The 72,089-nt window shown below is 35.0% G+C and overlaps 1 protein-coding gene and 1 long non-coding RNA gene across 10 annotated transcripts in view; one reads left to right on the top strand and one right to left on the bottom strand.

Moving 5' to 3' along the window:
• Positions 1-23,738: 23,738 nt before the first annotated feature.
• POSTN (periostin) lies at positions 23,739-59,060 on the top strand. 9 transcript variants are annotated; one of them, XM_025364104.1, is made up of 23 exons: positions 23,739-23,975; positions 25,297-25,395; positions 30,382-30,446; positions 32,019-32,176; positions 34,313-34,477; positions 35,365-35,511; positions 36,008-36,149; positions 37,363-37,575; positions 38,169-38,303; positions 39,769-39,917; positions 41,587-41,723; positions 42,292-42,422; positions 42,876-43,006; positions 43,111-43,213; positions 43,320-43,387; positions 44,420-44,465; positions 47,515-47,595; positions 50,676-50,765; positions 51,460-51,549; positions 52,304-52,381; positions 52,744-52,827; positions 57,147-57,188; positions 58,283-59,060. In XM_025364104.1, exons 1-23 carry the CDS (start codon positions 23,857-23,859, stop codon positions 58,318-58,320), a joined length of 2,511 nt encoding a protein of 836 aa, XP_025219889.1. In that variant the 5' UTR covers positions 23,739-23,856; the 3' UTR covers positions 58,321-59,060. The 9 variants fall into 9 exon arrangements, with proteins under 9 accessions (XP_025219889.1, XP_025219890.1, XP_025219892.1 ...); XM_025364105.1 differs by lacking the exon at positions 47,515-47,595; XM_025364107.1 differs by lacking the exon at positions 50,676-50,765.
• Positions 59,061-71,636: 12,576 nt separating this feature from the next.
• Positions 71,637-72,089, bottom strand: part of LOC112611169 — a 16,424-nt gene continuing 15,971 nt past the window's right edge. The window contains exon 5 of the long non-coding RNA XR_003116557.1: positions 71,637-72,089. This exon is cut by the window's right edge and continues 2,574 nt beyond it. This is a non-coding gene — a long non-coding RNA (uncharacterized LOC112611169).

Genomic DNA, 72,089 nt, shown 5'->3' with positions numbered 1-72,089 from the left:
AAGTGCTGGAACCACAGGCGTGACCCACCGCGCCCAGCCTCATTTGCTCTTTCTTGTCCCTATCAACAGCAATTTAAAGAGAAATAAATGTTTTTGAAGAAGTCAGGCTAATCATGGATACAAATATTCCAAATACATATAATCTCACTAAACTGGGAGGGAACTTGGCTGTAATCACGTTTAATGAGTGAAACTAGCCAAAGGCATCCCCAAGTCCAAATATTTTGGCCAGAATCTTCTGCTTTGACTGTTGGTCTTGGAAGCAAAAAGTTCAATTTCTATCTTTATCCTAATGTCTCTATTGGCTCATTTATATGATGGGAAAATAGCTACTTACTATTCTGAACTAAGGAGCTCAGTTATCATTATGACTTGAAACATGAAGAAATAAAATTATTTTAAGTATAAAGAATTATGTGTGCGTGATTTTTTTTCATTATATTAGGATAGCACTAACGAATCCCAGAGATTTCAGGATTAAGTCATATGGGAGTTTCTTCTCATACAGCTGGGATCAAATAAAACTGCAAGTCACCTTAAGGAAGCCGGATGAGCCACAGGCTCAATCTGGCCTAATGTATCCATGTAGCTAAACAAGCAAAGTCTGTCAGAATGGAGGGATAACCACCGTTGGTAAAAATGCCATTAGAAAGAGGGAAAGGAGTATTAGAGAAGCCGATGGCATTGTCCACTCAAATACTTCCTTGGAAGCATTCTTAGCAGTAGACTTAGATCATTCAAGTCCTATGGGTGTAGCTGACCTAGCTGTGGAAAGACATGAAGATATATTAGCTGGATGCCGCTGATGCCATGACGAAAAACTAATTTTCTGATTCTAACTAAGTCCCCGTTATAACTTTATTCATGGAACAAATGCACTAGTGATGTTGAACATGTAGTCTGGTTTGTGTGCTAGCAATAACTGTGGAAATAAGAAGCAGTCATCCTGACCGTAAAAAACAGCCTCCTGCATTTAACAAACTTGAGTCTGTAAGAGATGAGGCTACACTACAGATGCTGACGAAGTTAGATTTCAGAGCCTGCAGGCAAAGAGCCAGACCCTGAATTAAGGGACATTCATCAAGGGAGGCCAGCTTGTGAGACTTCCTGGCATACAAGCAGCTGGTATTTCTCAACGGGTACACATGTGTGCATCCGTAGGCAGGTTTGCTAGTCTAAGAGCCACAGATATCAGTATTATCACCAAATCTCATTGTACACATTATATTGCAGACCTACCAAAGTTTATGATCTCAGTCCATTTTATGTTACTTATAACAGAATACCTGAAACTGTGTAATTTATCAACAAAATGAATGTATTTCTTACAATGATGGAAGCTGAGAAGTCCAAGGCCAAGGGGTTGCATTCTGGTGAGAGCCTTTTTGCTGGTGGGGACTCTGAGACAGTGCAAGCTATCACATGGTGAGAGGACTGTGTGTGTTAGCTCAGGTTGCTCTTCCCCTTTTTATGAAGCCACCAGTTTCATTACCATAATAACCCATTATCCTATTGATTCATAAATGGATTAACGCATTCATGAGGGCAAAGTCCTCATGATCCAATCACCTCTTAAATGCCCCATCCCTCAATACTGCCACATTGGAGATTAAGTTTCAACATGAGTCTTTGGAGAGGACAATCAGTTCATAGTAGTTACTAAACGCACACAAAATTAAGAGGATCACAAATACTATCAAGTAAGCTTACATCCAATTCTGAAGTTTACTCGTGCCAATTAAACTTATGTATATCCTAGTGCTTGATTTGAAAGACCAACTCAAACTGATAGTTAAGAAAAATGGAGAAGTGAAGTAGAATACTCAGGTCTGTAGCCTGGGTGGATAGGTAGTTCAAGGAATAAACAATGTGAAAGGAAATAACCAAACAGTCTAAGTACCTGTAACCAGTGAGATAGTAGAAAATATTGAAATGCGAGAAAGAAAATTCTTTCAAGAGAAATTAGCTTTCATTGACAGAGCTTCAAGAGGTCAAATAATATAAAGATAGAATTTCTTGGGGAACAGCAGAAATAAAGAACAACATAGATTAGAGTAAATTAACATGAGATTCACAGGGTGGAAGAGCAATATGCTGAAAGGCATATTGGAAATATAAAAAGATTCAGCTTCCACCTTCCTGCTCTCCTGATGCATGGAATCTGGACAATAAACCACAACCACAAGTCACGGCTACGTGGGGAGGTGATTTTCGCAGGAGAGAACCAAGTTTTGAGGTATGGAAAACTGTTCAAAATTATTTTCAAAGTAGTGGGTGATTAGTTAAAACTAATAGTTTTCACCATGAAATAAGTAAATAAATAGTTGTTCCAGAATTTAAAATGGAAGGATTTTGAAAAGCAATCACAGGAGAGGCCAGGAATGGTGCCTCATGCCTATAATCTCAGCACTTTGGGAGGCAGAGGCAGGCAGATTATGAGGTCAAGAGTTCAGGACCAGCCTGGCCAACCATGGTGAAACCCTGTCTCTACTAAAAATACAAAAATTAGCCGGGCATGGTGGTGGATGCCTGTAATCCCAGCTACTTGGGAGGCTAAGACATGAGAATAGCTTGAACCCAGGAAGCAGAGGTTGAAGTGAGCCAAGATCATGCAATTGCACTCCAGCCTGGGACAGAGCGAGATTCCATTTCAGAAAAAAAGAAAAAAAAAAAAAATCACAGGAGAGAATAGTGACTGGAAAAATAACATTAACGGTAATTAACTATAAAACAGATATAAAACAGAGTAGTCTGGTGTGTTTCAAGGTTTACCAAAATATTTGGTTTCCCACGTTCTTGGTGCACTTGGGGAGAAAGTGGAAACATTATTTTTTTTACTTTTCTGTCTGGGAAAAAATCAGTCTCAATTCTGATTGTGTTTCTGAGGGAATCTTAACCCGGGTGAGATGACGTGTGATGGGTTTTTAATTAGAGATTACCATTCTAACCAGGAGTCCTGAATAGTGATAGATTTATTCATTTGTTGAATAAAAACAGTAACTGAAGTCAACAGTACCTCCTTGAGAACTGTCGCTTAAAACTAAGAAAGAAAAAATTGAGATTTGTTAAAATATGACAAAAGATTATTCAGGAGAAGATAATGAATCCACCATAATTTTTATACAAAGCTGGTAAAGTTAATTTCCAGCTCTCAATTTTTATGATAGTTCTTAAAAATCAAAGAGACTAACATTTTTCTTAACCAGAAACTTATGTGTTGCTTCTCTGTGTAGTTTCTGCCTCTTTCTCTCTGAAATACTTCTCTTGAAGGGCAGGAGACTTGCCCATCTTGTTTATGATTATATTTCCAGTGTCTACAAAAGTCCTGGGGTTTTAGTGTATACCTAACAAATATTTTTGAATAAAGTTTTTGAAGTTTTTCTCATACTACCATTTCACTTGCCATCCTGATTTCCTCTATCAAATCAAAGTAGTAGGAATAGCAAAATGTCTGTAAACTCAATGGTTACCTAAAATTATAAATTTTATAGAAAATTTAAGAAATAAATATATTTTTGAACATTTAATTTAATTGAGAGATTTTCAGATATATTTTATTTAATGTAACTCGTAAAGGTTGTTAATAGTTTACAGTTTCACAGTTTTCTCAGTGAAGAAAAAGGATTGAGAAAACTTAGTATTATACCCAAAGTCAAATGACATGTTTGTGGAGTATGATAGATGTTAACATAAGTATCTCACTTCAAAAGGAAGGAAGAAGATAAAAGGCAAAACGTAATGGAGGCTAGGAGGAAGAAGACAGAAGAAAAACTAACCCTCTTAGAATAAACACTTTACCTCATCATAATTTTCATAAGAATTTGATCTGAGAAACTTCATTCCCATTTCACTTAAAAGAGAGTTTGCATAATTTCTGCAAGTGACTCACAGCTAAAAGCTAGTGGAGCTGGCATTTGAACTTGGATATTTTAAATTCTGAAGCCCATGTTGTTTTGGTTATATCATAATCTTTGACAGTAAGAGAGAAAGGCAGAATACACTGGGCTTCATTTATAACCCAAGCTGACTTTCTGAACAATATATTTGGGCTGGTTCTTTCAGGCATGGTAAATTGAGAGATACGGTGTTCTTTCTTTTTTACGGATCCTTATGTTTCAGCTAGCTGGAGTTACACTGTTTACATTTACCTATTATATTATACTAAAAATGAAATTATGAGGAAATTAGAAACACTAAGCTATTGTCTCTTAAACATAAAATTACTATCGTAATTAATTGTTTCCTCTCACATTTGAGAACCTGTCAGAGAACCATCGTTTGTTTATAAAAACAAACAAAAAAGATTTTTTCTTTTATTGTTTTCTGCCTTTTCAGAGCATCTACACATACAGATATCATAAAAGTCTAAAGAAATCCACCCTGAAATTAGCATAGGTAATTATCTATGAAATAAAACTGGAATGTGATATGACAGTATGTGCATTTCACATTAAAGATGTTTTTGAGTCTTGTATTTTCAACTGATAAAGGCAGAACAGTCTTAACAAGCTGTGTCTACTCTAAGTTTTCACATCTGTTTGTCTTTCTTACCTGTGCTGTATTCCATTGATTCATGTCACCACCAACAATATTCATTGTAGACTCTGATAAAGGTTTCTATCATTGGATTATTGGGTCAGTGATGTATATAATTGCATCAAGTAAAAAGTCAAAAGCTATAGAAGCCAAAATTAGCTTTGAGTGCAGGGTAAAAAAGAAGCAACTGCAGCAATACAGAATCAAAGCAGATTCTATTGTCATGATGTGATGTTTTACAAAGGTTAATTGCATACAGTTTAACTGAGAGCAAATATAAATGTTGTTTTTCCAAGTACCACATTTTTAAGCTTTGCTATGAAATTTTTGATACACAGTCCTTTGTCTGCCTCTAAAATAAGATGAATATTATGTATCTCGCAACATCCTGGGATGGGTGATTTTAGCTGTTGAATGGAATTGGCTATTGGCTGGTAAAAAGAGAACAAATAGGGACACTACTCTCTGCTATTATCCTCTCACCCACATGGGTCACTAGTTCTCAGGAACAATGCTGGCTTTTTCCTCATATCAGAATGCTCCTTTGACTTGACTCAAGTAGAAAAATAATGGCAATTGTCACAGTTTTAACTCTTCTAGCATAAGCTATTGCATTAGCAGTCTATTTATTTCCAACTTCTCACCCTCTGTTAAGAAGCAGATGACATCTGTGAAGGAATTGCTCTACAGAAGAGACCAGGAGACTTAAAAAAAATGTGAGAAATGCAAGTCCCAAGGCCTTTACTCATGAGTATAGGAGGAAGAATTATGAGTTTCAATCAGGAATAGGGTGGCACAAGGATAACTTCAAACTGATTTTGACTTTTGAAAACATAGCTATGTGTGAGTTTGTGCACTGGTGTGTGTGAGACTATGTCATAGGCAGGAAGTAACCACAGCCTGGTTCCCAATTCAGAGGCAACTATCTAAAGTATTTTTTTCCTAGTGGGGGAAATTTCCACAATGGCAACTGTATTTGTCCATTTTCACACTACGGTAAAGAACTACCTGAGATTGAGAACTTTATAAAGGGAAGAGGTTTAATTGACTCACAGTTCAGCATGGCTGGGGGACCTCAGGAAACTTACAATCATGGCAGAAGACAAAGGGGAATCAAGGCACCTTCTTCACAAGGTGGCAGGTAGGAGAAGTGCTAAGCAAAGCGGGGACGGCACCTTATAAAACCATCAGATATTGTGAGAACTCAGTCACTGTCAGGAGAACAGCATGGGGGAAAATGCACCCCCATGGTCCAATTACCTCCACCTGGTCTCTCCTTAGACACGTGGGGATTATAAGGATTATGAGGATTATAACTTACGATGAGATTTGAGTGGATTTGAGAGATTTGGGGATACAAAACCTAACCATATCAACAACAAACTCAGCTGATGGTATAAACATACTGTAATGTACTTAAGAGTTTCCACTCTCTCTGTTTATCAATTCCCTATCGGAGATATTAATACTAAATATAAGAAAAGCTACAAAATATTATTCAGGTACTGTAGATTTTTTTACAAATTCTGACTCTAATACTTTCCAAATAATATGTTATTATACCTATCATAAAGATGGTGAAACTGAGTTTCAAAATGGTTAAAAAGTTGCCAACATCACATAGCCAGTAGAACTGTACAAAGACACAAAGTCTTTGTTTCGATAACGGATGCTTGAATGTTATAGAAGAGGATCACATACTGTGTGCTATTAAAAACAAACTCTCTGCCATTTTTCTTTTACATATTTTATGCTTTGAGTTTCTCAGTTCTTCCCTCTTCTATCCATAATTGTTCATGAGAATGCCCCTATTGAAAGGAATCTCAGAAATGTATAAATGAGCAGATGATTCTTCTTCCTCTGAAGCTTCAGTGGAGACACGCCACTTTCACTCTTACAACTAGTTCAATGAATCTCACCTAATAGACGCGCCAAGTCAATATCAGTCTTGTTTCTTCCTCCCGTATGGAGACTTCCGTGAAACTGCTTAGCTAGTAACTTTGTTTTCTTTTATCATAAAACGGTCTTTGGACATACAATTTATGTATCATTCCCTGCATCAGAAATTGTTTCTTTAACCCAGAGAAAAGTAACAGTGATGATAAATTTTAGAATTTATCATCTCTAAAAATGCTGTCATCATAATTGATTATCTTAATATATTATTATGCAGTAATAATATTGTAATTGGTATACATCTAAAAGGCATAATTATAAAAATATTTGTCAAAAAATAATCATTGGTACTTTCATCTTGTACCACCATGAATGAAGATATAAACAATTTTTTAAATTCCTTATTCAGAGGACTGTTTGAGAGTTGTTATTTTATTTAAATTAACAGTGTACTATAAATACAGAATTTCAAGTTGGAGGGAATCTTTAAAATAATCTATTCCAGCAGTCTAATTTCAAATGAGGTTCAGTGAAGTAAAACTATATTTAAAAGGTTGCATAGCAAGTTAGAGATGAAAGCAACACAGGAATCTAAACCTCTGGAATCCTAAGCCAGTTATATCACAGCACCAGCCTTGAAGAATTGTCATACTGAATGGCATCTACTACTGATTAAATGCTGTGTTTTAGAGATCCTCTATAGGCCTGTCATACTACATGAAATTTAATTGGGATTCTTCAAAACATGATGTCATCCCTGTGGTAGGGTAACACCTTTTAGCTGTATTTAAACCATGTACGTGAGACTATGTAGTGGTATAATAGGCAATGCCAAGTCAAGTTCAGAGAGTTTCAAAGTGAACTTATAATAATTTATAGTACTCAGTCTCTTTGTAGAACTTCTTCTGGGTACTACTAAGCACTAGTGACTGTAATGAAAATATGAGCTGAATTTGTGACAATTTGGTTGCTAAAGACTTATTTTGACTAAGTTAATGCACTGTAAGAGGTCCTAAGAGTTTAGTTTTACTTCACAATTCATCACATAGGATTTGCTGTAACTTACTTTCACCAAGAGTTTAGTTGCCTTAGCAATAAAATGTAGTTAATCACAGTACATGACTTAATGAATTATGAGAATGAAATTAAGTGTTTCACAGTCCGTTGAGACACAAAAAACTATAATAAACAAACCTGGGCTAGTGGCTCTCTTACCTAAACTCAACTTATAGATGCCACATAAGCAAGAGAAAGAGAGAGGTTGAAGGATGATAGAATGTAGTGCATGCACGCACACACACGCACACACACATACACACACGATCCTTGGAGAAAAAATTGTGTTTACTTTCCAGTGGAGAATTGGGAACATAATGGTAGTTCAGTACATTATAGAAAGAGCACAGGCTACAGAAGAGATTTCTAGCCATCTATTACTAAGGGATCAGATATCTACAATGTTCTAAAAGCATACATTTGAATGTTATGCAGCAGTCTGACATATTAAAAATCTGCACATAGCTACATGGATACATTTTAATGTGCAATATTGAGTAAAATATACATTATCTATAGCAAAATATTTGTGTAAACTCATCATATGCACACACAAAACAATACTTTTTTTTTTCTACCACAAACATATATTTACAATCAATTGAGTTTCTACAGGAAGAAGAGAAATGCCTTGTGCAGTGAGTTTTTTTAAAAAAAGAAAATAACAATGAAATAGAACAAGGGAGGAGGCTTAACTTTTCTATACCAATAATGTTCCATGAACTAAGGAATATCATTACCTCCAACCCACAAATTCTACCAAGAAAAAGGAAGGAGCGGCAGGCAAAAGAGTAGGAAAGGAGGGAGTGCTGCTCAAAATTAGGTTATTCCTCACCTGTCTTCACTATCGCTATAGAAGAGTATCCCAGGACAGCTCCATAGTAACCATTCCAATGATGCATGGGAACTTTAGCGAGTAAAAATTGTCAGTTTATTTTATTGATATCTGAATTCGCATGTACACATATACACACCTATACATATTTGTACAAATATTTGTATACAAAAAATTCACTCATGTCTTTACAATCTGCTTTGAGAATAAAGGTGTCACTAAAAAATTGTGAGTGGTCCATTTTCGATATCTGACCTCTAACAGCTTTCAAGCCCCACTCTTTTTCTGCTCTCACCTCACATCTAGACAAGCCGTTAGGAAAGCCCGCAAACACTCCCCTTTTTCAGCACTGGTGGGAAACTCGAACAAAACAAACCCACACTCTTATGCAAGACCCCTCACCTGGGCCGAGAACTCTAACTCCTATAAAACCGAAGTCAGTCCCTCTCCTCCTGATGTCTCAAGCCACATTTGAACCTTCCTGGGAGCCCATCCTGCTCTCTAGAGAAGGCATTATTAAGAGAGTAGTACATCTTTAGACTTTCTTGACATGCGTAGCATCATCAGTCTTGAAATTCAGTCCAAATTTTGCGGAGTGGAGCTGATCCTCCTCCTTTGCAGAAAAACCACAAATCGAAAGGGAAAATAAAATAATCACAGAAACTAATTTCCATTCCCATCGTTAGCATCATAATGCTGGCCTGAGAAGCCAGCACATAGTAAAATAAAGTGGCTAAACTTCTATGCATTGATTACCTTTTATCCTTCTGCTTGAAATTGGCATTAAATCTAAGGGCAACAGAAAAACCTTTTTATGATTTTATCTCTACTTCGTTTTGAATAAAATAAAAATAGCACTTAGGCAAAAGAAGTCTTTTCTAAGCCTCAGGGAATATATTACTATGGTAACACGATCCCCAACAGAAATAGCAACACTGATCTCGACATAGTCATAGGATTACTTTTCTCTTGATAAGCCCCAGTAGTATATAGATAAGATGTGCAAAGACTTTAAGCAGAAAACCTAAGCTATAATTTCACGCAACCTCATAATGAGGTTACATAAAGGTTTACCCTTGCAGTCACTATGCAAAAGCATCCAAAACTCCTTTTTGGACAATGCATTTTTACATGGTAATAAGGGTACAAAGCCATAGTTGCTTTTTTAGGGCATATCAGCAGAACTGAAACTCTGTAAGATACTCTTTACTTTCAAGTCGGCAGCAACTCTCTGCGTCTTCAATCAAAACACAAAAGCAACAACAAAGTATCTTGCACCTTTCTAGAGAAAACACTAAAAAGGGATTTTAAAAGTTCAATTTAAGGCCAGATATAGTGGCTCACACCTGTAATCCCAGCACTATGGGAGACCAAGGCAGGTAGATCACTTGAGGCCAAGAGTTTGAGATACGGAAATTATTGTATATCATCCTTATGCATTTGAATATTTTAGATATGTCATTTTTTCATTTTAATTTAGATAGGTTCCGTTATCTCCCCAGAGTTCATTTTCTGAATACTTTGAGCAGGTACCTCTGCATGATTTTCTCCCCACAGAGGTGTCTTAATCCTATAACTTGATATTTTCCTTCATCTCTCTGCTTTGTAGTTTAAAACAGTTTTGCACACAGCCCACTCCACCTTCAACAAAATATAACTCTGGGTGTTGGCATGGTTATTTTTGGTGTCATTGTACAACAGTTTCTTGAGGTCAATCACTATTCCTATAAAGACTGAAAAGTAGGTATAGCTTAGTGACTTTTAAGAGCCTAATTTGACATCAATCAATACAAAATTGGTAATTTTGATAGTGCTACTCACTTCTGTCAACTTTGACAAGATATGAGATTTATTCCATTTGGACATTTACTTAAAACCTCTCTCCTCCTTCATAAATAAGTCTCAAAACACATCTGAGGAATTGAAAGGACAGATATTGTTAGCTGATTATTCAGCCAAGGAAATTGAGGCACAGGGAAGTCAAGCTATTTTCCCAATGATCTCATAGCTGATGACTGGCAAGTTCAGGGTTCAGCCCAAACCATCTGACTGCCAAAGTAGCAACCTCTTTAAAATACACAGCACTCTCTCTCTCGGCCTCATGTCTTCAATTGTTAATTTTTTTAAGTCTTTTTGCTTTTGCTAAGATCCAAACTTCCCTTTAAACATTAACAGGAATGTGTAAGTATCTGTGAAAGAATGATCAGATAGAAAGGTTATAGAGAAAAATGAAAGAAGAGAATTAAGGATAAAATAATCTTTGCTAAGGGAAAGACCCCATGGTACAAATTTTACAACAAGTTTGCTCAGGGTTTCCCGTAGCTTTTTCTAGCAGAATCTGATCTCAAACAGGAAGACCATAAACTCATTTTAACCTTAAAACATAAACAGCTGATAACAGATTAAGGTGTTACTACTGCTTCTCAGGAAAGCTGTACCTTAACAGATGAAATTCTTTAAAATAATGTCTTCCATATAGTGGGATTTCAGCTATCATCAAGTAGTTGGAAGATGTTAGAAGGACGAAGAAGAGTGTCTCTGCTGGTCTCTGAGAATTCACTCAGTAGGAATTTTTCAACCTAGACTTTTACCCTTTCTGTGTTGTAGTTTTGATGGCTTGGATGAACACCATTCTATAGGCTAACCCCAAACATTGCCCATCTCACCTTCATATGCTTCAGTTGTGTGAAGTTAGAAAACACGACTTGAATTGAAAAAAGAAAAATGATCCTAAGAATAATCTAATCTAATTGCTTCGTTTTGAATTAGCCTTTAAAAACACAGTCTTTATCTTGAGTTCTAAATATTTTATCTCCTCTGGAGATTTTTATGTGCTAAAAGAAAATAGTAGCTGAAAGCATTTGTTTGGAGAAGCGAATAGAAATAAGTGAAAAGAAACAACAAACTCCAACCGATACACTGTTTGTCATGGTTACCTGAACCACTGGTTCCAAATCCTGTCTGGCTGTTGTTTCCTGGGGAAGCACCGATTTATTTTTTTCTTAGTTGATGTTCTTGCATGGCTATTTGTATTTTAAAAAGCTCTTTCAGACCATCCTAATGTGCAGTTAGATTTGACAAGCAGTGATGTAGACAATTCCTATAATAATAGAGTCCAAATTAGCTGGATGGTGGTAAAAAACATGTTCTTCCCTATGTAAGTATAAAGTCCCTACAATTCTTAAGTTTTTACAATAGTAAACATCCATTACTGCTACATCATTTGTGATGTCTTCCATTTTACTTTTACATATGTCATCAATTCTAAATATTGTGATTAATAGTGGTTTAATTGTCTTTTAAACTGTTTAAGAAAAGGAATAAGCAGTATTTTATAAACACCTACTATTAGCCGGGCGCGGTGGCTCTCACCTGTAATCCCAGCACTTTGGGAGGCCAAGGCAGGCAGATCACAAGGTCAGGAGACAGAGACCATCCTGGCCAACATGGTGAAATCCCGTCTCTACTAAAATACAAAAAAATTAGCCAGATGTGGTGACACGCACCTGTAATCCCAGCTACTCAGGAGGCTGAGGCAGGGGAATCACTTGAACACGGGAGGCAGAGGTTGCAGTGAGCCGAGAACACACCACTGCACTCCAGCCTGTGCAACACAGCAAGACTCCATCTCAAAAAAACAAAAAACAAAACAAAAACCAAAAAAAAACCTACTAGTTACCATTTCTGTGCTTTCCACTCTTTCTAGTAGGTCCAGATCTCCTGTTATCATTTTGCTGAGTCCAAAGAATTTCCTTTAGTCACTAATGATGCATTCTCTCAGTTTTTATTTATTTCTTCATCTAAGTTTTAGAATACTCTTTTCTATTCATGAAAAATGATAGGTTGACTTTTTCTTTTACTTATCAGTAGTTATTATAGATATTAGAAGAGCCACTGACATGTACACAATGGAATTTATTAGTGATAATTCCTACATAAGTATTTACTCCATCTCTTCATATCAAATTTTTTCTAGTTTAGGCTGTTCGATTTTTCTGATTTTCAATGGTCTTTTTGAGTTCCACATTAGGGCATGGACATGGAAAAATTAAGTTAGTATTCTCGATATCATGGTTAATTTTCCCAGCACTCAGACTTAAAGTGAGTGCACTAGTTTTGGTTTTTGTAAGACCAGGGAATGAAGTTTCCTTCCTTTTTCTTCTCCATGGCGATTTAGATCAAAACAAAGTAAACTGGGTCCCTATGTCTTTTTGAGTGTGGTTGATAGTCAAATTGAAAGTCTACTTTTAGTTTAGTTCTTCAAATTGCTTTAACAACTGACTCTGCTTTTAAATCACCTGAAGCTTTAAAAACAATCTCCAGCCACTTTTACATGAATACCTATTGCACAAGAAAAAGTCACATCTCTGTAAATTCCTTGATCGGTACACACCATGTCAGGGTCTTCAAAAGCCTGTAAATGACATTGTAGTATTACTATTATTTTTCTCTGAGAAATTACAGAGTACAAAAGTCCCAAGATTTGAAGCCAGGAAATATATTTGTAATTTTCATGACGTCAGTTTATATAATAGTTCCAAGAATCTCCACAAGTCCCAATCAAGATAAATATGAAGAGATCCATATCTCAGCACACCATAAATTGCCCAAACCAGAGACTGAAAAAAATCCATAGGAATAAAGATACATTGTATTCAGAGGAAAATGATGAGAGTCAACTTTTAATCAGAAACATTGCAAGCCAGAAAATAAGAGAAAAAAACTTACAATAACTGTCAACAAGAAAAAGTCAACCTAGAATTTTCTGTGAATAGAAAATATTCTTCTAAAAATTAGATGAAACAAAAATAAGTAAAAGCTGAGATAATGTGTCATTAGAAAGTCTCTTTATAAGAAATACAAAAGGAAATTCTTCAAGCTGAGCAAAATGATAACAGGAAATGTAGATCTACTAGAAGGAATGGAAAGCACACAAATGGTAAGTGGTAAGTGTTTATAAATATTACTTTTCCCTTTTCTTAAATAGTTTAAATGACAATTAACTTAAACACTCTCACTCACAATATTTTGAGTTCACAGTTGCAAAAAGAAGTTGCAACCACTAGAGGTCAGACATTTAAATCTGCAATATGATACTTCATATTACTAAATGCTAAAATCATCCCGTTTAGAATTCTGTGTTCTGATTTTCAAAGTATTTTCTAAGTTTATTACTAAAAGTCCCTGCAATCCAGGAGTGCAGAAAGATGGAAGGAACACCATCAGCAGGGTGATTTTCTGATGATTTTCTAAAAATAAAATATAAATAAAGTAACTATTTGATGTATAGCAGTTGGCATATTTCAAAGTACTTTCACATACATGATCTAGTTTAACCACAGGTTAGAGAACTCTGTAAGCATTTCTAGGTCTACCAGGAGTCTTGGGTTTTGAACGCCATTTCCCAATGGACACAATGTTTTTCTTTTTTTTCTTATTACACTTTAAGTTCTGGGATACATGTGCAGAACGTGCAAGTTTGTTACATAGGTATACATGTGCCATGGCAGTTTGCTGCACCCATCAACCCATCATCTACATTAGGTATTTCTCCTAATGTTATCCCTCCCCTTTCTTCCCACCCCCCGACAGGCCCTGGTGTGTGATGTTCCCCTCCCCGTGCCCATATGTTCTTATTGTTCAACTCCCACTTATTTTTTTTATACTTTAAGTTCTAGGGTACATGTGCACAACGTGCAGGTTTGTTACATATGTGCCATGTTGGTGTGCTGCACCCATTAACTCGTCATTTACATTAGGTATATCTCCTAATGCAACTCCCACTTATGAATGAGAACATGCAGTGTTTGGTTTTCTGTTCCCGTGTAAGTTTTCTGAGAATGATGGTGTCCAGCTTCATCCATGTCCCTGCAAAAGACATGAACTCTTTCTTTTAATGGCTAGATAGTATTCCATGGTGTATATGTGCCACATTTCCTTTATTCAGTCTAACATTGATAGGCATTTGGCTTGGTTCCAAGTCTTTGCTATGGTGAATAGTGCTACAATAAACACATGCCTGCATGTGTCTTTATAGCAGAATGATTTATAATTCTTTGGGTATATACCCAGTAATGGGATGGCTGGGTCAAATGCTATTTCTAGTTCTAGATCTTTGAGGAATTGCCACACAGTCTTACACAATGGTTGAACTAGTTTACACTCCCATCAACTGTGTAAAAGCCTTCCTATGTCTCCACACCCTCTCCAGCACCTGTTGTTTCCAGACTTTTTAACGATCACCATTCTAACTGGTATGAGATGGTATCTCCTTGTGGTTTTGATTTACATTTCTCTAATGACCTGTGAGGATGAGCTATTTTTCTTGTTTGTTGGCTGCATAAATGTCTTCTTTTGAAAAGTATCTCTTCATATCCTTCACTCACTTTTTGATGGGGTTGTTTTTTTCTTGTGAATTTAAGTTCCTTGTAGATTCTAGATATTAGCCCTTTGTCAGATGGATAGATGGCAAAAATTTTCTCCCATTCTGTAGGTTGCTGTTCACTCTGATGATAGTTTCTTTTGCTGTGCAGAAGCTCTTTAGTTTAATTAGATCCTATTTGTCAGTTTTGGCTTTTGTTGCCATTGCTTTTGGTGTTTTAGTCATGAAGTCTTTGCCCATACCTATGTCCTGAATGGTATTGCCTAGGTTTTCTTCTATGGTTTTCATGGTTTTAGGTCTAACATTTAAGTCTTTAATCCATCTTGAATTAATTTTTGTATAAGGTATAAGGAAGTTTCCAGTTTCTGTTTTCTGCATATGGCTAGCCAGTTTTCCCAACACCATTTATTAAATAGGGAATCCTTTCCCCATTGCTTGTTTTTGTTGGGTTTGTCAAAGCTCAGATGGATGTAGATGTGTGTTGTTATTTCTGAGGCCTCTGCTCTGTTCCATTGGTCTACATGTCTGTTTTGGTACAAGTACCATGCTGTTTTGGTTACTGTAGCCTTGTAGTATAGTTTGAAGTCAGGTAGCATGATGCTTCCAGCTTTGTTCTTTTTGCTTAGGATTGTCTTCGCTATACGGGCTCTTTTTTGGCTCCATATGAAATTTAAGGTAGTTTCTTTCTAATTATGTGAAGAAAGTCAATGGTAGTTTGATGGAGATAGCATTCAATCTATAAATTACTTTGGGCAGTATGGCCATCTTCACAACATCAATTCTTCCTATCCATGAGCATGGAATGTTTTTCCATTTGTTTGTGTTCTCTCTTATTTCCTTGAGCAGTGGTTCATAGTTCTCCTTGAAGAGTTGTATTCCTAGGTATTTTATTCTGTTTGTAGCAATTGTGAATGGGAGTTTGTTCATGATTTGACTCTCTATTATTGGTGTATAGAAATTCTTGTGATCTTTGCACATTGATTTTGTATCCTGAGACTTCGCTGAAGTTGCTTATCAGCTTAAGGAGTTTTTGGGCTGAGACTATGGGGTTTTCTAAATATACAATCACGTCATCTGCAAATAGAGATAATTTGACTCTCTCTTCCTATTTGAATACCCTTTATTTGTTTCTCTTGCCTGATTGCCCTGGCCAGAACTTCCAGTACTATGCTGAATAGGACTGATGAGAGAGGGTATCCTTGTATTGTGCCCGTTTTCAATGGGAATGCTTCCAACTTTTGCCCATTCAATACGATATTGGCTGTGGGTTTATCATAAATAGCTCTTATTATTTTGAGATATGTCCCATCAATAACTAGTTTATTGAGTGTTTTTAGAATGAAGAAATGTTGAATTTTATCAAAGGCCTTTTCTGCATCTATTGAAATAATCATGTGGGTTTTGTCATTGGTTCTGTTTATGTGATGCATTACGTTTATTGATTTCTGTGTGTTGAACCAGCCTTACATCCAAGGGTTGAAGCCAACTTGGTCATGGTGGGTAAGCTTTTTAATGTGCTGCTGCATTCAGTTTGCCAGTATTTTATTGAGGATTTTTGCATCAATGTTCATCAGGGATACTGGCCTGAAATTTTCTTTTTTTGTTGCGTTTCTGCCAGGTTTTGGTATCAGGATGATGCTGGTCTCATAAAATGGTTAGGGAGGAGTCCCTCTTTTTCTATTGTTTGGAATATTTTCAGAAGGAAAGGGACCAGCTCCTCTTTATACCTCTGGTAGAATTAGGCTGTGAATCCACCTGGTCCTGGGTTTTATTTGATTGTTAGCCTCTTAATTACTGCCTCAATTTCAGAACGTGTTATTGGTCTATTAGGGATTCAATTTCTTCCTGGTTTAGTCTTGGGAGGGTGTATGGGACACCAATATTTTGAGTCTTCTTGTCTTCAAGTGAGAGTCTATATGCTCTCTTCACCTTTTTGCATTCATTTTTGGTGGCTTCAACCATTCGCATATGTGGCAGAAGGTGGCCATGAGTACTCTGACATCAGCTCATAAAAGACCACGCATATTCTGCTTTGTTTGCTGGATCACTGAGCTGTCATATGTCTAACTCCTCTGAGACCACTGTGTTAAAGAAGCCGCATGTAGGCGCTCTGGCTGAGAATCCCAGTAGAGTTCAGCCTTTCAATCATCCTTGTCAATCTGGGGACATGTGAGTGAATAAGCCATCTTGGCAGTGGATCTTGCACTCTGAGGGGTCCTAATTGATCACTGGCAGTTATTGAAATCACCCCAGCCATTCTGGTCTTCCCAGCTTAAGCCACAGACATCATGGAATGGTATGGCTAGCTTATAAGTAACTCCCATTCTGCACTATCTGAATCCTTGATCAACTGATACTGTAAGCGTATCAAGTTGGTTGCTATTTTATGGCACTAAGTTTGGAGTGATGTGTCAGGCAGCAATAGATAACTGGAATATCCAGGGAAATTAACTGAGTTTCCCTACCTTCCTTTCTGCTTTGTCAAAGCTGAAATGTGTAAAATGTGGGTCAACCTGGGTAAATGATTTATTTGTCTCAATTACTCCCTGGGTAATAATCTTGTAAGGGTAGGGGATAAAAATATATAAAAAATTGTCTGCCACATGGTAAAAATATATCTTGAAAGATGTTTAAATGCAACTGAAAAATTGACAAATCTGTTTCTAAATTGAGGTTCCCCAAATAATCTCTTGCCGAAGAATTATTAATTTACCACCTCTATGGTTTTATACTGTTTGGATACAAAGTCAGTTTCTCATTTTAGCAGAACTATCAACTCACATCCAAGCTAATGATTTCCTTAGCACACTGTATGCTGTACATGAATTTCAAACAGTGCTAGTATGCACTTAAGCCATTATAATGGATACGCTGCTCTTGTTTTTATTCAACTAATGTCTGCATACTTGTGTTTGTTTTACTTAAAGTGAAAATAATTTGCTAAAGGTAAAAAATGTACAACTCTGCATTCATGTGTTCCTATGAAACTTAAAAGCAGACTAAAAATATCAAAGATTCTTTTTCCATTTAAAGACCAAAGCTTCCATAATTACTACAGATCTTTTTTTTCTGAATAAGAACCACAGAATTAGTTTCTGTGTCCACTGGAATAGCTTCTTTTCCACCCTCCACCCCAACCTCTACCCTTTAACTTTCTCTAATGAGATCACTTTTTTTGTTGTTCATTATATACTGAGAAGCTGTGACATCCAAACTCTTGTTCAGGTCCTACATGGCCTGAAATCCTGTAACTCACATAATTCCACTTTAACTTATCTAATTCCACTTTTTCTACAAGTATGTGTCCTTGGGAACAATAATAAAGATATAAAGAGTGTTGCACATTTGTTAGCATAAAAAGAAGAGGAGGTCTTTTCCATTATTCCCCGCAGTACTAACAGGGTATCCCAAGATTGTTTTGCATATAGGACAATAGAAGTGAATAAAAACCTTCATCAGATGCGTGTCTCTTAGAGAGGAAAGCAGAAACCCTCATGATATATGGGGAGAACAAGAAGAAGAAATAGGGGGACAACAAGAAGAAATTTTGTAACAATATTCGATTTCTGCAATTGGAAATTCATCACATAATATCATTATCTGGTGAAGTGGAGCAACAAAAGTTATTTTAGAACAAAATATGGTCAATGTATCTGAGAATAGCTGGAAGATTATGATTGAAAATTGAGGAATAACTCAATTTTGGTTGGCACTTTTCCTAGGAAGAAATCTGAAAAGGTTTTCAGATGTAGAGAGGATGCATATATAGACCATGTACTACAAACACTGGAAATAGACAAAGGGATTTTGAGGACAGCATTGGACATAGACAAATCAGCAGAGAGGATATATCAGTGGAGAAACGGAGGTCTAAGCATGGGACCTGAGAGTATTTCTATTTCAGAGGGAAAGGATCCAAGGAAAGTGATAAATGGTTGATTACAAATTATGGCGTTATCATAATTTAGACCATTCTTTCAGCAGACCAAATGCTCCAGATGGGATGTTGAAATTTTAGTACTATGAAAGATGGATGGCTACAGAGTTCTTTTAATTGCAGCAATTATCCATCCCTTCATCTTACAGTCTAATCTGGAAGAATATTAAAAGTTATTTGTGGGCAGGAGAGAGATGATGAGTAGGGTCTTAATTACCCCTCAAACAAAATCATCCAGAACCAAATGAGAGAAAAGATGTATGGCATAATGTCAACAGCGTCGGGGGTGAGAAGTAAGGGGTGTATAAATGTGGAAGGAACCAAAGAATGAAATCAGACTGCAGAAGTGATTATTTCCAATTATTTCTTTGAAGTAGAAAAAATTCAGTCATAATTTCTAGCCACATGTCACTCTTTTATGTCAGTGTAGAAAAAAACCTCAGAAACCCAGATTTAAAAAATGAAGCTATTCATGTATCGGCTACATACATGAAAAAATGGGACTAGATTTTTCAACTTTTATCCCGATTTGGCATCGCTTATTGTGGCTCATATGTATCAGCTGTAGAATATTTTATGTAAGAGTGCATCATTAATCTTCAGTTGATTGGCATTTTGAAACACAGGTAAAATGCCTAACATTTTTATATGTTTTATATTGATTATTAATTTAATCAAAATATTATGGATGGTATCTGTGCTTCTAGAAACATTGTATACTATACTTTCTCCACTAGATGTCTCCAGAGAAATACAAGTAAATACTGCTAATAAAGATACTGTTAATAAGCACCCAGTTTTAAAATTGCGAAAGTACCCAGTTCAGTTAGGGTCAAATAGTTACACTGATTGACTATTTAATATAAGAGTGGACCTGACACTTGATAGGCTTTTAAATGATGTGAGAGCTTAAAGTTCTACAGGGAAGATGGCATAGGACTCACATTTATTTCAGAAAGCCTTTTGTCTTCCTGCTAAATGAGTTAACATTAAAGAAACATCACCTCATGTCTACTTTGGACTGCAGTTAATCATCCCTTTCTCTGAATATGATTTCATTATTTTAGACATGTTAGGCCAGAACATGAAGATTTATGGAGTATACAGAGGAAATCCATTGGAAGTATTATGTCAACAGGATGGCGTGAGAGTGCCTACGGTTCTTGTAGACTATACAATGTGTCCAGCCACAAATATCTGAGCCTATATATTTCTTCTTCGGCCTCTTCAAGTTGTTTATTGATGTTCAATTTTATTTGGGCTGTATGCATATTTTAAAAAGGGAAAAAAATCGTGAAATCTAACTTTTGTTTAATTTGAATTCCGGCTACCGTAGGCTTAGTTCAGCCTAACCTAGTCATTTTAAGAAAACCTTTTCACTAGCTCAAAAGAAACAAAGATCACTGGGTCTTTGCCAGAACTTCAATTTATAGGGTGTTTACCTAGCTGTCAAGTAGACAAGATAGTTGGGCACGGGAGTACTACCTCCAGGAAACTGGGGCACTAACACTACGTGTAGCTTGCAAATAGGCCAGAAAGAAAGCAAAGTGATGCTCAAGAAATGTTTTCATGATCCCGTAACCTATATCTTAAAAAGCAGGAGCTTAGAAATAATTTGGCACAAATAGCTACTCTGGATCATGCAAAACCAAGGAAATTTTTGCTTTTTAAAAATCTGCACTTGGCTTGAGTATCCAGGTTTGTTGAATCCATAGTCTATGTCCAATCCTAGAGAGTATAGGGCAAGTTTAAGGTTAGTTACATGCTGGCGACAGTAAGCATGATATTACAATGACTTCATAGTCTCCAGAAGCTACAAGGCTTGTTATAAAGATCCACTAGATAATTTGCAAACTGACAATAAATTAGCATCCTGACAGCTAGAAATAAACGATCCTGTCTTTCAGTCACATTATTTTTCTTCAGTTACATAATCAACCATTTAGTTTTCATGCATGACTTATATTTCCGGGTCAAATTTTGCAACCCTGAAAGTCAGACTTAATTATCATCATTTCAATTTTCCTCTCATCTCCTAGGGAAAATTCCATGGACAACTCCAGGGTCAGTGTCCTTTTCTGATGCAGAAGAATAAGGGTCCTGTGTGGAGAGAGACAGTGGGCGGGGGGGGACGGGCGGGAAGAGAGAGAAAATTTGACACTTGATAAGTGCTCTGAAAGGGAAGAATTATGTTCCTTGCAAGACTTTCAGTATCTTAATTCTCTTTCTTACAACTGTTTCCTTCCCTCATCCTACCCAAAACTTGCTGAGACTTCCTCCCACTATTAGGCATATAATATCACACTTCCGGCCTGGCCTTAGTTCTTTAAGTTCCAGTGCTATAAACTTTTTATGTTTACCTTAATTTTTTCCTTCTTTTGGGATATTCTCCAACCTTTAAATGTGCAGGTAGTCTGTATGCACACCTGGCTCACATTTTCAAGATCTTTCGTGATGTCGTTACTAATCCTAATTTTAAATACTGAGGGCTGCTATTTGTTAATTTTCATGGGACTTACGCAAGTTCCAGAAATGATGCTCAGGATGGATAGACTTCTGGTTTCTATTATTTGAAGTGTGAAAAGAAAGATTTAAGATCTCTCTTTTAATCGTATGAGCATATATCATGCTTTCCACAAAAAAAGCATACGTTTGTCTCACTTGTCAGAAGGGAGAAGTAACCTTTTGAAATATGACTGCATTTCCATCTTCACTACTCATTTCATGTAATTATTTGTCAATTTAGGCAACTGCAAGTGCCACGATGAATGGAAGCCATTAATTCTAGTGCATAAAACTGGTTGCAAGGAACGACTACGTTAAGATTGTTCTTGAAAATAATCAATAAAATTTTAATTCATTCCAGGCAATGTTAAGAAAGCAGACAATATGGCAGGAAATTTTGATTCTTCCTTCACTCCTTATGTTCACAATCAGGTCTATCAGTTATCATTCTGGACTGTATTTAAAAATACATATTTTTTTACCCTTGATACTTATTACGCAAGTCTATATCTCTTTCTCTGAGTACCTCATCCTTCACCTCCAGTCAAACCCTATTGGATTTGAACAGATTTCAGCTTCATTACAGAATGGTCTGTAAGTAGTTACAGCAGTCTAAAGATGAAACGAGTGGCATTAGTAGCAGTGTAATCTATATTATAATGTCTAACTGGTCTAGAGTTGAAGACTTTTATATACCCATGTTACCAGGAATGTCCTAACAGCTAATTTAATAATGTCAATAGTTTATCCATCCTAATCAATAAGCAGTTACTGACCACTTATGCACAACATAAGAGGAATAGACAACTATAATATAAAGCAAAAGATGGCTTCATAAAGATGAAGTCAGAATGATTCCATTCAGAGAAATGTAAATAATAGACTAATTCTCTTTCCACAAAGGACCAGGGTCAGGATATAATTTAACTTTTATGCTATCTTCTCTCCGGCTCTTCTTTTGAATTGCCCCTTCATTTTCTATACCTTAATCCCAAGATTTTCGTATTGAAATGGGCTTTCAATCGTATTCCAGCATTTGTTGTTTCACTACATGCTTTCTATTTTTATCATCTCTTTTTTTAATACTTTAAGTTCTACGGTACATGTACACAAAGTGCAGGTTTGTTACCTATGTATACACGTGCCATGTTGGTGTGCTGCACCCATTAACTTGTCATTTACATTAGGTATATCTCCTAATGCTATCCCTCCCCACTCCCCCCACCCCACGACAGGCCCCGGTGTGTGATGTTCTCCTTCCTGTGTCCAAGTGTTCTCATTGTTCAATTCCCACCTGTGAGTGAGAACATGCGGTGGTTTGGTTTTCTGTTCTTGCAATAGTTTGCTGTGCTTTCTTAATAAACTAAGCAACAAGTTGTAGAACATTTTAATATCCCATAGCGAGTTCAAGCATAACTCAGAATACTGAAAATGCTCTCTGATCCAACCCAGTTCCCCCAAAGGCCCTTCCAATAGGACAACAGGGAGAATTCCGACAAAATTTCTCTATCTCACCAGCGGGAAAAGAACATGGATATGACATTACAGAGGGAGCACTTTGTAACAAAATGGATTGGGATTACACTTTAGGATGGTGTGCAGCTTGTTTATTCACAGAAACTGATTGTGGTTACCATTTCAGCTCATTATTTCCCTCTGACATTCAGATTTCCTTTATCCAAAGTTTTCTGAACATTTGACTTATGTGTGGCGTAGTCAGAATGCACATGCCTTTGGCTAGGGATTGCATAGTGTAACATTGAAAGGCTTTAGTTACTCCTGATAAAATCAGAAGAATCATTCTGGCAATGCCCCTGTTTCCTAATATGCATTTAATTATTCTAGTAATCTTTAGATTAGTAACACTTGCTTCCAGTAGTGGCTGCTTTTCACCAGTGGGTATCAGTAGATGTGCTTGCGTAGACATGTTCAACATCATGTGAAGTATGTCATGAAAAACAACAAAGCACAAATGTTTTTCCTTTCTGCTTCATTTCATAAGTTGGAGAAATTTGTCAGATTAGACTTATGTTAACTCTATATGTTCCTTGATATTTGAAAAAGAAAGGAAATGAGAGGTAGCTCTCCTTTTGGTAGGATAGCAAGGAAAATGTGGACTCTCCTACATGATTCTTCAGCAAGTTAGAATTCTTATTTCATATCTTACACAAGTTTTAAATCTATCCAGTGTTTGCTTTTAATCAACACGCTTTACCCCCTTGTGATTTGTCAGACTTGCATCCACCTTTGTTTTCTGGTAAAAAATAATAATAATCTTTCAGTTCTGATGTGAACTGCAGTAAGACCTAACAATAATCTTGAGCACACAGACATTATACATTCTACTCTGAAAAGGACTGCAGAATATCTCTTACAACTCAACAAAAGAATTTTTCTTAAAAACTCTCTAAGATACAAAAGAATAAAACTGAGACATAAACATGCAGTGAGTCAATTGTTCATATGATTAAAAATAAGTACCTTCTTTATAATGAAAAGGAAAAGTAGCTCAATGTGTTCCTTAAATATAACTAACCAAAACAAATCTTAGCTGGCAATTTGAAGTTGCTGATGTTTCTTGGAAAGAGTTCAGATTCTCAGGTTGATGCAGTGTTCCCTCCCACAACTCTGACATGTATATAAATTCTGAGCTCTGCAAAGCCCACTGCCAGTTCTCTTCGGGGACTAACTGCAACGGAGAGACTCAATATGATTCCCTTCTTACCCATGTTTTCTCTTCTATTGCTGCTTGTTGTTAACCCTGCAAATGCCAACAGTCATTATGACAAGATCTTGACTCATAGTCGTATCAGGGGTCGGGAACAAGGGTAAGTGATTGCTTTGGTTTTATAAACCGTTTTTCTTTTTCCTTAGCTTGTTATATGTTCAAGTATGCATAAAGTTTCTCATATATGCCTCAGGGTTTTTTTTTTCCTAATTATTATAAAGTAATCGGAAAAAAAGGAAAATGTGAGTATTCTGTGATTTCTCTATGCACTTTAAGCTTTAAGACATAATTACTCTCTAAATAACTTGAATTGCTTTTTTATGAAATATTATATAATTCTAATCTAATTAACACAATTTAGCTGGGCATTCTTTTGTGATTCCATTTACTTATGTTTTTATTTTCTTCCAAAAATCTGAAACTGAGTTTTCAAAATTAACAAATCTGTTGTTAGGAACTATCATATATATGTGAACAGCTTTGAAATATCTCACATGATGTTAGAGAAAATTTTATTTAAATTACATATGAAGGTTAAATGCTGGGTAATGTAACTAGTTCTCTGAATTCTTTGAAGCATTTAAGTTACTTTTAAACTGAATTCTGTAAACTTTGCAAGAGTAATTTATATTTTATAGAACTAATGAAATTACAACTGAGCACTTTAAAAATTACACATAATTTTGTTAATTCATCCAACCATTTATAATTTTTTAAGTGGATCTTGGCACTTCTTCCTATGCCCCACAGGGATTTTCATAATGTTCACAAGCTTCTTTGACTTACAGTGAAATAAGACCTCTATCCCTTTAAGAGGGGAAAGGGAACCTTAAAGTTGTAACAGATTAGAACATCCTCTGTCACTTCCATTCAAAAAGATAATTCTCTGTGCAACCATACTGTTTCAAAGTTAATTTTAGCACTCATTTACTTCTGTGATTACTTAACCTAGAAAATTACAGAGTATAGTGTCTGTGTACATAATAAATCTTGTCTCTTTTGCTCTCTGACCTCTCATTGTTCCAGAGAGCCCTGAAGCTATGGCCACCCTCCAAGTGAGCACACGTTTGGTTTAAAAAGGGTCAGTAGATTATCTACTATTAAGAGTAATAAGGCACATAGAAATAAAATTATGTTAATACTGTTTGAATATTTCTATTTGGTTAACTTTTTGAAACGCTTGTATTTTACTCTCAGAAATGTATAATTTTTTTCTCTCTCTCCTCGCCATCTCCCTTAGACTTTAGGTTTTTCAACAATTCAGTAGGATTGTGTTAATAGTTAGATTTGTGCAAGGCTAGAATCATATCTTTGAATATCAAATCCACACCTTAACATTTTCTTCTATCATCTGATCTTTAGATATGAAAAACTAGTCATTATTAGGACATTAACTTTTTTCCTTTCCCTCTATCCTCCAGCCCGAATGTCTGTGCCCTTCAACAGATTTTGGGCACCAAAAAGAAATACTTCAGCACTTGTAAGAACTGGTATAAAAAGTCCATCTGTGGACAGAAAGCGTAAGTCTTTTTTTTTTCCATAACATGTCATTTCCAAAAACAACATCATGACGTATATGCCTTCCCCCTGGGTGTACACACCATTCTTCTTGAAAATACTGACCAAAATTTTGGGAGTTATTTAAAGAAAAGAAAGGGATATATACGTGAATAAAGAAGTTCTCCCTGCATCTCCAATATTACTATTAGGAACTCAGATTTCTTCCTGAATCCATGTGACGTGGAGGCCAGAAGGAAGCAGATCACATGGCTAAGGATTGGGTATAGAATCTGTGTGAATATATGATGTGGTTTCTACTCCTGGTTTGGCCCTCTTTTATCTTAGGCAAGTCACTTAACCTCTGTGACTTAGTTTCCTCATTTTATAAAAAAGTGGGCCAGAAGAACAAACTGATTTAAAATATCAGTTTCTGAGGCAAAAAGTTAATGTTTTCCTCCAGTCCTTTGGAAATTGTCTAAAGTATTCCAGTTTACCTTAGAGTTTTCATCAAAGCTTAAAGTTAAAAGATACTTGACTTTATCTCTTTATTTAATCCAGTGATTCTCACTTCAAGATGCTCCATCCTCAGAGGTCCACAAGGTGGTAATGGAAGCTCATCATTATAGTTAATATCTCAATAGCCCAAAGAATGATTATGTTTTAACATATGTTTCACTGATTACCTTAAAATTGGAAAGCATTATTTATTACTTACTAGACATGCCTTCTGGTTTGTTTTACCAATAAATATTGGTAGAAAAAAGTAATAAACCTTCTGGGCATATTAAGGTCAAGAACCACTCCTGTGATCCAAAATCTTTATTTTACAATGAGAGAGCCCAGTCATAAATAGGGCAAGTAATACAATCAGAAAGGTTTAGGTGCCACCCCAGTCAAGAAAACAGTGCAAGTGACTTCTTCCTGCTTCCCATTAATTTGAAGTTCACCCTTAGTGATGGATGCCTTGAGAATCAAAAGACCCCAGGAAGAACCTGCTTTATACATCAGCATTAAAATTCAGTTACCCTAAGTTCGGGTGGAAGAATTGATGGGAAACTTATTTCTAAGTTAATAATATTGGTATAAATACTAGACATGGGCCAGGAGTGGTGGCTCACACCTGTAATCCCAGCACTTTGGGGGGCCGAGGCAGGGGGATCACTTGAGACCAGGAGTTCGAGACCAGCCTGGCTAACATGGTGAACCCTGTCTCTACTAAAAAAACACAAAAATTAGCCGGATGTCGTGGCAGGCACCTATTTGGGAGGCTGAGGCAGGAGAATCGCTTGAACCTAGGAGGTGGAGGTTGCAGTGAACCAAGATGGCACCACCGCAGTCCCGAGTGGCAACAGAGTGAGACTCTGTCTCAAAAAAAATAAATAAAAATATGGAATCACTTAACCTCTTGTAGACTTACCTGTAAAACATGGATTTAATAGCTATGTTAAAGAATTTCTGAGAAGATAAAATGAATTGATAAATGTGAAATTACTAAGTACCCATAATGCATAATATCAATTGTCCTTAAAACTAAACTCTTAACAAATGCATAGATGTAGACAGGAAAGGAAGTTGTGACCAGATGCCTATTTGAAATGCACAAGATTGTCTTTATTTCTAAGTAAGAACATGTATACAAGGCATTTAACCTTAGCTGGGTTGCATCTCCACATGGTAACCAAGTCTAGGGCACCAGAGGACCTTGCTGACCATCCCCTGCTCATTGGCTTAATAGAGTTTCAACTCAATGTTATCTTTTGACCTGAACATTATTCCTATTATTGTGCAGACTTCTGCTAGACTTGTGAGTCATTCACACAATTATAATGCAATCAGTTGTTACAATGGTCTCTGGCATGCTGCAAGCTAGGCCCCAGTAGGGATTCTAAGGCTTTGAGTTTTCCTCTTTGTTCTTTATACTCATGGATACCATGAAGCATATTTGAAATGCACACTAACTAGATAAGAAAGGACCTTCACCCTGAAATGTTAGGAAGAACGCTTCTTACATCCTTCCTAGAAGATAGAGAAGAATGCCATCAATTTACTTTAACCATCTAAATATAGGAGAGATGTCAAGGCTTGTACAGAGGCTATGCCAAAATTCTTTCTTGCTTTCCATTAAAAAAAAAAAAAAATCACTACTTTGAAGCCTGGCTTTTCTTTTCTTTTTTCTTTTCTTTTTAACCAGAAATGTAACAGTGTCTCCTTTGTTCAATTTTATCAGCTTATTTTTCTAAAGTGGCTTCATTTTCAAAAACATAGTTACATCTAGGCACTGAAATAAATGTAAATGCTAATTTCAAATAACCAAAGAAATCAATACTATTGACGGGAAGACTGGTCTGCCGTCTGCTTGCTTGTGCTGAAATTTCCAGAGATATCTTCAGGACTTTATGATCAGATGACAGAAATGTTTGCCTTTCAGCTGAACAGTTTGCTCTGGGGATTTGAGAAAAGTAAACTGAGCAGGCCTAATGAAAAACGTGAAGCTTCCTAGGGTCAAGATATTGTCCAAAATATATATTGGTCTAGTAATATAGTATTCTGGAAGATTCCTCTAGAGAATGTCTGTGACATTTTTAGCTGGCATCTCATGAAATATTAGATACTATTCTGAGAGCAAAAATAAATTTCTATGTTTAGAGCTATGTGTAGCAATGATATTTTTTTACTCTTGTTTTGCCCTACTGACCATATGGGAACATTGAATTTTGGGTAGCATAAATGTTCTTCTGAAAAAAACCCCTTTTTTCTTTTCAAAATATCTGCTCAGAGATAACCATATTGGTTCAATTATCAGCTGATATTACAATGAACTGTTGGAATGTTATCTCATCTACTGCATTAATTCTCTACATTATGACTGACCCTTGTTATATTAGCATTTGCTGTATACTTTTTTGTTAAATTTCCTTTTCTATTCACTATTTTACTTCAAATAAGTATTATCAATCTATGGACTAAGCACATTTGTATCTCATTTTAAAAATTGTATACAACATATGCTAAAGCTAATATATAAGCAATTCTTAATCTTTTGACATCCAATAATTAGATTTATTTACAAGAGCTCATGTAAATAAAATTATTTAGAGGCTCTATTATGATTTGCATAAGGCTCCTATGTACCTTGTATATGTTTCCAATACCAACTATTCTTCAAACTATATTAAAATTAGAGAATAACTTGAAGTGGGTATTTCCCATTTAATTTTGTCCGTATTTTTAGCTATCTATGATTCTTAAGCCAATATTTCATGCCAGGAATTTTTTATTAACAGATAGAGAATATGGATTCAAAGTTATAAACAGGACTACAAATCCTAGATAATTACTTAATGTACCAGGGTTCAATTTGAAAACATTTATTTACTTTTACTCGACTGTATAAAATTATCTCTTACATCATTAAAATTTTTGCTTCTTGATAGTTTGCTTTCATCATTTTTACCATACTAAAAAAAATTTTATTCTTATACTTGGCAATCTCTTTCATGTATAAATTATTTGATTCATTCATACTTCTTGATTACAATTATGACAACTAGATAAAAAGCCAGAAAAGAAATAGCATCTGAATTAGCTGATTCATGTTTAATTAGTGAATTACAAAATATCTATAATTGTCATAATCTGACATGATATGTATCAATTAAAAATTACAAAATGATGTGCATTTATTTTTTACTTGTAATAATCCCCCCACTTCTAATTGTTTGTTTGATACATGTACCTTTATATTTCTATTGAAAGGAAACATAAGTAACTATGTAAAATTTTAGTTAAAATAGGCTATCTATATTGGATGATGAAGTCCAGAAAATATTCTATGAAATGTGAAAGAATAAAAGTTAGGATTATATTATATATTAATATAATCAGTTTTTATTTTGTAAGCAATTATATATTTTTTATTACTATTTTCCCTCAAAATATAGTAAATTAGATAAATTTATTTTTTGTATATCTTGATATCTTGAATTTTCTGGTCTGTTGCCTTAATTATTGCCTATATAACTCAATACACTTTGTTAACTTTAAACAGGATGCCATTTTCTTGAATACTAAGCTCTAATATTAAAATAAACTTAGATTATTTTTATCAAATTTTACACAAATAAAAATATTTCAAAGTTTATGTATAATACAATTAATAATTATACTTGCAATTCAAACCAAATGCAGCATTATTTTAGTTAGCAATGAGAAAGCATGTTATGGATTCAAATGGTTCAATGTATTTTCTTATGTTTCCACTTCTATTAAAGCACATTTCTACCCATTTTTAGTTTACAAAATGATTTCAAAATCATTATTTCATTTGAGATTCACAATTACTCTTTGAGTAGATACCATAGCTACTATATTCATGTTAAATACTTGGGGAAACAGGGACGCCAGTTGATTAAATGACTTGGGGCTCAAGGTTCACATGTCAACCAAGTAACAGAACTTGGACCCAAATTTCATTCTTGTGGATCAACATTCTGGAACTTTTCTATAGTAACATGAGACTGTAGTGAGAAATCAAACTCATATAAATATAGAAAAAATTGGCGGGGCACGGTGGCTCACGTCTGTAATCCCAGCACTTGGGGAGGCTCAGGTGGGCAAATCACGAGGTCAGGAGATGGAGACCATCCTGGCCAACACGGTGAAACCCCGTCTCTACTACAAAACATACAAAAAATTAGCCAGGCGCTGTGGCGGCGCCTGTAGTCCCAGCTACTCCGGAGGCTGAGGCAGGAGAATGGCGTGAACCCGGGAGGCGGAGCTTGCAATGAGCCGAGATCGCGCCACTGCACTCCAGCCTGGGCGATAGAGCAAGACTCCGTCTCAAAAAAAAAGAAAAAATACCGGGGTGGCGGGAGGGGTGGGGGGGGAACCCTGATTTTTAGAATCTCAGCAAATCAAGGCAATAAGTGAAATATTTTGTCAAATTTTTGTCAAAATGTATCCTATTTAGTTTCTCATTTTAATATTAATTTTCTTCCAATGTACAGGACTGTGTTGTATGAATGTTGTCCTGGTTATACGAGAATGGAAGGAATGAAAGGCTGCCCAGCAGGTAAAATCTCAATTTCTTGAGTTAAATAAGCAACACTTTATATGCAAGGAAAGGGTTGAGGTGGCTTGTGGAGAAGCCAATTTTGTATGTGTGTACTCAGCACCATCCTAAATCCAAGATATATCCCTCCTATGTTTGTGTTAATCATGAATTTATCACGATGATAAAATGTAAGAACACATTTCTCATACACTGGATGCTGGGCAATACAACAGAAACTTAGTCATAAATTTAAATTAGTTCAGCTTCCCTTCAGGAACAAAACTCTTTATAAAATCCCATTCTTTGAAGTTGTCTAGGAACATAGAACTTAACTACTTGGTGAAACCTCATCTTGTCTAGTTGAATAGCTCTGATTTTATAATGTTCCTTATATTGAAATTTGGTTTCCTATACCTCTGCCAACTAGAGAAAAAAAATAGTTCATCTATTTCCTCTTTGAAATGACAGCCGTTCAGATATTTCATGCCAATCATCACGCCTTTCCTCCGGCTACCCTCGCTTCTTGAATAAAATCTTCTGTTCTCTGGGCTAACCATCCCCAATTCTTTTAATACGACATAGACTTTGAAGCCCTCCCCATTATAACACCAACAGACAGAAAGTCTCCAGTTCAGTAATCTTTTTTCTGAATATAAACCTAGACTGATATTTAAAATCCATCCATGTGGGTCTGAGCATTTAAGACAATACTAAGATAAGTACCTGATTTGGGGAGACCTTGCACTTTGGATAATGTCATTGGTAACCGTGTTACATCATTAGCTTATATTGAATTTGGAATCAATTAAAATTGATTACCAGTTTTTTTACATACACCATTAAGTCAGGTCTCTAGGATTTGTTTTTCTCAATTTAGGCATAGGAATTACATGGAAACTTGTTAAATTTAACCTTGCTCATTTTGACTCAATTTCTCCATCTTTTTAGGGTCTTTTAAAATCCCGGTTTTATACTTAATAGTTGTGTCACCAAATCTAAGGATATTCACAAATTTAATAACCATTTATTCTATGCTATTAATCAAATTATACTAATGTTCAAATCAAATAGGGTCAGAAAAAATAAGTTGACTGCACATTACTAGATAAATCCCTTTAGGTTGACATTCACGCATGAATCTTCTGACGTTTGGAAGAAATAATCTGGAAGGATTCAATACTTTGAATTATTTGCTAACAGAACTTATAATGAAAACAAGCAGGCCTACATATTTTTAGGGATCCAAATCTATACAAATGATAGATTTAAATAATAGATAATATTGAATTATAATTGAATTATTATTGACATAGCAGGATTGAGATCTAAATAGGTTAAATGTTAAACCAGGATAAGAGTTTAAAATTTTTTATCCTTAACACAAAGGATATGTAACATAATGTTTTTCAGTAGCATTTTATTATTTAGCACTCAAAAGATAACTTTTATATAAAAATGATTATTCACATAATTGTATTGCTAAAATTATTAGTTAAATGTCTTGGGAAACATAGTATAAGGTTTAAATGATTATGAATCATATCCTGAGAATATTATCCCCAGTACTGATTCATTTCTTGATTATTTCAGTTTTGCCCATTGACCATGTTTATGGCACTCTGGGTATCGTGGGAGCCACCACAACGCAGCACTATTCTGATGCCTCAAAACTGAGGGAGGAGATCGAGGGAAAGGGATCCTTCACTTACTTCGCACCGAGTAATGAGGCTTGGGACAACTTGGATTCTGTAATTCAGTATTTTTATCAATAGATTTATTTTTTGCTGTTATTGTTATTTCATTTTAACTGATTTGTTAACTTGGATATTAGTAGAAATTGTGTATCTTTCTATTGTACATATATGAGGACATCTAAAGGGATGAGTTATTGAGGAAAGTAAAATACCTTAATACATCCGCAAATAGAATAACTCTCCAGGAGACTTATATGTTAATTTTTTAAAGAAGGAGAACCAAGAATCAGCTAAAAGGGCGCTTGTTATTCTATTTTGCTCCTTTCCTTTTTCCTGTTTGTTTGTGAGGATATGTATGTAATTTTAGATAACATGTCTAACAGAAAGGTAAGTTAAGAAGCCTACTGAAATTTAAAATTATCATAAGCTATATTATATAGCACTATTTTATATGTATGTTTAATTATATGTAAATATATATGGATGTTCAGGTTGTCAAATTTGTATACATGTATGTGGATAGTTAAAGGAAATGTGAAAATACATTTGATTCAGACTTGTGCACAGTCTAATTTACAATGCCTTAAATTATTACTCAATTTCCGAATCTATAAAACTGATATAAAAATACATTCCTACTTTCTACTAGATATGGAGATGAATTGATAATTATTACTAGAGTCAAATATACTTAGTAAAATGTAGGCATGTATCTGTAGGCATTATCTTGCTACATTAGCTATGTGGTTGACTGCTTGATTATAGACCTCCCTCTTCTGAGTGTCTTTTACCACATCTGTAGCCCCCTCTCCAGTCCCTTTTGCTGACTCTTCTTCCTTGCCTTAAAGAATGGAACTTGTAAGAATTTCTTCCAGCAACTTGACTCTACTCTTTAAATGCGCTTAACATGGTTTCAGCTATCACTTCAGTGCATACAAACATTAAACCCACGCTTGCTGTTTAGACTTGTTTCTTCTTGGAACCTCAGTAGAATATTTCTACTGTTTATCTTAGGATTTATCCTTGGATATACCATTTGCATCTTTAAACAAAAGTTATCTAAAACATATGCAATTTTCTTTCATCCCATAAATAATTGTTTTTAGTGCCTTTTACCCACAATTGGCAGTGCCAGTCTCAATGTTCAGACTTGAAATTTGTAAGTCATCCTTACTTCCCCTTTCTCCAATTCTTACAAACTGCTGTTAGCCTTATCTCATATTTCATCTAAAGTGATCCCCCTAATACTCTCATTTCTGCTGTACGTTACCACTCAACTTTCCTGAAGCCTGGTTCTAATCATTAAATTCCAATGCCACAAAATCTTCAGTGGTTCCTCATTGCCAGTTTATTTCACTCCTTCTTAGGGCATTAAAGTCATCCACATTATTGTCCAACATACCCTTCTAAATGTCTTAGTGTTGTCTGAGAAACATAAAAGTATGTGTTAACCAAACTGGACAACTTTTGCTCTCTTGGCATTCACCCTATGTCAGTACTGGACTTCGAAGACCACCACATCATTCCTATTGATTTAAATATCATGCTCTATCTCCAAACTACTTCCGAATAGCTGTTCTCTTTCTTATTTGAGCCCTGAAAGCATTTTTCCCCTCTGTCCTGTATCTTACTGTGTCTACTTTTACCTGCTGCTACTGATAAACGGTTGTGACTTTTTGCTTTATCTATCATTGTATTTCCCATAGCATTGAGTAAAGCATAATATAATACATGGTGTTGGATATATAAAAAGGTACAGGACGGTTGAATTCCTGAATTTGTTATGGAATAAACATGAAACCCTTGTTAAAACTCAAGTGTTGCATACAAATATAATGTCATTTTTGTTTTGTTTGCCACTTAAAATTTTTAAATATGTGATAATTTCATATCTCCCTAATTCTTATCATTTTATTTGTTATATCAAGATTGTCTCTTCATCAACACATTCACTTTAAAAATTGTGTGTTCTAAGTACTCTATCACATTCAAGATCCTTAACTAAGTATCTGAACTTATATAATTCCTTAACCAATTTGAATAATATAATTTTAAGTTACTTATGTCAATTTTATATGACCATCTGATAATGCAATGAGAAAATAGCAAGGCAGCAGAAATAGGGTGATTATAAGACTTTTACTAATGTTCCATAATAAATTGAATTTCTATCATTGCAATTTTTCCTAGGATATCCGTAGAGGTTTGGAGAGCAACGTGAATGTTGAATTACTGAATGCTTTACATAGCCACATGATTAATAAGAGAATGTTGACCAAAGACTTAAAAAATGGCATGATTATTCCTTCAATGTATAACAATTTGGGGCTTTTCATTAACCATTATCCCAATGGGGTAAGTTTTATCAGTAAAAAATACACTTATGAAAAATACCTTCTTTAATTTTGTCTATACTACTTTTTATGTAATGCTCACAAAAATAATAAAATATTAGTGACAATAAGGTAAGTGCTATATTATGACTTTACCCCCAAATCTAGGGCATGCAAATTTCCAATCTGGTTATTAATTTCTACCAAAGAGTGATTGTAAAGGACAAATTACATGAACAGTTCATTGACAGTAGACAAGTATTCTAAAAAAGGAAATTTTAGTAGTTGATGTATTTGAAATAATTTATTGTAGTAGCAAAAAGAATAATCAAAGAATGAGTGTTCTTTTACTCCCCCCCTCTAGCTACTGTAGTACTTGTGTGTTTGGATCAGTTTTTGTGGAAAATTGCCAATGGGGTCATAGAACTTTTTCCACAGCCAAATTCTCAGGGACAAAAGAGGTCAGTGACGAAGCAATATTTAGGAAGTTCTTGTACTAGAACTAATTATATATATACAATAATTATTTGTTTCTCCTTCTCAAAACTTTTTTAGGGCTGATTAGACTTCTTTACATAATTCATTTACCCACATTAAAAAGTTTATGACTATTTGTATAAAAGAGAGGAAAAAAGCAATAATTTGAAAGAAAAAAGCACCTTTGCCTTATGTTGCTAGATATGTTAAGTATGAATAGACTTAGGTTCTCAACTGGTTCCCTTTTCCTTTACAGTTTCTTTTTTAGAGAAAACAACATGTAAATCTTCATCCACAGCATTTCCATTTAGAATGTAGTTTCCCATTTGTTACATTTACTAGTATAAATGAAAAACTGGGAATGCACTTGCAGTCTCAGTGGTCAATGGATGTCTCTGGTTTCAGCACTTTGATTTTTCCAAATAATTATAGGTTGTCACCGTTAATTGTGCTCGAATTATCCATGGGAACCAGATTGCAACAAATGGTGTGGTCCATGTCATTGACCGTGTCCTTACACAAATTGGTACCTCAATTCAAGACTTCATTGAAGCAGAAGATGACCTTTCATCTTTTAGAGTAAGTCTAAGAGCAGATTGTCTTGAGTCATTGAAATCCCTCCTCTTCTCCTGTCAAAACCTAAAAACAATAAAAATGCTATTAAATCTGGCAAAAATGTAACAAACATTTTTTGAAATGGCTATCATTTTCATTTTACGCAGGAGAAACCATCTCATATGAAATAATATTTCTATGCAAATGATAGAGTAAGAATGGTTAGTTATGTGACTGGTGTGTATTTAGTGCATTTAGAATGTGTTCATCCGTTATTATATATACTGCTGGATATTGCTATACTCCCACAAACATGGGCAGAATTCCCATTCTTGCAGGCACAATTTGAAGAAAGTTGGAAAAGACGGTTGTGTCAAAAAGTAATATTTTGAAGATCGAACAACAACAAGCCTCTATAGTGTAGGAATCAGCTCCTTCACGTCAGCCTAGGCTAAGTGTGTTGTAATTTTCTTTTGGATTTACAATGTGAAAGTCTCTGAAAAGCACATTTGTGTTTCAGGCAGCTGCCATCACATCGGACATATTGGAGGCCCTTGGAAGAGACGGTCACTTCACACTCTTTGCTCCCACCAACGAGGCTTTTGAGAAACTCCCACGAGGTGTCCTAGAAAGGATCATGGGAGACAAAGTGGCTTCTGAAGGTAGTTAAAATTCTTCCTCTCTAAGAAGTCTCCCAGCATTCTGAGAGGGGAATAAAAAAGAGGCTAGTTCTTGCCAATAATGTTAGTTTTAATAAGCAAAGGCAAGGAAAAATTTTTATTCTGAGATGTACTATAAGTCTTCCAAAAGTCCTTGAAAGAGTAGGCAGAGTATAATTCTTAAATAATAAGAATATTCTTAAGATCACATTCTTTCATACTACTTTCAAGTAAATAAGTAGTAGAAATTCAGAAAGATTAACAGGTGTTGGAAAGAAATATTAGATCATCAAATTTTAATATTGTATGCATGTTATGCAATGCTTTTAATTCTGTATTTATGCCAAAAGATACTGAGTTGTGAGAATCTTATGGTTCTCCTGGGCCTCTAATTACTGATACACAGAAGAATTTGGTGGCTTGCCAAGCTTCCTTCTCTGTTGTGAGATAGGTTTTACATTGTGCTTGCATACTTCACTTACTCAGCCTATCCCAAAATACATTTGACCAGTTTAAGATGAGAACGTTTTAGGATGCAGGATAGATACAATGTAACTGAGGCATAGATCCTTCCAGAGGCCCTTCAATAAATCATCTTTATTTGGCTACTTTCTAGAAGTTGCCTTGCGGAAATAATTTGTCTTATCCTTAGCCTCTATTGACCTCATTACACGTTATGTACAAATATTCTGCCATGAGCAGCTATTACAAGATACTGTTCTTGGGCATTTTGGAATTTAACAGGCTTTCCCTTTTTCTCTCTTTTGGTAGAGAGGGGTCTTGCTGTGTTTCCCATGATGGTCTTGAATTCCTGGCCTCAAACAATCCTCTCACCTAGGCCTCCCAAAGTGTGGAGATTACAGGTGTGATTCATTGTGCCAGTCAAAGGTCTTCTGAAAGGAAGAATTCTTGCTTTCACCCAGGAGTTACTTTCTTATGATAGCTGGAACTTAACCCACCATGTTTTCTAATGCTGCACCAATCATTTCCTGAAGTTGATCACCTCTTACTATTCCTACGAAGCTTAGCTGTTCTCATTTTGTAGTTGATAGGAAAAAACTTCTAGAACGTAAATAGGATTTTAAAGCTGTTAGTGAATCCTTAGGTCTTACTACATTTTAAGGATTACTTAGTTCCACAATGAAACACATCTTTTCAGGGTCAAAATGTTATTTCCCTGGATCTGAAAGCGAACTGTTTTTATTTTGTTCTCCAGCTCTTATGAAGTATCACATCTTAAATACTCTCCAGTGTTCTGAGTCTATTATGGGAGGAGCAGTCTTTGAGACGCTGGAAGGAAATACAATTGAGATAGGATGTGACGGTGACAGCATAACAGTAAATGGAATCAAAATGGTGAACAAAAAGGATATTGTGACAAATAATGGTGTGATCCATTTGATTGATCAGGTCCTAATTCCTGATTCTGGTAAGCAACGTTTCTTTTTATTTTACTTACTATAATTTACTAATTATGCTGTCTCAAAGAGTAAGTCCATGAAAAATGAATGTGCAGTATAAAGAATGTCACGCAAAGCACTAACACAATAGTGAGCTACTTGCGTACTCCATAGATAGGCAGTGTAGTGACGGGCACTCCATGCATGAATCTTTGGCGTTCTAGGGTTTCTGACATGTAATACTTATAAAGGTTTTCACAGTGCCAGAGTTTTTCTTGGAAACAGAAGGAAAGATCTAACCAAATGGTCAGCTTTGGATAAATGAAAAAGCTATGGAACTCACAGCGTAGAGAGAGATGACAGATGAACAATACAGAATTAAAGAAACATGTAGTAGGAAGACAGAAAAATATTTTCCTTCAGAAATTCATTGTGATTATCCACTCCCACCAAAAATGGAAGTGGAAATCTCTTATTAGGGAGTGGGAGGATGTCTTATCACATTGACATTGCAGTAAATAGCTTACGATATTAGAAAACAGTCAGGAATTGACTTACTAGTTTCATGATGGAGATAATAGCAATGATGACATTGTTGGGATGGTGATGGTTTATTTTTCAGCCAAACAAGTTACTGAGCTGGCTGGAAAACAGCAAACCACTTTCACGGATCTTGTGGCCCAATTAGGCTTGGCATCGGCTCTGAGGCCAGATGGAGAATACACTTTGCTGGCACCTGTGAATAATGCATTTTCTGGTATGTACTGGACACTGTTGTTCCTGCTGTCTGCCTACACTCTTTAATTTGTGATGATTGTTTGCAATAAGAAATAAGAGATGTTTCATGAGGCATTGATTAGTTCCTGCACTGGCTACACATACAGTGTGCTAGCACTGCATTGTCTCTACTAAAATGTTCTTCATTTCAAAACATTTCATTATAATGGATAATAGCCTACAGAGAGTGAAAGTTTGTAATTAGAAGTATTCACACCAGGCGCAGTGGCTCACACCTGTAATCCCAGCACTTTGGGAGAACAAGACAGGTGGATCACTTGAGATCAGGAGTTTGAGACCAGCCAGGTCAGAATGGTGAGAACCCATCTCTACTAAAAGTACAAAAGTTAGTCAGGAGGTGGTGCGCTCCTGTAATCCCAGCTACTTGGGAGACTGAGGCAGGAGAATGGCTTGAACCCAGGAGGCAGATGGCGCCACTGCACTCCAGCCTGGGCAACAGAGTGAGACTCCATCTCAAAAAAAAATTTTTTTAAAAAGCATATTCAGTTTCTCTGTGAATCTAATATTTCCAGCACAATAAGGATGCATTGATAGATCTTTAAAAAAAAAAAAAACTGATTTGTTTATTTGCTACCAACATAGTATTTAGAAATAAATAGGTGTATTTTGCATCTCAAAATTTGGACAGTAAGGGTGTCAAATTATAAATAAATAAAATGAAGAGACCATTATACACTTCCATATCATGATGTAAAACAGTATATATAAAATTTCACCTAGTTGTTGCTATTCACAGACCATGATCAGATTCATGCAATCTGCCACCTTTCTCAGGACAATGATTTCACAGACATATTTAAATTGTTGGCAAAATTTATTAAAAATAGGTAACACAATTTTTTGTTTTTCCAAATGCTAAATTATGGTATAAAAAACTATTAATCAAAAACATTGAATTCCTAGATATCCTGACTTTCTTTTTTGTAATAATCCTGCCCATGTGTTTTGACAATAACCCATATTTAGGAGATTGTTTGCTTTGATTCTCTTTCCAGTAATCAATATTAATTTACAAAGAATTCATCAATAGTTCTTTCATGTGACTAATGGATATATCTAATTATCATACAAAACCCTGGCCACCATTAAGGTTTAGCATTTGCCAGTGACCACTATAAAACTATGTAGCCCTTACAGAGATGAAGCTTATTGCTTGAACTGGTTGGAGCTGCATTATTGTCATTTGATACAATAGGTCACAGAGTTTCTACTTGAATTGAATTGTCAGCTTTTAGCATTTAGTTGACTCATGTATTATATGAGTGCAAAATCCATGATATTATTATATTATATATTATATACTATATTATATATTGATATTATATTATTAATGTCAGGGATTATCTGTTTACATGATTCTCTCTTACCAGGAGAAACTTTAATGTTTTCTAAATAAAATAATGTTCTTTCTTAATTATTTACAGATGATACTCTGAGGATGGATCAGCGCCTTCTTAAATTAATTTTGCAGAATCACATATTGAAAGTAAAAGTTGGCCTTAATGAGCTTTACAATGGACAAATACTGGAAACCATTGGAGGCAAACAGCTCAGAGTCTTCGTATATCGTACAGTAAGTGAATCAGAACAAAATATAAAAGTCTGTCAAATGACATGTCAAAGAATGCTGTTTCAATGAATATTTCACAGAATTTTATGAATGTGGTTCTAACAGCGAATATTCACAGAAGCATCAGGGAACTGGGTAGCGTGGGTGAAAAGACTGTGAGCAAAGTCCACAACAAGTGCTATGTATTAAAAACTCAGGCAGTTAGATAGTTCGCATGTGTTTCATTATGAGTAACTTTGTGTTCTAGAGCATCAATTATTTTAAATTCCAGAAAACGGTAGATTTTTTAAATAAACTTTTCATTTGCAGAGTACTTTACAATTTTCAAGGTAATTCTGTTATCTGCCTACACACCATTTTTCTTTATGATGACTGCAATAAGAAATAATAAATATTTTACAAGGCGTTGATTAGTTCCTGCACTGGCTACACATACAGTGTGTTAGCAGTATGTTGTCTCTACTGAAATGTTCTTCATTTCAAAACATTATAATGAATCAAATATGCAAGGTGACCTCATACTGTAAAATAACCAGTCCGCATCTGAATATCTTTTGAATGGCTTTCAGGATAAACCTTTATTGACACATAGAGATTTCTGGCCTCTATAAAAGGGTCTTAATGTACTTTTTTTTTTCTTTTTTTAAGAGACAGAGTTTCACTCTGTCACCCAGGCTGGAGTGCAGTGGCACAATCATAGTTCACTGTAACCTTAAACTTAAATTTAAACTCCTTGGCTCCAGGGGATCCGCCCACCTCAGTCTTCTGAGTAGCTAGGACTGTAGGTGCACACCACCACCCTGACTGATTTTTTTAATTTAATTTTTCTTGAGACAGGGTCTCACTACATTTCCCAGCCTGGTCTCAAACTTTCAGCCTCCAGTGAACCTCCTACTTTGGCCTCCCAGTGTGCTGGGATTATAGGCATGAGTCACTGCACCCAGCCCTAACGTACTTTTTGCTGCAGAAAAAGTTATAGAAATATTGCTTATCAAAATTACAGTGCAGTATTTGTCCAGATAACATGTACAGCTATAGCTAAAAGACTTCACAGGAAGTCAGGCATTACCTAGAACTGAATCTGGCACATGTCAGCAGCTCCCTACAGCTACACAATTCCAAACATTTTTAAGTATGCATTAAATGTGCTGCACTTTAAATTTTATATATACAAATATATGTGTGTATATATATATATCACATTTGTTCAAAAAGCTATAAATATGTCAAAGATTTGACTTACAATGATGAATAGAGTCTTACAGTCAAGAAAATAAAGTAAATATTTATGAAGATCCTTAAAAGCACTAAAGTGAGGAAATCTTACAGATAGTATTGACCAAAAGAGGGTCTGGAGAAATAGTTCAAATCTGGATAGAAATTATAAAAATTGTAGAAGTGGGATTCCATGGAACTTTTGTAATTTATTGACAAAATTACCTGCCTGATCCATAGGGTAGCTTGACTTTTAATAAAAAACCTGTCTAGGTAAGAAGTGTCTTGTGAGTTTGTGTGAGCCACTGAAAACAGAAGAAAGAAGCTGTTCCTGTGGCCGCAGACACTAGGCAACCTCTCAGAAGGGCCGATCTGGAAATTGAATTATGTAGTTACATCTATATGGGAAATTTCAAGCAAGGAAAAAGATACCCCATACTTTTCTTTCCTTTCCTAGGCTGTCTGCGTTGAAAATTCATGCATGGAGAGAGGGAGTAAGCAAGGGAGAAATGGTGCTATTCACATATTCCGCGAGATCATCAAGCCAGCAGAGAAATCCCTCCATGAAAAGTTAAAACAAGATAAGCGCTTTAGGTAAGCCTATTAGTGGCACCTCCACAAAGAATGAGAGCTATTGGCATATTTTTTTTTCATAGGCAGTATCCCAAAAGGCATTCAAGTCTCCTATATGGTTGAAAATGGAATTGAGAATAAAATGTTCATACAAGTGTTTTCAAAATTGATATATGTTTCCACTGATACTTTCTGGTACACCGTAACATGATTTCGTGTGTGAAAACAAATCTAACAGACTAAACTACTCCTTGATATTTTTCTTATAATTAGTTTTTAGAAATTGATGGTATATATAGCAAAGTATTTTGTGAACTATTAAATGGCAAAAATGCTTCTTTTTGTTATGTGTGAACTTGTCAAGTTTTGTAGGATGAAATCAGATTTAAAAATTTAAAAATTATATTGTATATTTCAATCATTTTTCATAAAACTTTTAACAGGTAAATTGCATTTGAAACATGTGAAAATGTATGAGCAGTTCTCTCATGCTTTCCACAATACATGGATTCTGTTCTATTACATGCACTGTAGGTGAATTTGCCTAAATCTAAATCTGACAACATACATATACATTCTTCCCACCTAGCACCTTCCTCAGCCTACTCGAAGCTGCAGACTTGAAAGAGCTCCTGACACAACCTGGAGACTGGACATTATTTGTGCCAACCAATGATGCTTTTAAGGGAATGACTAGTGAAGAAAAAGAAATTCTGATACGTAAGTAGAAGTGAATTCCAGATATTTTCCCTTTCATTTCAGGATCTCACTTCTTTCTCAAGCTTTCCTGTCCAGATGTCTGCCTTAAAAATGCCCCCTCCCTCTCTGGTATTCATGGCTAGCTTTAGTTTCCTTTTATTTCCTCCACTTGGGATGTGTGGAGGGTCACTCAGTAATGTTTTTAAACTGCTTACTGTTGGGCTAGATGTTCACTTATGTGGTTTCTATGAAAGACCATGTAAGTAGGGGACAAAGAAGAAAACAGTTATAATTTACAAAATAATTAGATGTTTTTCTCCCAGTAAGTTGGGTTCTATTTTGATTAGGCTAATTGAAGTAACTGTGTGTTTTGACATAGCGTTGATATCTACTTGAGAAAATGTTTTGTTTCTTAGTCCTTGTCTATCAAAAAGTCACATTATTCAATAAAAGTATACATATATTTTCCTCTAGGGGACAAAAATGCTCTTCAAAACATCATTCTTTATCACTTGACACCAGGAGTTTTCATTGGAAAAGGATTTGAACCTGGCGTTACTAACATTTTAAAGACCACACAAGGAAGCAAAATCTTTCTGAAAGAAGTAAGTTGTCTAGAAGGAATTTATGATAGTGTTCATCCATCAAGTTATCTAAATATTCATCCTTAATTAAATTTCCTCATTGAAATTGCCTCCTATTTTGACAGGTAAATGATACACTTCTGGTGAATGAACTGAAATCAAAAGAATCTGACATCATGACAACAAATGGTGTAATTCATGTTGTAGATAAACTCCTCTATCCAGCAGGTTTGTAATTATTGAACTCATTGATGGACTAGTCTTTTCTTAATATGAACCTAGATTTTTATTTTATGCTTTTTTACCAATATTCATTTAATATTCCTCTTCATAGACGCACCTGTTGGAAATGATCAACTGCTGGAAATACTTAATAAATTAATCAAATACATCCAAATTAAGGTACTAAAAGTTACTTGATTTATTTCTAATGTGTAGAACACATATTACAGGTTTAACATAACAGGCTAGAAATGTATGCATTAATAAGTAAATATATACTGGTCTTGGATTGCTCTTTGTTGTTTATGTAACACTGGACCACCTGTAAAGAAATGACATCATTTCTTCATGGTTTTGTTCAACAAATATCTATCAAAAGCTACTCAGGACCAAGTATTGTATAAAGCGTTATGAAAAGTATGTATTTAGGGCCAGGGGCGGTGGCTCACGCCTATCATCCCAGCACTTTGGGAGGCTGAGACGGGCGGATCACAAGGTGAGGAGATTGAGACCATCCTGGCTAACACGTTGAAACTCCGTCTCTACTAAAAATACAAAAAATTAGCCAGGTGTGGTGGCGGACGCCTGTAATCCCAGCTACTCGGGAGGCTGAGGCAGGAGAATCGCATGAACCCGGGAGGCGGAGCTTGCAGTGAGCTGAGATGACGCCACTGCACTTCAGCCTGGGCGACTGAGCAAGACTGTCTCCAAAAAAAAAAAAAAAAAAAAAAGAAAAATATGTACTTAAATTGGACATGGTCTTTATTCAAAAAGTTTACAGTCCAATTTAGAAAAATAAGATGGTACATAACTAAAATATTTGTATCATTCAATATTTTCACTGCAGAATATAGAGGAAAGAACATTCACTTATAAAAAATTGTCACTAATCACAGATTAAAGGCAACGGAGTATTTTTCTTCTTTGTCAATGTAGGGTAAAAGTAGCAGAAAACAAAGTAGTGTTTAATAAACATATTTAACTTTGGATAAATTATTCTATAATTTTTAAATCTCTGAATAATGAATCCAATGATTTTTATGCCATCTGACCTGACAGCATTGATTGGAAGATGATTTATATGAGGACTTCACTTCTATTAAATGTAATAATAGCTTCACTATTTTTACTTTAGTAAGAATTAAAATGGTGCCATGGTTTTGTTAACAACTATCACAGTTCATGCTAATAAATATAAACACTTATTTTCAGTTTGTTCGTGGTAGCACCTTCAAAGAAATCCCCGTGACTGTTTATAGTAAGTATATAATAAATATTGGCCACATGGGTTGCAAGGTATGAAAAAAGAAAATACATTTCTTTGTATTTACAGAGATTATTGATAATCTGGTATTTAGAATTCCAAACTACGGCCAATCTCATTTCACTTGAAAAAAGGTTTGTGGTCTCAGATAACCCTCAACTCCAATGAACTTCTTCCCTACTCATTGGAAAAACAGGAACGATATGACATGAGAAAGATGGCAAAATATAATATTAATGTAGCAAAGAGCCAGGAAAAAAAAAAACAAAGGGAAGAGATGGCCAAAAGACCCTCTAAACATATCTGAAAATTCAGATGTGTGGATACAGAAATGACCTTAACAAAGACTTGTTGTTTACGCCACGCTCAAGCCCCAAGTTATCTAAGGGAAGGCTGAGAAGCAAATGTTAAAGAATACCAATGTTTCTGAAGTGCCAGTTCAAAAACTCTCCCCTCCAAAATTGGACAAAGAACAAAAAAATCTGCCACGTGACAAATCTAAAGTTTCCATAGTCCAGGGTTCTTTGATCTCTGACACTACCAGATTATCAAAATTAAACCTCTACTACTTAACAATGGTAAAAGGTACTTCATTCTCGTAAGTGTATCTAGTAGGATATCTTTTCCATCAGGGCTTTTTGTTTATCTTTTATCTCTTTTTTTCTTTCACTGTAGCTTTCAAGCAGAAATCCTTTTCATTTTGTTTTGGCTCTGTAATTAAACACTCAACATGTATCAGTAAGCTAAAACATTACTTCAGTCCCCACATTTATTCTGGCTAGAAAATCATTCCATTTTATACCATGAGCATTCAAGTCATTTAATTAAGAAAATTTCGCTTAAGGTTTATACTAGATATGGAAAAGGAGTAAAGCCAATGTAAGGAGCAAAACAAAATGTCTGCTGCTCTTGTTGATTCAATTATGTAATAATAACATGCAATTCCAGCATCAAGCCAGCTCAGCACTGTATTAAAGATTTAATTGGAATAGTTATGATTCATCATGGGAATACAATCTTGTAAAAGATATGTTTTCTGAAAATTAAGCAATCCTTATGGGCTCTATTCATCAGACATGTTATGTCATCTTTCTTCATCAAAGGTATAAATATATACATATATATATACACACACACACACACACGTATTTCCACTACATTTCTTTAGCTTTCCTTCTTTACCCATGTTAGTTTCACTACTTTCTATATATGTGAATGCAATATCTTGATTACAATGAGCAAAAACATTATAATTATTTTATCCTACTAAATTGCATCCTCACTCACAGAGAATAAGCCACATTTTATTAAGATACACAAGCTCAATGGTCCTTCCCTACCTACCCAGAGGCCTTGAAACAGCTCTAACATTTACATTCCAATGTAAGATGTTCCTTTTACTTCTTAGATGGTATGCTGTTATTAAGAAGTATTTTTAAATAGAAGATAAATTTAACCAAATTTTCTATTTTTATATTTCATTGTTGACTTGTTTCTAAAATGCCTTTAATTTTTTGCTGCATATTATCCTCATCCCCAAAATAACATCCATTTTAAAGTGTATAGTTGAGGGGAAGGAAGCTGTTTTGGTATGAGTTGTCAAATATGGAACATTTGACCTGGAGAGGGCTAAAATGAATATTTAATCCTCAGAACTTCACCTGTCAAAACTATTTAAGTCTGCAGAAAATCAAGATTGAAATGAAAACTACCAACCAACTGAACATTCAAAACGTCAAATTCCTTAACATGATGTAAATAATGTAAGCTAAAAGTAATTAATCCATTTTGATAGTAGCAATAGAGACCCCTGTATATTCGACCTTCATGGAAAGGTTCTTCTGTGGCAAGACCACCTCTGGAACCAATGCTTGAACACACAGATTTGTTATATTTTAGAGCTTCACAATTTGAGATCTTAAAATACAAAACTTAATAAGGCTGAAACACAGTATCTATGAAGGTTAAGAACCCCCATTAATTCAAAAAGTTGACACAGCTAAACATCTTACAGCATGAGGTGAGAACTGCAGAAACTGAAGTTTTGATGTGATCTGGGTGCACAGTTAGCTTCAGTGTGGCCCGTTATCTAATAGAACCATCTTTCAAGGCTTTTCATTAGAAATGACAAAAAGCCAGTAGCTCTGGCTTTGTGGCTTCAGAGGCACATTTCCAGTTAATCAGTACAACCAAAGTCAACCAAATAGTTGAATGGTATTTAATTTAATTTACTTTTATTATAGATCCAGGGGGTACACATGTAGGTTTGTTAGATAGAGACATAGAGTAATGCTGGAGTTTGGGCTTCTAGTGAACCCATCACCCTAACAGCAAACATAGTACCTAGTTCAAAGACTATTATCTTAGGTAGATGACACATGTTTAAAATATATACCTTTAAATTAAAAAAAAAAAAAACGAACAATAACAAAGCTGAAAATTAAAGACATTTTAGCCTATAACTTAAATACTGATCATATCATGTTTGTTGAAAAGAGCTCACGTCTGGCTGGCTGAAATTTATTCTTACTTTTAAGTATTCTGAACTATGTTTCATTTTTTTCCTTTCTATGTCACTGTTATCAGATGCATGAAAAACATTTTAAAAGGCTTTTTCTTTCATTTTTTCTTTTAATTGAGAAAGAATCCAGCAATGCAATTTAAGATATTATGAATTGCATGACATTAATCATATTTGTCTTCTGTTGCAATGCAGCCAGTATTTTCAAGAAGTACAAAAGAAGGTAAAGCGCTTTAGTGGTACAATTAAAGATTACAGATTTCTAGACATAATTCCTCACTTTGTGAGTATATATGTCACTGGATCAAATTCAAGTAACTAGACTTCAGAGTTCAACACCTGGACATCAGAAGATATATTACGTACCATGAATATTTCCTGTATCTGACTGCCTGAACATATTACCACATACTGTACCTTAGTATCCTACAGAGATAAAAAACGAAAAAAAAAAAAAAAAAAAAAACCTTTCTTCAGGTTTTTATGTAAATATCTTTCATGTTCCACTTTCTATACTTTCAGCAACTAAAATTATAACCAAAGTTGTGGAACCAAAAATTAAAGTGATTGAAGGCAGTCTTCAGCCTATTATCAAAACTGAAGGTAAAACTCAATGTTGTACATGGTTCCTTTTATTGTAAAAACATCCATTAAAATACTGATTTCTATGAATGTATCTACATTCTTTTAAAAACTAACATGTTAAATGTTATATAACCAATATTGTACCAATGGCATGCTCATTTAATTGCAGAATGCGGAGTGCAAATTATTTAGCTAAGTAGATGATGCATTCCTAATACTTTCAGTACATTTGCTTGTACTTGATTTAATTTGAATCTAATTGGCATTGCATTAACTTAGTACACAGATAGAGTAAACAAATACATCATGTTTTTGTTTTGTTTTTTTTTTGTTTTTTTTTTTAGTCAGACTCCTTTAGGCTTTATACTCTATGTTGCTTTGTTTCCAATCTACCACATGTTCTTTTTTATAACAATACAAGAAGCTCTTCCAAAAAAAAAAGCATAGGCATTTTTCATTCTGTAACCTAAGATAGCGTAGAAGCTATGTTTAATGAAAGCTTTTAAAATTACAACCACACATGAGATATTTTTCAATCAGATCATCAGAACTATAAAACAAAATGAGTAGTTTATGCAGTGAATTGATTTTTAAAATACTTAATTCCAGTCCTGAACATATTCTTACATACAGATGTACACATTATATGAGATATATAAATACACACACACACACTTCTCTTCTGATGTTTCAGACTAGAACATTAAATAAGCAGTTACTTTTCTCTCTACTCCTACTACGTATGTTAGCCAACTTCAACACCTTTGATGTTACTTTCATTTCATGTATTTTAATTATGTCCAAGAATCACAACTTAAATTTCCATGTATAAGCGTCTTAATGTAGCAAGTTACCCAGAGAAAAGAACTAGTTATCTTCTTTGTGCTATAAGAAAGCTACAAAGTCTTCCAAAAGGAGAACAGTTTATATCTTTGATCGAATCTTCAGAAAACTATAATTGTAATTATGTTTGTTTTTGCTATTTCTTTTGGTGGTTTGAGAAGGTAACCTATTGAATACCTTTATATTTTTAAAGTAAGCCATTAATTCAAATTTATACATTGAAAACACATAGGTAAAAACTTATTTCCTAGCTAATTAGTTATCTATGTTAGTATTCATTCTTGAGACTTAAAATTGAGTTATTCCTTGAAATCTATCCTTGCTTTTTTTTAAATAGTATAATTATAATTGACTTTCTATAGTGATGAAGAGAATTTGGTATTTTAAAAAGAAATTACATTAGAAACTTTTGTTGAAAAAATGTTCCTTGATCATTGTAATGAAATATGACACAATGATCTTTGATAAGACAATTGATTTTAAAATCAAATCTTGTCCTGTTTTTAAAAATCAGATTCCCTAAAATTTTGCACTATAATTGTGCACAGCTTCTTTACCTGAAATTATTTACATATACCATTGTACTTATTTTCAAAGATTCTTCTCCTTTGAAGCTTCTTTATTCAGCTCATTTATCTCCTCAATCTTTTTCAGTAGGATTCTATCCTACTAAACTTTATTCAGTTAAGATCACACTGGAGTGTCATCTCTACATGGCTTCTTATAAAGGGAACATGGATGAAAAATGGAGTTGTGTCACCTACTCATTAATAACTTGAGTTCAGAAATTACACTCCTGTGTAGCATAATGAAGGAAACAAATATTTATCTTAGTAGAAATTTACAATGGTCCAGCTTCCAAGATTGCTACTGGCATTTCCTTCTTACTGTTTGAACAATTATAGATTTATTGATGACTTTTAAATTCTTATGAAATAAACTCCAGGACACAATTTTAAGGTGCCTCTTATAAAAGATGCATAACAGCATTTTGGAATTAAGAATAAATCAGCTAAAATTCAATTCAACAAATACTTATTGAGCAGCTATTGTGCTGGGTACTTTCCAAGGTGTTGGGAGTGAATAGGAAAACAATTTTGAGAAAATCTCTTTTTTTCCATAGAGCTTAACTATAAAGGATGTCTCCAAAATTTCAGTTTGGCTTTTCTAAAGAAATATTGATTTAGATATTTTATTAACTCATTTTTGGTTCTTAAATTCCTTAGGCATCCTTTCTTTTGAAGTTACCACACCTTAAAAACCTGTCTTTATGTTTTGTGCTCAATATCCCTTGGCCTTATTTATATATCAAATATTATGGCATGAAATACTTATGGTTTCAAAAAACTTTACTTTTATTTTCATTATTTTGGATTGTTCTAGACCGGTTTAGTTTTGGTAATCATGTACATTGACAATTTCTGAACAAGCAAAAAAAAAATGCTCTCAAAGATAAGCAAGCAACAGTTTCATTCCACTATTGAAGGTTATTACAGTATGAGTTAAATGTACTGAACTTATTTTCCTTACTCCTCTGTGAAACAGTCTTAATTAACTAATGTAGTAAGCAGCTTCCTAACCTTCAAAATGATTTTCTGTGGTAGCAAAATCATTTTGCAAGTCAAATGCAACACTAGTTTAACTTTGCATTTGAAGGACTGTTTAACTATTAATTGGTTAATTTTGTATCATTCCCATATAGAAGGTAAGTACTCAAATTCTTCTCCTCATAAAACCTGACATTCAGCATCTTAAAGGTAGGTATACATTTGGTATTTTTTTTTATATTCACTCCTATACCTACTAAATCAAAAATATAAGGTACTGAGTGATTTTAAAATTTAAATGAAAAATGTTAATAAGGAAAAAGTAAGACAATATCAGTATGATAAAGTGGGATCTATACCAGTTAGAGAAACACAAATGTGTACATACTGCATGATTTGCAGAGTGTAGCCACATATATTTTGCATAATCATACTTTATAACTACCAACAGATGGATTTTTCCATCCGTTTAAAAGCTAAAGCAGATGAAAGTAATTTTAGTAGCACACCAACAGACTAAACTTTTTGTTCTCATAACTGTTGTCTACTTTGAAGACAATGGGAAATATTTAAAACTGATTTCATAGAGCCTGAAACCACTTTGACATTTGAGTTGAGTAACACCGAATGTTGAAATAAATGTCCTATTCCGGTAAATTTAAAGGACCGTTTTAACATGATAATTTGTCTCCTAAAATAATGTCCCAGGACCCACAATAACAAAAGTCAAAATTGAAGGTGAACCTGAATTCAGACTGATTAAAGAAGGTGAAACAATAACTGAAGTGATCCATGGAGGTGCGTTCCATATGTTACCTGGGGCCGACTACCTTCGCTGTGATTATTTCGAAATAGTGTTGGTTTAGAAATATTGAACATCTGATATTTTCTCTTATTTTATAAAAATTGTGGGAATTATTTTCTCAGCTATGAGTTCTTATTAGCTGGTCAGAAATAAAACATAGTTAGCTTTTAATGGATCTAGTTGGAATTAATTTATCAATTAAGTCACCAGGCCCAACAAAATGTCATGATTTTTGTATACACAAGTGAGGATTTTGGAATAAAATTGTAACACTAATGTCAGTATAAAAGGAAACATTAGAAACAGTAGGAAAAAATGACCATTGTTTAAATCTGTTTAATAAGCCACTCCACTGCTAGGATTTATGGTAGGGCTTCCCATTCCAATGATATAGAACTCTCTGGATTCTCACTCTAGCATTCATTCCACATCCAGAAAACAAGTATGACATGGAGAGTTAGCATGTCAAATGGCCCTCTCTCTTAACCAAGGTTCAGGACATTGGCTGTTACCTTTTAGATCCCTATTGATGTGATTTTTTGGGGGATACCTCCTAAAAATGTTTATGATTGAATCTTAAATGGTAATATTTGTAGAAATATAGTTAATCGTTACAATGTCTAGCTTATGAATATATAGTCACTATATGAGGGTAAATCAAATGCATTTGTATTCCCCTGCTTTTAGAGCCAATTATTAAAAAATACACCAAAATCATTGATGGAGTGCCTGTGGAAATAACTGAAAAAGAGACACGAGAAGAACGAATCATTACAGGTAGACATTAATTCCATACATGGATCTATGCCTAGATTATAAAGATCAAAGTATGGTTAATCCCCAAAAACAAGAATCATTACAGAAACAAGTCATTTTCATGGTGATTACTAAAGTTACTTCATATTTTGGCAGATATAATATTATTCTAAATATGTAATCCATGTTTTACTCTCGATTGAAAATTTGTAGACAAATCTAAAAGCATTTGTTTTTATTACATATATGCATACATACATTTAATATGATATACCATTGATATACCATTTTCACTTTACTATTTATTAATGAGTTAGAGGACCCGAGAAGAAAAGCCATTTCCTCATGTGAGCTTCTATCAATCTTAAGGTCTATACATCTACATGCCAAAATAGAAGCAAGTTTATACAAAGCAATTGATCAATAATTTTAGTAAACCTCATATCAGACTTCCAAGCTAGTGTCCAGTTAGCCTAAATTAGCCTAAAATTAGCCTAAAATTCTTAATTCAGCTATTCTTTAAGTATTTGTTTAAACAATTAGTGAGCAAGTATGGCTCGTGCCACCTATTTATGGAAATAAAGTTTTATTGGAACACAGTCTTGCCCATCCACTTATATAATACCTAAGGCTGTTTTCACACTGAAGTATCAAGAGTTGAACAATTGCAACACAGACTACATGGCCCACAAGTGGAAAATACTTACTCTATATCACTTCTCAGAAGAAGTTTGCCTACTTCTGTTTTAGACCTTTTTCACTGTCTTTCTCATAGGTCCTGAAATAAAATACACTAGGATTTCTACTGGAGGTGGAGACACAGAAGAAACTCTGAAGAAATTGTTCCAAGAAGGTCAGCATTTCTAGAAAAATAAGAATGTGACTTTACCTAAGCTATCCGTATACAAGTCTAAAATAATCTGTGAGGCATTCTACATGTTTTCTACTCTATCTCATTCTATTGTTCATTTCCATACCAACAAGAAAAAGCACAAGAATAAGGAATTAAGCATAAATGGCATTTTTTTATACAGTATTTTGTTCAACAACTTTATAAGAATATTGGTATGTCAGAAAACAGCACTAAAAGTTGTGAAAGAACCGAGTGTTGGACTGGAATATCATTATTGGACAGATGCCATTATTTATGACAAAGTCTGCTGTCTTTATTTTGTTATATAAACCAATTTCTGCTATAAACGTGTATCCTCTCAGAGGTCACCAAGGTCACCAAATTCATTGAAGGTGGTGATGGTCATTTACTTGAAGATGAAGAAATTAAAAGACTGCTTCAGGGAGGTTAGTAAAAGGACAACTAACCCCCTTAACAGGTTGTAGTGACTGAGTTCAACTTTTTAAAGACTGAGCAAGCAGATTTTTTCTTTTAATTAGGTTAAAAAAAGAAAAAAGACAACATCTGCTGTTGTCTTAATAGATGGATTGGTTCAATGGTAGTTAACAGTTACAAAGAAATGATTATTAAACAGTCTTTAAAAAGTTCTATGGTATAAAGCTTGGGGAGCAATGAATATTTTTTTGCTTTGATTCAGATAATTTTAAGGACCTTTTAAGTAGGTGAAAGGGAAATAATTGTTAAATTGCTAGTTGTTAAACAAGCCCAAATTTGATATACGTTTTACATTAAAAAAATTATATTCACTGCCCCCATAAGAGCAATCAAGGCATGTCTTTAAATTGTATGCATAGATATAGCCAAAAACAGTGCATTTAGTAACATTCTTTTCCAAAACTCTATTCTTGGGAATGAGTAACTGTTTCTTCTAACAGTTTGAGTGATAATTTATACCTGCAGATATAAATTATTTTGCATATAAAATTAATCTTAATCTTTTATGGAATGTTGTCTGTCTATGGCATTAATGGACCTTAAGAACAAAGAAAAGAATTCAAAATCTTACATGAACCCTACATAGTAATTATTCAAAGATGCCCTAAGTGTTTATATAGATATATAATTTGTATCATTGGCATTTGAATAAGTAAATTTCTACTTCATTTTTTAAACAAGTATTTAAATTCTTTAGAAAAACCAAATAGGCACTTTGAAATATACCATAATTGAGAAACGTAACTGAAGTTTGATGTTTATCCAAAACACAGTCCAGATGACTTTTCAGTTTAATTTTTAAAACTGTATCACTATGTCCAAGAAAATGTAAATTATCTTGGGACTTTCTATATAATTAGCATTTCTATATTCTGTAGTTTATAATAAACATGAAATCTCTTAAATAGTATTTAGAAACCTGTTAGTGACAGTTTAGAAAAATTTTAATTCAACCAGCAATTGAATTTTCCCTCAATAGAAATATATATGTCTGAAAAATACAAGTTTCCTCCCAGAATTCCAAGAGTACGTAACACAACAGACATAATGGAACCAAAGATTTCTGTAGGATCTAACAAAGAATTCACTACCTACCCACAAATGCTCAACTGTCTGCTAGGAAAAAAAATCTAAGGATTTGAGGGAAGAGACACACACATTATGAAGATTTAAATTGAATTCTTTTTTTTCTTTTAGTCCTTGCCATAGTAAGCAGCTTTGTAGAATGGTGGTGCTTTTTAGGGAATCAATAAATTAGTAACTGCATCAGTTTATATTGCTTTAATTCATCTAGGCTTAAATTTCAGGTAAGTATATTTTCTTCCCCTTTGATAAACCCTTGTTATTGAGGTCACTATGAAAAATCCAGCTAAATACTAAAGAATTGCTTCAGCCAAGAAAAGATATAAACTGCTATAAGTATATGACATTCAATTTTTAGTTAATGAACTTTCTTAGCTCTTGTCTCTGTTCATCCCAGAAGTTTATTCCTTTAGTACCCAGTGTATGATCTCTCTACATATCTGTAAGGCATCAGTTTTCACAATGCCACATCAACTATTGTAGCATTGTGAAAAAACAAAAAAACATGAAAAGTTTTTATCAAACCATTTCTCCAAGGTTTTGCTTTTTGTAGGAAAGACACTATATGCAGTAGAGTTACTTGCACCAGCATTAATTGGACCTGCTTGTTTTCTTTTTTTCTAGCTATCTAAAACCATCAGGTCATTACTGAGTCACAAGTGTCCCCTTGTCTAGATCCTAAAAGGCATTGATAAAAGAAGCTAGTAAAGATTACATTATGTAAGACTTTTTTTTCAAGGTCTCGCCAATCGATGCATATCTGAACCATGCTCTTCATCTCAATAAGTTCCACCTAAAACTCAATTTTCTATCTAAACAGTTCATATTGTATACATTGTGGTACATGTAGTACATTTTTGTACTTTTGATAATTTGAGTGTATTTCTCAATCATTTAAGTCATGACTATTAACATGGCTAAGTGGTTCTTTGAGTACTGATGTTGTGATTTGTCACTGATATATTTCCGAGACCTTAACTGAAAAAATTTCTCATTAAATGCATAAAATTTTTGTGCTTACCTTAGAACTATGCATTCTGAAATGACTCAAGCAATTCAAGGAGAGTAACAGACTATGTTGAAAGGAACAACAAAAAGTCATTTTTGAAGATTTTTGCAAATCTGCCAATTTAAGAGGTTAAGATTTGCAGCCTCTATAGAGAAGAGTAGATCGGGTTGTAGGTCTGCATTCAATCTGAGCCCCAACTCAATCCCAAATTAGTTGACTCTTTTCTTGCTTGTTTCCTTCATCTGAAAGTGAGGATAGTCATGATATCTACAGTCTAAATGAGTTAATGTATGACAAGCTCTTAGAACAATGTTCAGCACAAAGTAAGCTGTCGTCAAATGTTACTGTCAGAATCATCAATTGACATTAACATGGTCAATTAAGTAATGTTTCACACTCAACTTTAAATTTCCATAGTCACAGCCATGGAAACATACAAAAAACAAACACGCAACAAAAAATGTCAAAATAATTGAGCTGGGCACTTTGCATGCTTTAGAAAATATGATGTAGGGTGGTTCTTTGTGCCAAGCTATTCAGGTAATTGGTTTATCTTCCCATGTTTTGCTGATCTAAACATGATCTAATGTAACGCTCATTCATGTTGACGTAGCAGAGAGCTGCTAGGAATAAACCTGTTTTCTACACATCAAGCTGTTCTTTCAAAGTGTTTGACACACTGAATGTTTTTTATTCTGGAATATTATAGCAAAACATTAATTGGATGGTGTCAACATTATGAAAGGAAATCTGAGCACACTTGCTTGTTTTGAAAAGAAATTGATAAATACTTCTATGATGCAGTTTAAGTTATACAATTAATTGCTATCTGGAACTTAAGTTCACTGTAAGCAGTGTGACTGTGTACCAGTTAAAGGTTGGATCTGTCTCTTGACAATTTTCTAGAAGCCATTATTTTGTTACCAAATAAACCTGAATATTTATATTTACATCTATTTATGTCTATTTGAGAATATTTCATAATTCAGACTTGGCTGTTTTACAGACTTCTCCCCATTACCCAACATAGTGAGATTTTTCTATAGTTCTATATTTTCCTCTAGTATTAATGTGGTTTTATAAATGATTATATGCCTTATATTCTGGGGGAAAAGACATGGGAAAATGTGCTAAGTAGACAGAAACAGAACATAAGTTTTTTAAATGTCATTTCTTTTTTAAAAATTTGCTTGGTGTCATATAGCCAAAACTATTCATGGTGATTGTTTCATTGCTTACTTTTTATATGATTTCAGAGAATTGAAAACATATATATAATAGAAAAAATTGGACTTCATGCCGAGTATAGATTATATATATAAAAGAAGTCAAAATTTGGAGAAAAAAAATTTAAAAAGATAAGTAGGAAAAATGAAGTAACTATAGAAACTGTATTTACTCTTTGATCTCAAATGCCCAAAAACTAAGTGAAAATGTGAATTTAGGCCTACCAGGTCACCTTGTCAAAAAACTAAAAGAAAAACAGGAGAACTGAGAAATGTTACAACTATAATACCACAAAACAGCATAGTTTTGAAACACTTGCAGTTCTTAAATATAAAAGCTTTTATTAGTGAATTTTTAAAAAGGATTTCACAGGATTGCCACTGAATCAGGTTGGGGGTGGAAAAGGGTAATGGCATATTCTTCCTGAATAGCTTATTATAACATTTCTAGAATCATTAGGTTAATGCTACTTTGTTGTCCTCATGTACAATAGAGGAATCACCAGTTGATTTTAATGATAATTTTACAGAGGCATACATTACAACTAGGTATGACTGCAAAAATAGGTGGCTAACTCTGGGAAGATACTTGTGTTAAACTTTATATGACATTTAATAACCCTTCATCATAAGGCAATGTTTTTTACAAAAAGGTTGAAAAAATCACGTAAGTCATTTATTCTGCAAAAATGGCACATTATGTGGGGGTCCAAAATCCATAATAAAACAATGTGTTTTGCAACTAAGAAACATTCATTATGATATATAGAAAACACTGTCTACTTGTCCTTTGTCAGAAAATGTGAAACTCTGAGGATCATAAAATTTACTAAAAATAATCTTCATGTTTAAGTGATACTTAAGACTTTACACTGTTCTGCTTAACCGTGGTCTCCTGTCTGATTTTAGCCATAATTGCAAAGTATTTCTAACTACAACAATTTAATTTTAGACACACCTGTGAGGAAGTTACAAGCCAACAAAAAATTTCAAGGTAAGTGTATTGGCTACAGTAATGTGTGTATATGGCCTCTTTTGTTATATGAAGAGAAATCAAACAATAGAAAAATCTTTTAAAGTATTTTATTGAACTTTGCTATCGATCAGAGAGAAAAGTTAGCCAGTTTTGATGAAAAATATTTTGATATCAGAAAATAAATTTCTCGTGTTCTATACTATCAGTAGAATTTAATAACATATTAAGGGAAAGGCCAACATACTAATGTAAACTGCTAGGCATACTGAACCCTTGAGATAGACTCAAGTGTATAATCTCCATATATATATACATATATGTCATGTTTTATATGTACAAGTGAAGTATGCATGTAATTTTGTGTATATAAGAGTTAAGTCAAAAAAATTTTTGAATAACAGAGATAAACAAATGTAGAATGCAAGTGGACCTGAATCCTCAAAAATGTTATGTGAGACGATGTTACAGTTTGAGACATAAGTAAATAAGAAATATATATATGTAAAAAACCATTAATATAGCTATTTACAAAATGTTCATTTAAATGTGATTATATATGTATATATCACATATGCATTACAATTTCATAATTACACTATGTGCATTTTCTAATTCCTCCACTTAAGTTATCTTACATTCCAAATACATTGAGAAAGCAAGAATTTCCCTTGTGGAACCTAGAGTAAATTGCAAGCTTGGAATTACAAGTTTGGAATTTCTGGGTTAATTACATACTAGTAGTCAAAAGAAGACGCAAGGCTTATCAATGCACTATAGGAACATCACACTTTAAGCCAATCCAATATATAGACCTTTGAAAGTAAAAGATCAACTGCACAGATTTTTTTAAAGAATGTATCAGTAAATCTATGTAAATATCCAAATTCACACAAATTTTCTAAAGAATTAAAATTATTAAATTTCAAATTCTTTTTATATACTTTTGATCAAAATACAATATTTGCTTCACCATAAGTTGATATTAAGAAAACAATCTAAAATTTATTACAATAAGAAATGACTTCTGATAGATATACAGAGAATAATATATTCTTAAATTTTAAATTTTCCTTACATTTACAGTCTATACATTCTCCTTTCTTTCTAATTAGGATCTAGAAGACGATCAAGGGAAGGTCGTTCTCAGTGAAAATCCAAAAACCAGACAAAAATGTTTATACAATCCTAAATCAATAACCTGTCCTTAGAAAATTGTGAGAGCCAAGCTGACTTCAGGAACTGAAACATCAGCACAAAGAAGCAAACATCAAATAATTCTGAACACAAATTTAATATTTTTTTTTCGGAATGAGAAACATGAGGGAAATTGTGGAGTTAGCCTCCTGTGATAAAGGAATATGAAGACAATATAACACCTTACATGCTTTTTCATCTTAAAAGTTCTGGCTGACTTTGAAATCCATCAGAGAAAAATGCTTGTCACCAGATTCATTACAATTCAAATCGAAGAGTTGTGAACTGTTATCCCATTGAAAAGACCGAGCCTTGTATGTATGTTATGGATACATAAAATGTATGCAAGCAGTTACCTCTCCATGGGAAGCTAAGTTATAAAAATAGGTGCTTGGTGTACAACAAAACTTTTTACATCAAAAGGCTTTGCACATTTCTATATGAGTGGGTTTACTGGTAAATTATGTTATTTTTTACAACTAATTTTGTACTCTCAGAATGTCATATGCTTCTTGCAATGTATATTTTTTAATCTCAAACGTTTCAATAAAACCATTTTTCAGGTATAAAGAGAATTACTTCAAATTGAGTAATTCAGAAAAACTCAAGATTTAAGTTAAAAAGTGGTTTGGACTCGGGAACAGGACTTTATACCTCTTTTACTGTAACAAGTACTCATTAAAGGAAATTGAATGAGATCAGTGTTTGAGTTTTTCTTTCTTCAACCTTTAAGTTCGGGGTGTGCAGGCATGTGCAAGGCGTGCAGATTTGTTATATAGGTGAACGTGTGTCATGGGGGTTTTTGTATAGATTAAGTTATATAAAGAATCATTACACATCCAGGCACGGTGGCTCATGCCTGTAATCCCAGCACTTTGGGATGCCAAGGAGGGTGGATCATGAGGTCAGGAGATCAAGACCATCCTGGCTAACACGGTGAAACCCCAGCTCTACTAAAAATACAAAAACTTAGCTGGCTGTGGTGGTGGGTGCCTGTAGTCCCAGCTACTTGGGAGGCTGAAAGCAGGAGAATGACATGAACCCAGGAGGTGGAGGTTGCAGTCAGCCGAGATCACACCACTGCACTCCAGCCTGGGCAACAGAGCCAGACACTGTCAAAATAGATAAATAAATAGAAAGAAAAAAAAGAATCATTAGAGAATGAATCAATCGTTAAACATCAGCTGAATACTTAATATAACCCTAGGATTGTGGTAAGCCGTGAGGATTCAAAGGATGAATCAGGCATATTTACTGTCCTCAAATAAGGAGACATGTAATCAATTATCCTCAATACATCATGGGCTATGCTAGTATCAAACAGCACGACACAAGCATGGATGCATCAATTCATTATTCCTGGGTTAGGCATGGGGGAGCCAGAAAGATGTCCTTAACTTACTTGATGTAACAGAGTCCACTGCATGGCAAAGAAGAAATTTGCTTGTTGGGAATGATGAAAAAGATTGACTTGATCAACTCAGACCTCAACAAGTGTCATTCTAACTTAGACTGATTGACATAAGAGCCTTCTGGAAACAGAATCCATACTGATGAGAAACTGAGTGGTGAGGGTGAAACAGAATTATACCATGCATTATAGGGCAGTCATTGGGAGACTGTAAAACCTAGGAAAGCCAGACTGAAGATATAAGGCTTAGCCATAAATGCCCACCTGAGATCAGAGAAAATTGGGCTCAGCACAAAGGACCTAAGAAAGAGGTTGGATAACTGAAAGATTCTTGTTTGATGAGTGATTAGGGTGAGGAAGTGAGGCATAAGATTGTGAGAGTGTCATTTACTAAAGAAGTGCCGGATAGCTTTGGTTTTCGAGAATGCCTTTCTCATCTGGGAGAATGGAGAGATTTATTTCTACCATTTAGAGACCCGCCATTTAGAGCAGAGAGATTTATTTCTACCATTTAGAAAATACTCTACTAACTCTGTGCCAACGGAGAGAATCTCAGGTGGAAAGGGTGTGGCTGTGATCTTCCCAAGATGATTAAGAGATGGTTACATAAGGTGGTACTGGTAGAATAGACTAAAATATCATCAGTATTGATGGCTACTCCAAACAATTACCATGTGTTTAGGATGCCAGAGAAGATAATCAGTTACTTGCACAGAAGGGGCAATAAATAGGTCCACTCATTTAGCCACCTTCAAGATTTTTGTTTGAAAATAAGCCAAATGCTCCAAGATTGGGCTTTGAATATGGTAATTCAGGACAATAAGACTGATGTTGAGGTCTTTTTAGACTGCTAACTCAGGCACTGGATTTTTTACCATAGAAGAAAAAGTGCTCTGCTTTTTACCATAGAAGAAAACTCAGCAATGGCTCAAGCATACACATAAATCCAGCCTCTTTCTGGTGAAAGACAGTCTTTTGAGTGACACATGTAATGTGTTTACAAATAAAATCTAAAGAGAAAAAACATTAAATAGTAATATAAATCAAAATAAATAAGATTAAAGTTTAAGAAAATAAAGAACAATTTAAAACCCCCAAATCAGGACTAAAAAATAACCACTAAATACTAATTCTATTCAGACACTTTCTAAAAGTTGAAGAGGCATTGTAGTATGTGATTTTTCATACAATAATTAATCCTTTAACAATTCTGATGATTTATTATCTCCAGTTTTGTGTGAAAAAAATGAGGATCAACAATTTACATAACCTTTCTTTCTTCTTTTGCCTTGTACTGAAATGATATTGATCAACTTACCACATCCCATTACCCAACAAGTACAAACTTGGGCATAGCAAACAAGTTGTTTGCAATAGTGATGACTCTTCTTACCTGATTTTGACTCATTCTTTCTATTTAAGTGGCATGTTAACTTTTGGTTTGGGCACACTGAACTTAGTCTTGTGGTCTTGGCAGAAATCTCTATAAAGCATTGTTTCTCAAGATTAGGGCTATGACATTCTGCATCAGAATCGACTAAGAGGGCTTATTTGATAGTAAAGATTTCTGGGTCCATCCAAGACTTAGAAAAGAATCTTTTGGTCAAAATTCCCTGTGGCAGACCACCAGTTACTACTTGAGACCATCACTACAACAGTTACTACTACTGTTACTACTTAAGGCCATTCATTACGACAGTTACTACTGTTACTGCTTGAGACCATCATTACGAGACTGAAGGAAGGGACAAATGTAGAAGTGAAAACTTAAGACAAAAGTAACTATTTTAAAGGAAGGGGCCGGGGGAAGAAGAGGGCTCCCTGCTTCTAGTAAGCAAGGGCAGCTGCAGCCCCTGAGCTTCCACAGCCCTTTGTATTTATTCGGTAGAATGAGCAGGGAGGAGGAGGTAATGATTGGTCAGCTGCTCAATTGATCACAGGTTCATATGATTACTAACAGGCTTCAGATGTGCCTAATCACGAGAAACACTGCACTTGGGGCATAACTGTTGGGTGGCAGATACAGTTTGTCAGTTTGCCAACATTCTGCATTTATGAGAACAGTCTGCTGTTTACTCCTATAGCCTCCAGTGGTATACTGAGTTGATCACGACCCTCAAATCTTTCAGCCTCCAACATTTCCCCCTTTGTTTTGAATTAATTTGAGAAAGGCAATATGCAAAATGTGCAGCCTTCAATTGCTGGTTGGTGGTTCGTTCCATCTTGGCATTCAGTTCTTACTGGGGAAACCAGGCCCATGGTTGGGATCCATGGGTCCCCTCCGGTCTTCTGTTCCATGGTCGTATACCTCGAGGGCACCCACACGGTTTATTTTCCGTGAAAACACAAGCATACCCTTTTGTCCCTATGTTAGTAAATCTACCGAAACAGAAGCAAAAGGCTTTATGGCTGTAGCCGCTAGGCATGCCACTCCCGAAGCATCTGCTGTACAAGCTGCAACTCAGCCTCTGCCTCTTTTGTTAATTGCCATGGGGTAAAACTTTCCACTGATGAGAAACAGGATATTTCTGATTAACGGAAGGCACAGAGAAAGCAAATCAAGGCTTATCCTTCTTGTACAACAGTATAGCAAAAAAGCAATCCTAAACCTTCCATTTGCACTCTACAGGTGGGTCCACTAGATGCTATGGGTTGTGATACATAAACCTCTCTCCTAGTTGTACTTCCAAATCCCTGACCTCCTCATTTCTCCTTACGTAAAGAAGGATGCAATTTACAGGGAATAAGCAACAGTTGCGCAATATTCTCCTGGTTCAAAACCCAGAGAGCTTGTGACATTACCACTACCTAAATTTCTCCTTCATAATCCGAATCAACAACACCTAGGCCTGTAAGTTAAGACAGGTTTTGCCCAAAATCCCAAGTATCCTGTTGGCAAAGGTCCCCAAATACCAGTGTGAATCTTGGTGGGTTTGTCTCCTCCAACTAACGTAACCCGTTCTCTGACAGAGATCTAATCCTGCGCTTCCAGGTGTTCCTGGGGCGAGGAAAATCAATGAGCCTCTGGAAACCCACCCCCGAAATGGAGCTGTGGTCGGGACGGGGAATGCTCTCATTGCTTGAAGTGTCCGAGTCCAGGCCCCCTTCTCGTTTCCCAATAGGAGAGTGCCGTTTTGATGAAATTTTGAGTGGCGTTGATTAGCCCAATGATTTCTTTTATTGCAATGAGAGCAAAGTCCTGGCATTTTTTTCTGTTGAGAGGGAAACTGTTGTAGGATCCCTTCTGCCCAGAGGTCCGACAGCATTCTCTTTTGAAACATCCAATTTTTCTACACTTATAACACTTTCCCTCTTTAGGGCTTAACCCTTGGCTTCTTTTAGATCTGTCAGCTACCAAATTAGCCATTGCCTGAGTCAACACCATAGAGCGATGAAGCTCAGCTCCCACATCTTGACAAGCTGTGAGAAAACCTCCCAAGTCCTCTGCACATCTCACAGGTGCCAGTACACGTTTAACAATCCATGAAAGCCAAAGCTAAAGTTAGCCTCTCTGTAGCCACAAAAGATAGTACAGCCTCTCCTGTTGACCACTTTCAATAGGTGCTGTAAGTGGGGCAAAAAATTCTCTCAAGCCCTTAAATAATGACAAAAAGATGGTACGTACCAAACTCAAACAAAAATAACCATATTCTTCCCCATGTTATCCTGATTCAAAAAATTCCCATTCTTTGTACCTCTAGGGCACTGACCTTATGCTGCTGCTGGCAGACTTGTAACTGGGTTTCTCATTCATCTGGTTGGTTTCAGTTTCTGTTCCAGCAGACCTTCTCTGTCCCTATCGTTCCCCGTCTGTCCCTGCAAATTACTGCTAGTTTTTGCTAGTCTCTGCTAGTCTTTTGCTAGTCTTTATCTATCCCTATCTGTCCCTGTCTGTCTCTATGCTCCCTGTTAGTTCCTTCAAGTCTCTGTCTTTCCCTACCTATCTCTATTTGTCTCTATTTCTATGTCATCTCTATTTATGTCTATTTATCCCTACTTATCTCTATTTGTTCCTGCAGGCCTCTTCAGGTCTGTCTGTCCCTGTTTGGGTGCTACTTTTGGCAGACCACCACGGTTACTACTTGAGATCATCACTATGACAGTTACTACTCTTATTACTTGAGACTGTCATTACGAGATTGAACAAAGGGATGAACATAGAAATAAAAACTTAACAGAAAAGTAACTATTTTAAAGGAGGAGCCAGGAGAAAGAAGAAGAGAGCTTCCTGCTTCTAATGAGCAAGGGCAGCTGCAGCCCCTGAGCTTCCACAGCCCTTTATATTTATTGGGTAGAATGAGCAGGGAGGAGGAGGTAATGATTGGTCAGCTACTCAATTGATCACAGGTTCATATAATTACTAATAGACTTCAGATGTGCCTAATCACAAGAAACACTGCACTTGGGATGTGACTGCACTCAGCATTTCTTCTGAGCAGCAGATACAGTTTGTCAGTTTGCCAACATTCTGCATTTATGAGACCAGTCTGCTGTTTACTCATATAGCCTCCAGTGGTATACTGAGTTGATCATGACCCTCAATCTTTCGGCCTCCAACACCTCCCCTGTGATTCGTTTTTAACTTTTATGTTGCATTTGAGGGTACATGTAAAGACTGGTTATATAGGTAAACTCAAGTCACAGGGCTTTGTTGTACAAATTATTTCATCACCCATATATTGAACCTAGTACCCAGTAGATACATTTTCCATCCTCCCACTTCAAGTGGACCCCAGTGTCTGTTGTTTCCTTCTTTGTATTCGTGAGTTCTCATCACTTAGCTCCCACTTATGAGTGAGAATATGTGGTATTTGGCTTTCTGTTCCTGTGTTAGTTTGCTAAGGATAATAGCTTCCAGCTCCATCCATGGTCCCACAAAATACATGCTCTCATTCTGTTTTATGGCTGCATAATATTCCATGATGTATATGTACCACATTTTCTTTATCCAATCTATCTTTGATAGGCATCTAGGCTTATTCCATGTCTTTGCTATAGTGAGTAGTTCTGCAATGAACATTCACTTACACATATGTGTTTTTACAATATATGATTTATATTCCTCTGGTTATATACTAGTAATGAGATTGTTGGGTCAAATGGGAGTTCTGTTTTTAATTCTTTGAGGAATCACCATACTGCTTTCCACAATGGCTGAACTAATATACACTTCTTCCAACAGTGTATCAGTGTTCCCTTTTCTCCACAACCTCTCCAGCATCTGCTATTGTTTGACTTTTTAATAACAGCCATTCTGACTGGTGTGAGATGGTATCTCGTTGTGGTTTTGATTTGCATTTCTCTAATGATCATTGCTATTGAGCTTTTTTTATATGCTTGTTTTTCTTTTGAAAAGTAGCTGTTCACATACTTTGCCCACTTTTTTATGGGGTTGTTTGTTCTTCTCTTGTAAATTTGCTTAAGTTCCTTATAGATGCTAAATATTATACCTTTGTTAGATGCATAGTTTGCAAATATTTTCTCCCATTCTGTTGGTTGTCTGTTTACTCTGTTGATAGCTTGTTTTGCTATGTGGCTCTTAATTTTAATTAGATCACATTTGTGAATTTTTGCTTTTCCTTGCAATTGCTTTTGAGTGTCTTTGTCATGAAATCTTTGTCCATTCCTATGTCCAGGATGGTATTACTAGGTTGTCTTCCAGGGTTTTTACAGTTTGTAGGTGTTTTTTTGTTGTTGCTTTTTTTTTTTTTTTTTTTTTTTTTTTGACAGAGTCTTGCTCTGTCACCCAGGCTGGAGTACAGTGGCACAATCTTGGCTCACTGCAAGCTCTGCCTCCCAGGTTCATGCCGTTCTCCTGCCCCAGCCTCCCAAGTAGCTGGGACTACAGGTGCACACCACCACACTCGGCTAATTTTTTGTATTTTTAGTAGAGACAGGGTTTCACTGTGTTAGCCAGGATGGTCTATCCTACATTTAAGTCTTGAATCCATCTTGAGTTGATTTTTGTATACGGTATAAAGAAAAGGTCCAGCTTCAGTCTTCTGCTAGCCAGTTATCCCAGCACCACTTATTGAATAGGGACTCTTTTCCCCATTACCTGTTTTTGTCCCACAACCAACATCATACTGAATGGGCAAAAGCTGAAAGCATTTCCCTTGAGAACCATCACAAGACAAGGATGCCTTCTCTCACCACTCTTATTCAACATAGTATTGAGTCCTAGCCAGAGCAAACAGACAAGAGAAAGAAATAAAGGACATACAAATAGAAAGAGAGGAAGTAAAACTATCCCTGTTTGCAGACATAATGATTTTATATCTAGAAAACACCATAGTCTCAGTCCAAAAGCTCCTTCAGCTGATAATTTCAGCAAAGTTTCAAGATACAAAATTAACATACAAAAATCAGGAGCATTCCTATACAGCAACAATAGCCAAGCTGAGAGCCAAATCAAGAAGGTAATCCCATTAATGACTCACAGAAAAAGAATAAAATAACTAGGAATACAGCTAACCAGAAAGGTGAAAGATCTTACAATAAGAATTATAAAACACTGCTCAAAAAAATCAGAGATGACACAAACAACATACCATGTTCATGGGTAGAAGAAAAACACATCCCATGCTCATGGATAGAAGGAAACAATGGCTCATGCCTGTAATCCCAGCACTTTGGGAGGCGGAGATAGGCGGATCACTGGAGGTTGGGAGTTTGAGACCAGCCCGACTAACATGGAGAAACCCTGTCTCTACTAAAAATACAAAATTAGGCCAGGCACGGCGGCTCACGCCTGTAATCCCAGCACTTTGGGAGACTGAGGCAGGTGGATCACAAGGTCAGGAAATCGTGCCCATCCTGGCCAACACAGTGAAACCCCATCTCTACTAAAGATATAAAAAATTAGCCAGGCGTGGTGGCAGGCACCTGTAGTCCCAGCTACTTGGGAGGCTGAGGCAAGAGAATGGCATGAACCCAGGAGGCGGAGCTTGCAGTGAGCTGAGTTCATGCCACTGCACTCCAGCCTGGGTGACAGAGTGATACTCTGTCTCAAAAAAAACCAAAAACAAACAAACAAACAAATTAGCCAGGCATGGTGGTGCATGCCTGTAATCCCAGCTACTCAGGAGGCTGAGGCAGGAGAATTGCTTGAACCCAGGAGGTGGAGGTTGTGGTGAGTCGAGACCATGCCATTGCACTCAAGCCTAGGTAACAGAGTGAGACTCCTTATTAAAATAAATAAATAAATAAATTTTTTTAAAAAAGGCTTACTGCCCAAAGCAATTTACAGATTCAATACTATTTCTATTAAACTCCTAATGACATGCTTCACTGAACTAGAAAAACAACTATTTTAAAATGTATATGAAACCAAAAGGGAGCCTGAATAGCCAAGGCCATTCCAAGTTAAAAAACAAACAAACAAACAAACAAACAAAAAAAATGCTGGGAGAACCACATTATACTACAGGATGACAATAACCAAAACAACATGGTACTGATACAGAGACAGGCATGTAGATCAATGGAACACAATAAGGAGTCCAGAAATAAGATCATACACCCATGACCATCTGATCTTCAACAAAGTCCCTGTGATTCTTATAAACATTAAAGCTTTTGTTTTATTGTCTGTTTGAATAGCTATTTTAAAGTAAAATTACATTACAATGAATTGAAAATATTTTTATGCAATTTGATAAGTTTGGGCATACTATACACCTGTGAAAACCATCACTACACTCAGGCTTGTAAATATATTCATCATCACCAAAAGTTTGCTTATGCCCTTTTTAATTCCTACCTTCCTACCCCTTCATGCCCCAGCTCCAGCTCCAGGCAACCACATATCTACCTTCTATCATGACAAATAATTACATTTTCCAACTTCTATACAAATTGAATCACACAGTATGCATAGTTTCTTTTTGGTCTGATTCTACTTTCTCTTGAGTTAATATGTAATAGTGGAATGACTGGATCATATAAAACGTGTATGACAAACATTTTTGGAAACTACCAGGTGATACTCCAAAGTAGTTCTGCTATTTTGCATTCCCACCAGAAATATGTGAGAGTTCCAGTTCCTTTTACCAACACTTTACATGGTCAGTCTTTCTAATTTAACTATTCTAATAGGTATGTAATGGAATCTCATTCCGGTTTTAATTTGCATTTCACTAATGCATGTTTGCCATGTGCTTATTTGACATTTGTGTATCTTTTATTTGTATAAATTTATTGTACAAGTGCAATTTTGTGACATGCATAGATTGTATAGGAATCAAGTTACAGCTTTTAGGGCATTCATCACCCCAATAACACACATTGTATCCATTAACTAATTTCTCATCATCTTCCCCCCATCTTCACCCTTCCAAGTGTCCATTATCTATCATTACACTCTCCATGTCCATGTGTACAAATTATTTAGCTCCCACATGAAGGAAAACATGCAATATTTGCCTTTATGCATCTGACTTGTTTCACTTAAGATAATGATCTTCAGTTTCATTCATGTTACTGCAAAAGACGTGATTTCATTTTTGTGGAATAAATAGTATTCCATTGTGTAGAAGTAGTGCCTTTTCTTTATCCAATCATCTGTGGATGGACCCTCAGTTGATTCCATATATTTGATATTGTTGATAGGGTTGCAATAAACATACAAGTGTAAGCACCTTTTTAATATATTGATTTATTTTCCTTTGGGTAGATACACCATAGAGGGATGGCTGGATTGAATGATAACTTTATTTTTAGTTCTTTGAGAAATTTCCATATTGTTTCCCATAGAGGGTGTAAGAATTAACATTCCAACAATAGTGTATTAGAGTCCCCTTTCCTCTGCATCTTTAGTGATCTGTTCAAATCTTTTGCCAAATATTAGTTAGATTCATTTTCTAAATTAATATTATGGAGTTTTGAGAGTTTCTTATACATAATTTGAATACAAATTTTTTATCAGATATATAGGGTGAAATGTTTTCTCCAAGTATGTGAACTTTCCTTTCATTCTCTTAACAGTATTTTCAAAAGACTGAAGTCAAATTTATCTCTTTTTTTTCTTTTCATGGGTTGTGTTTTTCGAGTCATTAAAGAAATATTATATTCACTGAAAGTCACAAAAATGTTCTAATACATTTTCTCTTACAAGTTTTATTAGTTTTTTTTTTTTTTTTTTACATTAAGTGTAATGAAAAACAAAAAGTGGTCATGGTTAAAGGAATGGTTCTTTTTTTTTTTTCTATAGGTTACCAATTATTCCAATTCAATTTTCTGAAAAAATGATTCTTTCTCTACTGATTTGCCTTTGCATATTTGTAAAAAGGGCCACATTTTGTGAGTCTATTTCTGTTACTTTCTATTCTTTCGTTTTGTTCAATTCATCTATTTGTGTATCTTAGTGCAAATACCACACTGACTTGATTACTGTAGGTTTGAAATAAGTCATAAAATCAAAAAGAGTAAATCCCCAATTTCACTCATCCTTTTCAAAGTTGTTTTGGCTATTTTAAGTTATTTGCATTTCCATAGAATGTTTACATCAGCTTGGCAATTTCTATTTAAAAAAAAAAAAATATCTGCTGGGTTAATAATTGGGAATGTGCTGAATCTACAGATCAGTTTGGAGTTAATTGAAATCTTTATAATATTTAGTCTCCAAACCAGGAACAAAATGTTATCTGTTAGTTTACTTAGGGTCTTCCTTATTTTCTCACCAATGCTTTATCATTTTAAGTTCACAGGTCTTCCATATCTTTTGTCAAGTTCTCCCTAAATATTTAATATTTTTGATGGAATTATAAATGGCATTGTTTTTATTTAAATTTCTGATTGTTTACTTTCTGTATTCTCATCTTGTATTCTGTAACCCTGTTAAATTCAAGGTTTAATTCTAGTATTAGATTAATTCTAGTAAGATTATATAGTATTTTATACATAGATAATTATGCTGTTTGCAAATAAAGATAATTTTACCTCTGTCTCTGTGATCTGGATGCTGTTTATATTTTCTTTTCTTCTGTCACAGGTTGATGTTGAATAGTGGAACAATATTGAGTAGAAGTGGTGAGTAGACATGTTGAATCTTCATGATCTTAGAAAAAAGCGTTCAGTCTTTCAACTTCAAGTTTGTTGTTTTCTTCCTTAAATGTTTGGTAGAATTCACCAGTGAAGTTATCTAGGCCTGCAATTATCTTTGAGGGAAGGTTTCTAACTACAAATTCTCTTTATTTAATAAATAAAGGGTTATGCTCATTACCTATTTTTTCTTGAGTGAGATGTTGTAGTTTGCGTCTTTCAAGGAAAGAAATTTGTCTATTTCACACAATTGTCAAATTTATTGTATTGTTTAAAATATTCCATTATTATCCTTCAAATATCTTTAGTGATATTACCTCCCTCATTCCTGAAACTGATAATTTGTGTCCTTTCTTATTTCCCTAACCAATCTACTAAGCCTTCAATCAATTTGTTAATTTTGCTAAAAAAAACAATCGTTTGTTTTCATGAATTTTCAGTATCATGTTCCTGTTTTCTGTTTTGCTGATTTCCACCATAATATGTGTCATTGCCTTTCATCTACTTAATTTGACTTCAATTTGATCTTTATTTTTTAGTTTCTAAACTCTGAGTGTGTGTTTGTGTCTCATGTCTCTACATAACTTTTTGAACATATGGACTACAATTATAGTAACTGTTTAATGTCTTCTGCTAATTCTAACAATTGTGCCAGATCTGGATAAGTTTAGTTGGTTAATTTTTTTCCTCATTTTGCACCGTATTTTCCTGTTTCTTTTCAAGCTTGGTAATCTTTGGTTGCCAAACATTGTAAATTTTGCCTTGCCGGGTGCTGGATATTTTTGTACTTCTATAAATATTCTTGCACTTTGTTCTAAGATGTAGTTTGGTTATGGAAAGAGTTTAATTCACTGGGGTCTTGTTTTTAAGATTTATTAAGCAGAGTCAGATCTGTGTATAATCTGGAGTTAATTATTCCCTCCAACTTAGGCATGACTCTTCTTAGAACTATTCCCAATTTCCAGCGAATTATGAAGTTTCAAAATCTAGATGGTGGGAATAGGTGCTATTTAAGGCTTTATGTGAGAAACTGTTTACTCTAATTTTTCAGATGGTTCTTTCTCTGACCTTTATTAGTTTTCTCATATGCATGTGTTGATCAGTATTCTGCTGAATACTTAGGTGAACCCTCTACAGATCTCCAGAGTTCTCTGTCTCTCTATAGCTCTGTCCTCTCTGGTCCTCAGTACCATGAACTATATTTTCTTGGCCTCCTTCAAGGCTCAGCTCCATCTTGTTTGCCAAGATTCACCTGGATTTCCCCTTACTGCACTACAGCCTAGGAAAAGACAGAAAGCTGGGGGCAATCACAGGGATCATCTCACATTTCTTTTTATATCCAGAGAATCACTGTGATTCATTGTCTGATGCCCAGCATTTTGAAAACTGTTCTTTATTTTTTTTCCGGGTTCAAGCAATTCTTGTGTCTCAGCCACCTGAGCAGCTGGGAATTCAGGCGCATGCCACCATACCTGGTTAATTATTGTATTTTTAGTAGAGATCGGGTTTTGCCATGTTAGCCAGGCTGGTCTCAAACCCCTGACCTCAAGTGATCCGTCCACCTCATCCTCCCAAAGTGCTGGGATTATAGGTGTAAGCCACTGCTCCCAGCTCTGTTTTTTAAATTTATTTTTGTTTTTTAAAAATTGTTTTACTCAGAAGAGAAAATATGGTCCCTGTTATTCCATTTTGCAGAAGTGCAACATCCTCTGCCATGGCATTTAGTTACATTAACTCCATTCTATAATCTTAAGCTGCACCTTTACATAGGAGCAGCCAACTAGAAAATGCTAAATATAAGAGGAACCAGACTGGAAAATGTTGAAGACACTCACAAATCTATTATAGGTAGCAGAAAAAGAACCCAATATGAGCTATCTTACAGCCAGTATCATTGTTACACAATATGCACACATATTCAAACATATACCAATTAATTATTCAAAAATGGCAGCTGAATTTAATTTATTGAGATTTATTATTTTATATTCATCTGAACAGCTATTTATTTTCAATTATTGGAAAAACATTTCTTGAAGTTTCAAGTACTTTTTAGTTTGTTTTGTTTTGTTTTGTTTTTTGTTATCAATTTGTTTTTTTACGAATAGGATTATTGCCTTTACTTCTGTGGGGTCTTTGTAAGGTCTTACACAACATCTGACAATACTCATTGATGAAATTTCTACAATATAATGAGAAAAGACTGGTGATTTTCTAGCCAACCTAGGTTCTGAAAAACTCTTGAAAAACTAGGCCATATGTGAATAAGACTG

The sequence above is a fragment of the Theropithecus gelada genome, chromosome 17 (genome assembly GCF_003255815.1).
Source record: "Theropithecus gelada isolate Dixy chromosome 17, Tgel_1.0, whole genome shotgun sequence".
NCBI lineage: Eukaryota > Metazoa > Chordata > Mammalia > Primates > Cercopithecidae > Theropithecus > Theropithecus gelada.
The sequence above is the reverse complement of the archived record's forward strand: the minus strand, read 5'-3'. Positions and strand labels throughout refer to the sequence as shown.

What these genes read in the sequence shown, in the direction of transcription:
- POSTN (XM_025364104.1), top strand. Translation starts at nt 23,857, where the DNA reads ATGATTCCCTTCTTACCCATGTTTTCTCTTCTATTGCTGCTTGTTGTT. An exon ending in ATGACCTTTCATCTTTTAGA is followed by an intron (nt 35,512 to 36,007) that starts GTAAGTCTAAGA and finishes TTTGTGTTTCAG; the next exon opens with GCAGCTGCCATCACATCGGA. An exon ending in AGAAGAACGAATCATTACAG is followed by an intron (nt 51,550 to 52,303) that starts GTAGACATTAAT and finishes TCTTTCTCATAG; the next exon opens with GTCCTGAAATAAAATACACT.